The 60,948-nt window shown below is 34.9% G+C and overlaps 1 protein-coding gene and 1 non-coding gene across 2 annotated transcripts; one reads left to right on the plus strand and one right to left on the minus strand.

The window, feature by feature from the left end:
* Positions 1-1,689: 1,689 nt before the first annotated feature.
* On the plus strand, positions 1,690-1,793 carry LOC120068879 (small nucleolar RNA R71). The gene has a single exon (XR_005479388.1). It is a non-coding gene; the product is annotated as a small nucleolar RNA R71 (small nucleolar RNA).
* Positions 1,794-43,635: 41,842 nt separating this feature from the next.
* On the minus strand, positions 43,636-49,299 carry LOC120069072 (polygalacturonase-like). Its single transcript, XM_090310674.1, has 4 exons — positions 48,768-49,299; positions 47,882-48,171; positions 45,570-45,798; positions 43,636-44,113 (listed from the first exon to the last, which is right to left on the minus strand). The coding sequence occupies exons 1-4, from the start codon at positions 49,278-49,280 to the stop codon at positions 43,892-43,894; spliced, it is 1,254 nt and encodes a 417-aa protein (XP_090166800.1). The 5' UTR covers positions 49,281-49,299; the 3' UTR covers positions 43,636-43,891.
* Between the last annotated feature and the right edge of the window lie 11,649 nt (positions 49,300-60,948).

Below are 60,948 nucleotides of genomic sequence, written 5' to 3' on the forward strand. Positions count from 1 at the left end.
CCTCTTGATTGTCTACGCGCATATTTAATTCTCCTTTATGCACGTCAATTAAGACTTTCCCAGTAGCTAAGAAGGGGCGTCCAAGGATAATTTGTACCTCCCTATCTGCTTCATAGTCCAAAATAATAAAGCCTGCTGGGAATATGAAGTTGTCAACCTTTACCAGAACATCTTCAATCTTTCCTTCAGGGTACTTAATCGCTCTATCAGCGAGCTGAAGAGTAACAGAAGTGGGTTGTACTTCACTAATTCCTAGTTTCTTAAAGATTGAGAGTGGCATGAGATTAATGTTGGCTCCCAAATCGCACAACGCATGTCCCACATCCAACCCTCTGATCGAGCATGGAACTGTGAAGCTCCGAGGGTCCTTCTGTTTCTTGGGTAGACTGTTGCTTACTAACGCGTTGCACTCCTGTGTTAGCGCGATTAATTCTGTCTCACTGACTCTTCTTTTCTTTGTCAAAATGTCCTTCAAAAATTTGACATATGTTGGCATTTGCTCCAGGGCCTCTACAAGTGGAATGTTGATATGCAATTGCCTCAAGAGCTCAAGAAAGCACTTGAATTGTTGTTCATCATTCTTTTTCATCTGAAGTCTAAGGAATGGTGCATTCACCGGCATCGCTGGTTTTCCCACGTTAGACGTGCTAGGTTCTGAATGGCATGTGGTCTCAGATGTGTTGCGTTGAACGTGTGTTGCGTTCTTTTGAACATGCGTTCTTTTGAACGTCTAAGGAATGGTGCATTCAGCAGCATCGCTGGTTTTCTTCTTGATCTTCTACTGCCATTGAACGTGTGTTACGTTCTTTTGAAGGACTGTTGTTTCTTGGATTCATTCTTCTTTCTTCAAGAGCTCTTCCACTTCGCAACGTCACCGCATGACATTGCTCCTTTCCATTGTTGCTCCCAGGTGTTTTAGTGTTGCTAGGTAGAACTCCAGGCTGCCAGTTCTTCAACTCGCTCGCTATCTGCCCTACCTGTATTTCCAGGTTTCTGATAAACGACGTCTGACTTTTCAGCAACGCGTCATTCTGGGCTTTGTACTTCTTTAATAGGTTCTCAAGCGGAGATCCTGAGCTTGACGCCTGTCCTCCTCTATTAAAAGGTTGTTTGTGCAGCTAATGCGTTGGTTGAAATGCAGGCGGTGGTCCTTGCCTTTGCTGTTAGTTCGCCCTTGGGTGGTGCTTCTGATGATTTTTTCCTGTCCAAGAAAAATTTGGATGGTTCCTTCATCCAGGATTATATGTATTGGAAAATGGGTTGTTTTTAATGAAACATACTGACTGGGGATTTTGTGGGCAATCCGTATAGGAGTGAGGATCTCCACAGCCCATACAGCTAACCATGGGCTGCTCGAACGCTTCTACCTGATTCACCTTCTACTGATTTGATGCGTTTCCTAGCGTTATGTTCTGCAAAAGGCTGTTCATCGTAGCCACTTGTGCAGAAAGTGTGGCTATTGTGTTGAAGTCGATAGAATTAACATTCTGAGATCTCTTCTTCCTATCAGCTCTTCCATCATACGTATCGTCCACCCATTCCATGTTGTGCTTAGCAATACAGTCTAATATCTCCTTAGCCTCAGTGTAAGATTTATCCATAATTCCACCAGTTACTGCTACGTCGGCTACCATTTGCGATGCTCTATTCAATCCACCATAAAAAGTCTCCGTCTAGATAGTTATTGGTAGTCCATGGTTCGGGCAATTTTTTATCAATCCTTTAAAACGCTCCCATGCGGTGCTTAAGGTCTCAGCTTCTTCTTGTTCAAAGTTCATAATCTCTCAACGCCTCCTCACGTTGGTGGTAAGTGGGAAGTATTTTTGCATAAATGTTTCCACCAACTTCTCCCAGGTGGTGATTTCACAAGGCTCAAGTGAGCTCACCCATTGTTTTGCGTCATCACACAAAGAATAGGGGAACAAAGACAGCTTGATCACCTCTGGGGTGATTCTAGGAATCACAAATGAATTACACGTTTCCAGGAAATGCTTTACATGGGTGTGATGATCTTCACCACGACCACCCCCAAATTGTCCAACAGTCTGAAGCATTTGAAGAATTACAGATTTCATCTCGAACCTCATCCCATCTGGCATTGGGTATATGATTCCTGGAGAGAAATCATACAGTACAGGGGACGCATACTCCCTCATGGGACGTGTGCTGCTGTTCACCATCAGGATCGGATTTTGTGTAGCATGAGCTAGTTGCTGATTTGCCTGTTCTTCCGCCATTGCTCGTTGCCTATTCTGTTTTCTGAGAAGTTGCTGCCTCAACCTTCGATGATGAATAGATCGGTTTCTACGTCGGAAGGTCCTTTCAATCTCGAGGTCGTATCAGAGTTTAGGAGTGCTCTCCCTGCTCATAAACATTCACAAGCTTAGGCTTAGCTTGTAATACTCCCTCGACTGAAGTGTTCCTACAAAAGATACAAACGAAATTTCTGGTTAGTCTTGTTTCTGAATCCCCGGCAACGGCGCCAAAAACTTGTTTGTTACTATCGTGATTTGAGCTAGGAGTGTATTGTATAAAATAAATTGGAAAAATAAGTTCTAAGTATAAATGATGCGTTGGTTGTTGACATGTACAGATATCTATACAATGCACCCAAGATACAATTCCATGTCCCTGTAACCAGTTCCCCGGCAACGGCGCCATAAACTTGATGAAAATAAATTCTACAATGATGCAAGCAAGGATACAAGCCCATGTCCCCGTAACCAGTTCCCCGGCAATGGCGCCACAAACTTGTTGGACAAAGAATTGAGATATACAGTGATGCACTCACAAGATACAAGCCCATGATATGCAAGAATGACTTGACTTGACTCAATTCATGCAATACTACTTCTAGATATGCGTTATTACTGAATGTTCTTGTAGTATGCAATGCGTTGTCACAAGTTTCCTTACATTGGAACCAAGTATAATGCCAATGCAAGTTTCTTGGTGTGATCCGAGGTCGAACATAGGGACTGTTTGAGGTTATTGCATTATGTTTATGATACATGCGACCAAGTTTTTCAATTTAATAAAAGTATGGTTTGTACAAATATTTAAAATATGCGTTAAAGTAAAGTAAAGCAGTAAAATGCGATAATAAAATAAAGTGTCGTAAACCTAAGCTAAGATGGTACAAGATACAAGTTTCATGATACAAGATACTGAGGTCAAAGCTAGCTGTGAAGATTATACAAAGATCATGTAATGCGATAGCAAGTCTTATGTACGAAGCAGAAAAAGAAAGATAACTAATATAAACATTGCAAGTTCCCTAATTGCGTTAAAGTTATAAGTACGGATCCGTTTTTCCCTTAGCATACACCTTTCAGTGATCGGCGGTGTTCCCACATGTCTGTGGTAAAACAGAGACGAACGTAATGAACACAAGGTTGCTTCCATCTCTGGAAGTACTACTGGCTCTAGTTAACACATTCTTCTGACCTTCTCTCGATAGATCAGAATGGCATCTTCACTTATGCTCTCACAAGTGAAGATGTCGTCTAGCATGCCTTAGCTAAATGCAATTATCTCTTTAACACAGATTAAGTACTCGCTTAATTCATATTATCTACCAGGGGATTAAGAACACTTCATGAACAAAACGATAAACGGAGGAACGAAAATAGACAGAGAAGAGGTAATGTAAACGATCAAGACATTCAATATATCTATTTAGCGTCTGATACATGGTGTGTGAATGAAGAGATAAAGAAGATGAGATACAATGATGAAAAGAGATAGAAACAAATACAAACAAGCGCCAATGTCTCGGCACCGATTTGGATGGAGATTTTCTTGCCGAAATGGATGGATCGTGTGGAAGGATGAGCTTCCCTCTCAGGCTTGCTCAACCGGTAGTAAGGATCTGAGTATAGAGCTTCGCGGCAGGGATCTGGTAGATTAACACTGAGACTCACCTCTCGGCCTTGTCTCTTCTTCTTCCTAGATTTCTTCCGTTTAACATTCAGCTCAGCCTTTCTCTCAATGACCTAATATCAATTTTCCCCGTATCAAGTAGCCTATTTTTCTGTGAATTCTATGAGGTATTTATAGGTGAAGATCTTTGACTCTGGCCTTGTAGTCCCCACTTGTTGTTATGGAAATTCTGAAGATGGAGGGATATTATTCCTTTTGTTATGCAATCAGACCGTCAAATCTACACAACTGTTAGGTGTACACTTGCACAATCATCTGCTTTTGCGTTGCTTAGCTGCATCTTTCGATCGAGTGTTCGCATGCAGTGTTGTTTTTATTAGCACATGCGGTTGAAAGTCAACTCTGGATCGACTGTCGCATTGCACCGTCATTGCGTTAATCGTCTTTTCATTGTTGATTGACGGGTGCAATGTGACAGAGATGCATTGGTCAGTTTGTCTTGAGCCTTGATCGCAAGCGGTGACTTGGTTTTCTGCAAAACAGAGTAGAAATCTCCTTTTCTTCCATCTTAATGATGTTAGTGGATGTAATTGTGATAATTCATAATTATTGTATTTCGAAGCAAATTTTCATACAATTGGCACATATTTATTCTCTTTTGGCCGCAATATCTAGATAAAGCAGTATACATAACTTGTATTTCTACATATTATCACACCCCCAAATTTAGATATATGCTTGTCCTCAAGCATATCTTCTACTAAGGCAATAAAGCTTAATTCCTATCCTATATTTTTGCGTCAATTTGTTGCTCCGAATGTTACACTTAGGCACATTTCTTAACATCGCAATTTCTTCCTATCCTTGCTAATTCTGAACAAGCCCTACTTTATTCTTCTATATAACAAAATTCTGCTCAAAGATGCTTTTCTAGTTTTTTTTTCAAAATAGAATGTTTATCTCTTCTTTGTCAAAACAACTTGATATATCTACATACAGTGGTCAAAACTTTTGCGTCATTTACTAGAGACTGTTGGTCATGGTTACACTCTTCATTTTGGCCTGTTCCCACGGGTGTCATGCGAACATCCAACTACGGTTGGGTGCCAATCTCAACTTTAACTCATATTATTCAGAGGAGTTGTCTCTTGCATTCTTTTATTATACATATTTTTCTTCTTTTCTTTTTCATTTTTTCTTTTCATACTGCGCTGATCTTGGAAACCCACCTTCGTTTTAGCTTGCTCCTACGAGTGTCATACGAACATCCAACTACGAGCAAGCTTCTTTCACAACTAAACTCTTATCAGGTTGGGAACATTTTTAAGGATTTTCCTTGCGCTGACATTGGAGTTTTGCCTAAAAAAATATTTTTTTTGACAAAAAATGAACGCATTTTCTTAAATACTGCATATTCTTGATCTTATCTACTCAGACCTTCCTCACCCCCAAATTTAAAGATGAGCAAGGTCTTCATTGCATTGTTTGGATAGACTAAACAAACACTTAGAAGAAAATTTTCAAAAAGAAGGTTTGAGCAGAACTTTGAAAGATAAAAGGTAAAGTACTACTAAACTAAGAATTAACTAAGTGTTAGTCTGAATTTACAAAGTTTGAGAAATGTTTCTAAGTATAAACATATATTACATCATAGCAACGCAATGAAGAACACAAATATAAAAGATTAAGAACATTACAAATATTGACAAAGGATGATAAAGAAAAAAAAGGCACAGGCAAAACCTGGAGTAAATATATACTCATTGTATTGAATATTAACAAAGTATACAATTAATTACAAATTAACGCAATACAAAATTTTTGCCTGTACAAGACTCAAAGAATTTGATTAACTCATAAAAGAATAAATGAATTGAAAATAATACATAATGGTCGCATAGAAGAAAAAAAATATGGGAGGATTATTGCTGAGAGGCTGGCGGGTCTGGAGGAGGATTTTAAGGTGGTGCTGGAGGAGCTTCTTCAAAATTTAAGTGCTGCCGGAGATGTGGGGGCACCATCGGACCATGAAGATATGCGGTGAGAAAGTTGGAGTACTCTTAATTACGCTCTGCAATCAGTCTCTGGTGCATATGGACCTTATGAATGTTACGATGCATGTTGATCAGCGTCTCTCTTGATGTGGCAGCACTGTGTTGAATATCATCAATTTGATCCATTACCATTTCAAATCTTTGGTTAAATAAGTGTTGTTGTTGAGAGAAAAGTTGTTGTTGAGAGAAGAGGGATCTCATTTCTGCTAACTCTGCAGCCATGGAGGTGATGGAGGGTTGCACCTGCGATGTCTCGCTAGCATCGTTTTGGGGTCGGGCAGAGGTGCCTTTACCAAATCGTGTGGGTCATCAACTTGCGGTGGTGGAATGGGGGGTTGCGATGATTCTGCTGATGGTGAAGGTGGGGCTGCTGGGTAAACAGTTGGGGAGGTTGGGATAAGGAGGAGGTTGGTAAAATGTTCGTGTAGTGGAGAAAAAGGTTGTGTGGGTGAGCTTGGAGGGGTTTAAGGGCAAATGACTAAGGGAAGAGGGTCCGCAGGTTCTGGATCTTGCGTTGATGACTCTTTAACCCTTTCTTTTCCCTTATCTTCTCTGTGTCGTCTTTTTGGCCTGGGTTCTTACGACACATTCAAATCGATCGAGGGCCTCTTTACTGGCAGCTCGAGCAGTGTGGGGAATCTTTGAGAAGCATCCTCAAAATTTTGATGTTGATGAGGTCGTGGACTTCTGGCATGGGCTCCTCATCAACGCCTACGCCCATAGACAAGCATAGACTTGAAAGGATCCATGGAAAGAAGTACTGCCCTCGGATATGCCCCTATAATGATCTTATCTACCTTGCGATCAACTGCCCTACGTCGATTGGAATGTCGCGTGCAATGCAGTATGCGGCCATGATCCGATCCATTGATACAGTTCTGTCATGCGTTGTTGGGATCAACCGCTTCTTGATCAAGTAAACCCAGAGCCTTCCCTCCGGAAGTAAGGACTTGGACTCCAAGGTGCGGATGCCTTTGAGTGAAACCGACCATCTTGTGCCCGGTTGCATTAATACCCTCAGCGCATCTTCCATCTGTTGCTCCGTGGGATCATCAATCATCTTGTTCCCTGGTGCATCAGGGTTGTCCTTCATCTAATATATTTCATTGATGTCCCTTGCGCTGAAGGATATTGTTTCTCCTTTAAAGGTCACTGCATCCTTGTTTCCATATAGACGTCCACAGTAGAAGTCTCGCACTTCCTGAGGCACAATAGTGGATGGGCACTAGCAGAATGATGATAACTTGTAGAAATACAAGTTATTTAGGCCACCTTATCTAGATATTTTAGTCAAAAGTTAGTAAATATGCACCTATTGTATGAAAATTAGCCTAGTATTACAATAATTATAAATTTTGCAATTACACCCACTAACACCATAAAGATGGAAAACAAGCCGAATTTTACTCTATTTTGCAGGAGACCAAGTCAGCGCTTGCGCTAAAAGCCCACGGGAAACTGATCAACGCATCTCTGTCACATTGCACCCATCAATCAATAATGAAGAGACGATTACCGCAATGACGGCGCAATGCGACAATCGGTCCAGAGCTGTGTTTCAACCGTATACGGTAATAAAAACAACACCACATGCGAACCTAAGATCGAAGGATGCAGCTGAGCAACATAAAAGCGGAGGATTGAGACACGTGTACAACTAACGGTTGTGCAGAATTGACGGTCTGATTGCATAACAGAAGGAATAATATCCCTCCATCTTTGGAATTATCATAACAATCAAGTAGGGACCACAAGGCCGGAATCAAATATCTGCACCTATAAATACCCCATTGACTTTAGAGAAAATTTATGCTTCTTGATACGAGGCTAAGTGCTACTAGATTATAGAGAAAAGACTGAGCTGAGTGCTTAAGAGAAGAAATCCGAGAAGAAGATGAGATAAGGCTGAGAGGTGAATCTCAGATCTAACCTGCTAAACACCCAATCGGAAGCTCTATGTAAAGATCCCTGCTACCGGTGGAGCAAGCCTGAGAGGGAAGCTCTTCCTACTATCAAAGCCATCCTATCCGGCAAGTAGATCTCCATTAAATCTGTGCCAAGACATTGGCACTTGTTTGTATCTTTTCTATCTCTTTCATCGTTGTATTTCATGTTTCCTTTATCTCTTCATTCACACACCATGTATCAAGCGCTTAATAGAGATATTAAATGTTTTGATAGCTTTCATGTACCATTTTCTGTCTATTTTCGTTCACCCGTTAATCACTTTCTTCATGATGTCTTCTTAATTCCCTGATAAGCAATATGAATTGACCAAGTACTTAGTCTGTATTAGAGATATAAAATGCGTTTAGCTAAGGCATGCTAGACGACATCTTCACTTGTGAGAGCAGAAGTGAAGATGCCATTCTGATCTATCGAGAGAAGGTTAGAAGAATGCGTTAACTAAAGCGAGTAGTACTTCCAGACATGGAAACAGCCTTGCATTCATTACGTTAGTCTCTGTTTCACCACAGACATGTGGGATCACGGCCGATCACTGAGAGGTGTACGCCAAGAGAAGAGCGGAACAGTATTTGTAACTTCAATGCAATTAAGAACTTGCATTGTTTATATTATTTGTCTTTCTCATTCTCTTCTGTTCATAAGACTTGCCGCCGCATCCCACGTCTTTGCATAGCTTTCACAGCCAGCCTTGACCCTAGCATCTTGTATATAAAGCCTGTATCTTGTATCATCTAGCTTAGGTTTACTGTATTCTTATGTTATTATCGCATCATTACTGCTTTCCTTTATTTTATTGCAATTTATATAATTGTACAAACACACACTTTTAAAGATTGAAAACCTGGTCACATATATCACGAACGTACCACAATAACCTGAACCAGTCCCCGTGTTCGACATCGGATCACACCGAGAAACTTGTGGTGGAATTACACTTGGTTCCATTGTAAGGAAACTTGTGACAACGCATGGCATACTACATGAACATCCATAATTAATGCATATTTAGAAGTAGTATCGCATTGTTATGAGAATAGAACATCATACATCCTTAGCATCCACCTTGATGGTTAATTGGCCCCCCTGATTTGAATTTTGGTGAAAAGGAGGATTCCCTCGTCTGCCACCTTGATGGTTAATTGGCCCCCCTTGGTTGGGATTCCCTCGTCCTCCGGCCAGAATTATAGGTGTTGCTGAAGGGGTTGTTCTAGATGGCGCATACTTACTGGATGTTTGATGGGCACACTTCACCTCCATGAGCCCCTCCGCAATTGACGCACTTAATGTGGCCACTTGAGCTGGCACAATGGGTTGCAATGATTGTTGAGGGATGGCTCCTTCATTAATTGCCATCGATTGGAGGATGGAGGTCACCGCGGCCATTTGTGCAGCCAACGTGGTCATTGTCTCCGCAGGGACAATGGCAGTTTTATTCTTTCTTCTATCGGTGCCTCGGCCTCCATAGCCATCATCGATCCAATCATCCATGTTCCGCGATATGCGGTCAAGGATGACCTTAGCCTCTGTATATGTTTTATCCATAAAACCTCCTGTCGTGGAGGCATTAGCAACAACCTGCGTTGATCTGTTCAGGCCGTTGTAAAAAGTTTCCATCAAGACGCAATCGGGGATCCCGATGTGTGGGCAGTTTTTCACCAATCTTCTAAATCACACCCAGGCGATGCTCAGGGTCTCATTCTTCTTTTGCTTGAAGTTTAGCACGTCCTTCCGTCGCCTTGTGTTAATGGCTGGTGGGAAGAACTTCTTCATAAATCGCTCCACCAGTTGGTCCCACGATGTAATTTCATTTGACTCCAGTGAGTGAGCCTACTTCTTAGCCTCGTCCCTCAAGGTGTAAGGGAACAGATACAGTCTTATACTCTCCATGGTTACGCCAGGTAGAGAGAAGTTGCCGCACATTTCGATAAAGCTCGTCAGGTGGGCATGTGGGTCTTCACCTTGCAGATCCCCAAATTGCCCGGCATTTTGGATCATTTGAATAATGATCGGCTTAATTTTGAACCTTGCGTTCTCCTCGACAATAGGCCTCGAAATCCCCGACGAAAAATCATACAGATTGGGTGTCGCATAATTCCTCATGGGAATGTTACGATCAACTGCCAGGAAAATAGGATCTTGCGCTAGTCGAACAGCTACTTGATTTACTACCGGTACCGCATTATCATTGTTGTCCGCCATGCTTGCTGCATTCTTTGCCTAATTTGATTCTAACATGCCCGTGCGTGAAAGGTACGCTTGATCTCAGGGTCAGCTTCAAATTCTGGTTCAGCACCAGTACTCATAAACCGTCAAGCTGCTCTCCGCATTGAACAACCAGTACAATGAGATCTATCCTGCAAAATACCACAAATACACTCAAAACAATAAATCGTTAACCAATCCCCGGCAACGGCGCCATAAACTTGTTGACAATAAATTCTACAATGATTCAAGCAAGGATACAAGTCCATGTCCCTGTAACCAACTCCCCAGCAACGCCGCCATAAACTTGTTGACATGTAAAGATATGCTATACAATGCACGCAAGATACAAGTCCATGTCCCCATAACCAGTTCCCCGGCAACGGCGTCATAAACTTGTTGACAATAAATTCTACAATGATTCAAGCAAGGATACAAGCCCATGTCCCTGTCACCAGTTCCCCTGCAACGGCGCCATAAACTTGTTGGACAAAGAATTGAGATATACAGTGATGTACTCAGAAGATACAAGCCCACGATATGCAAGAATGACTTGACTTGACTCAATTCATGCAATACTACTTCTAGATATGCATTATTACTGAATGTTCTTGTAGTATGCTATGCGTTGTCACAAGTTTCCTTACGTTGGAACCAAGTATAATTCCACCGCAAGTTTCTCGGTGTGATCCGAGGTCGAACACAGGGACTGTTTGAGGTTGTTATGTTTATGATACATGCGACCAGGTTTTTCAATTTAATAAAAGTATGGTTCGTACAAATATTTAAAATATGCGTTAAAGTAAAGTAAAGCAGTAAAATGCGATAATAAAATAAAGTGCCATATACCTAAGCTAAGATGGTACAAGATACAAGCTTCATGATACAAGATACTGAGGTCAAGGCTGGCTGTGAAGATTATACATAGATCATGTAATGCGACGACAAGTCTTATGTACGAAGAAGAAAAAGAAAGATAACTGATATAAACATCGCAAGTTCCTTAATCGCATTAAATTTATAAGTATGGTTCCGTTTTTCCCTTAGCGTACACCTTTCAGCGATCGACCACATTCCCACATGTCTGTGGTTAAATGGAGACGAACGTAATGAACGCAAGGTTGCTTCCATCTCTGGAAGTACTACTCGCTCTAGTTAATGCATTCTTCTGACCTTCTCTCGATAGATCAGAATGACATCTTCACTTCTGCTCTCACAGGTGAAGATGTCGTCTAGCATGCCTTAGCTAAACGCAATTATCTCTTTAACACAGATTAATTACTCGTTTAATTCATATTATCTACTAGGGGATTAAGAACACTTCATGAACAAAACGATAAACGGAGGAACGAAAATAGACAGAGAAGTGGTAATGTAAATGATCAAGACATTCAATATATCTATTTAGCGTTTGATATATGGTGTGTGAATGAAGAGATAAAGAAGATGAGATACAATGATGAAAAGAGATTGAAGCAAATACAAACAAGCGCCAACGTCTCGGCACCGATTTGGACGGAGATTTGCTTGCCGAAATGGATGGATCGTGTGGAAGGATGAGCTTCCCTCTCAGGCTTACTCAACCGGTAGCAGGGATCTGAGTATAGAGCTTCGTGGCGGGGATCTGGTAGATTAACACTGAGACTCACCTCTCGACCTTGTCTCTTCTTCTTCCAAGATTTCTTTCGTTTAACATTCAGCTTAGCCTTTCTCTCAATGACCTAATATCAATTTGCCCCGTATCAAGTAGCCTATTTTTTTGTGAATTCTATGAGGTATTTATAGGTGAAGATCTTTGACTCCGGCCTTGTTGTCCCCACTTGTTGTTATGGAAATTCTGAAGATGGAGGGATATTATTCCTTCTATTATGCAATCAGACCGTCGAATTTGCACAACCGTTAGGTGTACACATGTCACAATCCTCCGCTTTTGTGTTGCTCAGCTGCATCTTTCGATCGAGTGTTCGCATACGGTGTTGTTTTTATTACCACATGCAGTTGAAAGTCAGCTCTGGATCGACTGTCGTATTGCACCGTCATTGCGTTAATCATCTTTTCATTGTTGATTGACAGGCGCAATGTGACAGAGATGCGTTGGTCAGTTTGTCTTGAGCCTTGATCACAAACGGTGACTTGGTTTCCTGCAAAACAGAGTAGAAATCTCCTTTTCTTCCATCTTAATGATGCTAGTGGGTGTAATTGTGATAATTCAGAATTATTGTATTTCGAAGCTAATTTTCATACAATTGGCGCATATTTATTCTCTTTTGGCCGCAATATCTAGATAAGTCAGTATAAATAACTTGTATTTCTACAAGTTATCATTGGTGCTTTGATGTGTTTATGTGTTTGTAACGCATTGGTGCGTTAGATATGTGCAACAGAACACACAACACTTCTTCTACGTTCATGTTTTCCTAATTCAAACCCAAGTATAAATCTAATTTAGGTTCCTGATAAGTCCAGGGTCGAACTCAGGGATTCAGTTAAAATGACGCAGACCTTGCATTGTATCTATTATAGGGGTTTCCTAAATGTATGAAGAGAAATGTGTTATTTACAATAAAGTGTTGTGCTTGTGTCAGAAGATACAAAAGAGTTGAGTAGTGAGTGATGGATAATGCGAAGATGGATTTTTGATATAAGTGATATGCGTCAATCCAAGATGAATGTACACAAACCAGAATATGATGTGGATGAGATGGAATGATTTACTTATCTTTATTTATGTGTTAAACTTCATTCAACATTTCTCAATGCGAATAACATACAAAACCTATCTCTAGGTTGCATACATTTACTTTATACCACAAATAACAACCCAACAACTATTTGATTATTTGGTTACCACAAAGTCTTCTTAGAAGTTATCACCGCATACTGTATTCCCTAGTCCCTGAGTTCGACCCTGGACTTACCAGGAAACTCAGTGGGATTTATACTTAGATTCCGCTGAGAAAACTTGTTGCTCAACGCATTTCCATCACCGCATTCCATTCCATATTTTCATCACATAAAATAACGCATCATTGATCTTGGCCACTTACTTTCATTTTGGCTTACCTACACGGGTGTCATGCGAAGTATCCAACTATGGGTGAGTGCCTTTCACAACTTAACTCTTATCAGCTTGAGTTTCCCCTTTCCACTGACAATGGAGTTTTTTTTTTTATTCTCGAACATATTTATTTGTTTATTTTTTTTAAAAAAAAGAAAGCATCGAAATGTAGTGAACGCATTTCTCCGAGACCACTGCCACCCTCAAACTTAGAGATTGGCAGTGCTCTCACCGAAAAGCTAAAGACAAACTCCACAGGAATGTAGTAACAAATGTTTGAGCAGAGGTTTATTCATAATAAAACTTAGACTGTCAAATTTTGAAGAAGCTATTAAAAGTGAGGTGAGCCTTGCGATGTTTAGTTAGCGGATGTAGTGAATTATACATACCATCATAGATGCAACACAAGTATGCAAGCAAACAAAAGAGAATTTCAAAAGGATAATGCGTACAAGATAACAAGAAAAGAACCTTTGAGTAGAATAACACCTACGACCATGCTTTAGAATTCGTGCAATCAAAGCCATGCGTTGAATGATGGAGAGGATTCTTCTATTGTAATTGCACACCGAGGAGAATTATTGTCGCACCTACAAGGAGCAAATGAACCACATCCATGAAAGCAGCCGTATATCCAAAATAACAATAAAAATAAACTAAACTAGAAAAGAAAGGTAAAGATAGAGTAGAAGACGTCCCTGGAGAAATTAGAGTGAGGTCACCGCAAGGAGTCTCCCATGCAGGAGATTGTTCTCAACTGCTTAGGTCGAGAGGCTCGCCCTGACCATTGGAACTTCCGGCAATTGTTGGGCGCATATTGGTCACTACGCACTTATAACTGCCTTCAGCTTATGTGGCTGATTGCCTTTCTATCTTGGGGTCAATACTAGTTTTTGGCGCATTACCTACACTTCAAATATTGTTTGCAGCTTGGTCGCACAAGCTACAATACTCCCAAGGTAAAAAGGTTGCAAATATGATGTGTTGTGAATATGATGAAATAATGGTGTATATTGCGATCGTGGTGTATGCATTGTACATGCAAGTTTTCCCAGCAAAATCTAAGTATAAATCCTACTAGGTTGCCTGGTAAGCCCAGGGTTGAACACAGGGACTAAAGAGACAATATGCGATGGTAATTTTATATTCCTTTGCGGTGACAAACAAAACAATAAGTTGGTTGGTATGTTTGGTTAAAATGTAAATCCTATGCGGCAGAATTGAGAAAAGAGTTAATAACAGCGAAAGTTACAATGAGTATGCGGGGAACGGGTTGAGAACGGATTTAGCTAACACTTCTTAAGATTGCGTTCACATTATGCGATCATGTTACACACATATAGCAACAGGTCATCTCTCAATGCAAATGCTATAGCTCCTAATTTAGGACGCATGCGATGTATACGATGATGTCTATAGGACTTATGTCTAAGCCTCTATTCTTGTCTATGCAATGATGAATGACACACACATACACAAGGCAACCGCATACCATCATAACCTATTTCTAGGGTGCATGTGATGCATGTTAGCAAACAGAACTTATCTCTAAGTTTCTATCTCTTGCTTATACGGTTCTAATCTGACTTTCTCAAGCCTAGATTCTAACCTAGCTCTCTCAAGTGTAGGTTCTTTCTTTAGACTCTTTCTTGAGTAGCTCTAAAGGGGTGATGGGCGCATACATAAGACAAGATGATCGCATAAAATGAAGATCTTAGGTCATGCTAGCTAAGTGCTTCTCAACCCATTCAAAAGTTTAGTTACTCATGCGTAATGTAAAGAGAGTGAATAGATGTAGAGATGAAAATTCCATTTTATAAATGAAATCAGAATACGGAATGACAATGGAAAGTAGGGATAGTGATCATGGTAGCAATGTCTTGCTTCCCGAGGCTTTTACACTGTGTTCTTCTCTACTCTGCCTAAAAGAATGTTCTTGCTTTCGCAAGAGTCGGCCCTCTCTCCATTCTCAACGTTTCTCGACACTCTCTCGAGCTAACCAGGAATGATCTTTCAGTGTCTTCTCTCTTCACTCGCCTCTGCCTTCTAAGTATATGAAAATTACAGACTACGGTTATCTATGGAAATGGCGAGAAAGAACTCCAAAATTCTGAACTGCTGAGCTGGAATGGAACTACTTCAACGAAGGTGGCCTTCGGTATTTATAGAGCTTCAGGGTGAAGGGCTTTTCTCTCAAATGATTGCACTAATGGGATGTCATTATATCTCTGTCTGGTACGCCGATTAATTGTCACCGAAAAGTTGAGTGTACTTGCTACAGTATTGTCGTTAACGGTTTGTCAACTAAATTTGGATTCGACTGTCATCTGCTTTCTATCCCATCGTGATTTATTAAGCTTTCACCTTGATGTGCTGTCTCTATGCGGCCACCTTCTTGAGCAGATCTTCGCGAATGCATACGATCGCGTAGCTTTGCAGTCGCAATCTTCTAATGCGCTCGGATGCTGAATTCCTTGGATCGCAATTCTGCCTTGCGCCAATGCATTTTCCTGCACAAAATACGTAAATTAGCTGCTTTAATGCGATGGGCGCATGCGATCGCAATGTTCTCAACTTAATGCTTTTGGACATGATTTTACATATTTTTAACGTCGCAATCCTACATTGTTTTATATCTTTGCGTTGTAATAACGTGCATTCTGCCCGTTATCAGTACCATTGATCATTTTGACTATTTACTCGAACCTGATCCACTCTTTTATGTCTCTACATAAATTTCAAGTACTCATACAATAGTCATGGATCTTAGTTTATTGGATTTAGACTTTCATACAATTTATGAAATCAATAATAAGTTTATTGATTATAGAAAATGTTTATCATTTTACAAACAGTGAGTTTTAGGACATAAAACCCAATAATTTATACCTAGGATGTTGTTAGCATGCTTTGAGGATGTTTGGCTGGGATTGTCAGAGTAACTGGCTGGGATTGTCAGCGTATCCAAACATGTCTAACAAGAAATGTCGACATGTGCGCAGTCGATAAGTTATAGGGTATTGAACTGGTGTCCACATTGGTCATCGCGGGTTGTTCGCATAGAATACCAGGGGAAGATACATAATCATGCCAGGGTTGTCCAATTGACAGGCTGGGGAGATTACATTTTGTTATGTGATTATTGTTGATTGTGGAATTGTTTTCCCAAAGATGAATTTCTGTAATCAAATTTATGTTTTTATAAACCTGCCACTCACTGAGCTTTGTAGCTCTTGTTTTCCATGTTTTATCTCCCCCCACCCCCCGGTAGTACGGGTTGAGTAGTTCCAGGGTGTTGCTAAGGTCAAGGTCTACCACAAGCCACAATCACACTTCCGTCAAATGTCGTAGCAACACGATGCCAGAAGATATTGAACACCTTTAATAACATGACATTCTTCAATTTTTATCGCGCATTCGCATCGTCACCCTAACGTAAAAACAAATTATCAAAATTAGATGTCAATTTTTATCATGTTATGATGTAGACTTTGTATTTTATAAAAAAAAAAATGGGTCTTTTATTAGATTATCAGTTTATTAATGCAAAAAAAACATCATTCTTAACTCTAATTTCTACAATAGGGACTAAATTGTTAAAAATTTGAAAGTACAAGGACTAAATTGTTACATCTTAAATTTTAAGTACTAAATTGTTACAAAATTGAAAGTTCGAGGACTAAATCATCGAAATCCAAATTTTATAGACAAAATTGTTTCTTTTTGAGATGTTTTGGGACTAAAAGCGATTTTTAACCTTTAATTTATATACATAAGGACTAAAATTTGATCATGGATTTCCTAATTACTCTTTTAACATCTGTAGTTTCACGTTTTATTTCCACAAATACATTATGTAATTTTTTGATTTCATGAATATATTGTCAAAAGGACATTCTTACATCCTAACAAAATGTTTTTGTAACCAACTACTAGAAAATTGAAGATTATTTTGTTTGCATTCGTTACTTATGTAATCCCTATTTAAAGAATAAACCAACATCGTCATTTGGTTGAACCTACAATTTGGCAAAATATGGACCAGACCATTCAAATGTGTTCTTGCTAAGTTAGATTCTAACGAGATAAACATATGCAACAAATAGTGTAACCACCTTATATTAAAAATAGCTATTTGAATATATAAATATTCTTACCTTTTGAATTCCATCTTATCACAAGAGACTCGCGTTTTAAGTTTTGTAATAGAGTTTGTTATCAATGATGACCATGTTAAAGGTAATCACGTCGGTTTTTCTTGGGATTCTCTTGGTCAAATTCGACATGATTGAGATAGCAAATGCAGCTGATCACATTGGTTATGATCCTATAAAAGGCGATGTTAGTCCTGGATGCAGCGCAAAGCATCCTGAACTGTGTATATTAACTCCTGCAAATCCATATAATAGAGGTTGCAGTGCAATCAATCGCTACAGAGGAGGAAATGATATTATAGATGGTCAAGAAGAAATTGCTTTTAAAGGGGATGCATCCACTATCCCTGCAAAGAGTCCTAATGCAGAACACCATCTTTATTGAATAATTGATGTGATTCATTATTCTTTTATATATTTGTACGAATGTTCTATATCACTTATTATTTGTTGGATCATCGAATTTTCGCCAACTTCATTTGTGTGCCATTTGTTGTAATTACACATGAACGAATAAATATCTTCACTTTTTGAAAAATATATTGTCACATTTCTTCCATAGGTGGATATAAATATTTAGTAATTAGAGAAATAGCGGGCGGCGTAAACTACACGAAGAAGAAGATGAACAATGGTCTATTATTTTTTTCCTTTTTCTATATGCTTCTCGAAGAGATAGTGACTTATGTTTATACACACATGCATAAATATATTTTATTTTTCACCAAACCCTAATTCCATATATATATATATATATATTATATATATATATATATATATATATTCCTTTCCTTTTCCTTGTAAATATATACATTTAATCCTCTCCTTCCATCACATCGAACTTAAATGTCTCAGATCACCTCAAATCAACTAATTCCAACAATAAATTTAATCTAAAATTCCATTACTAACTCAACTCCGAATTAATTCTTCCAAACCAAAATATTTCCAAATTTAAAAAATCTCATACCACAAAGATCTAAGTTTAATTATTTTAACATAATAATTCAATTTTACATCCCAAAAAATTAAGATGCCTTAGGTAATTAAGCTAATAAACTCAAATTGAATCAACTCAACATAATAATTCAATTTTGGACTAAAAAATATAAAATATACCATAAATAATTCATAGTGATTATTTTAATTTTACTTGGAAATTTTGTACGTCACAACACAAGAAAGCATAGCAGTGCTATGATGTTTGATATAGTTTCACCCCCGCGCTCGAGTGGAATCATCTGATGAGAATAACAATTAGCATCACAACGATGAGCGTTTACGCTAGGACAAGAGCGTGGCTATGCTCTCCTCAACATTGCAACGCTCGGCTGCTGTCTATAAATATTTTATGACTTTTAGGTCAAAGACATCATGATTTCCAGCCTGTTAATCTGTTGTTCCCTACCTAACTTTTCCCTCTCCCAATCATTGCCTTTTTAATTTTCATATATTTCATTGAAGATTCTTGTTGCTAATGAGTGGCTAAGGTAATTGGTACTTGAGGATAGGATTTTTTTTAGACCATTATTCTTGAAAACTTTTATTTTCTGGGATGTAATTGTTGTAAACTCTCTTGTAGTTTTGATTATATTTACATTCAAGCATTTTGACAGGCTTGATAATTCTCGATAAATGATTCTTTGTATGCAATGTTCATTTATCATTTGCATAAACAATGAATTTAGTAGCATGATTAGGGAGTGAGTGCTTAATTAGAGGCAATCCTTGAACTTTGACATTCGTGAACTAATTAACTCAAAGAGATAAATCGCATATTCGATTTGGGTTTTCTAGTCTATCAGTAATAATCCCCAATGAACTTAACGTAAATTAGGATAGTTTTCTAGGCTTCTTTGGTTCAAAATAATGTTGAAGAATTTAGTTCAAATTAGATTCAATCTAGTTTAATAATTACAGATGTTTAGTGATTAGCGACCGTTAAATTTGATAATTATGCTATATAGATCATAGATTTCCTATGAGACAACCCTTTCACGCTAGCCTACAAGCTCTCGAGAGCAGTAAAAGATCTATTCGTTGTTAGTCCCGACAGGCTTCAAACATTAACTTCTAAATAAAGCCAGATTATTTATGAAAAAAATATCAAAATCCCTTAAGTATTGCTAGTTGAAATCTTAAAACTCACCGAAAGAACCTTTTTACACCTTAAACTGCTGCTAGATAGCACTTTAAAATCCTTTAAATATCCCGTCTAGCAGCAAATTATTATGGGTAACATTAATTGAATTCAATGTGAAACCCAGATTTCAATTTCCCTACTTAAGCAGAAAATTAAGAGAATTAACTAGGTGTTAGTTAAATCCTATGTTAAAAAGAAGGAAATTCTAAAGATTAAATAGATTTGTTTAGTAGCTTTGAGACAAGCCTTAACTAGTAAAAGTTTCGCTAAGTATAACCCATGTGCTGGAAGCTAGAAAAATGGCTAAGTATTTTTCGATGCGTTGGCCTTGTGCTAAGTGTTGGTGTTGTGTCATGCGTTGGGCATGCTCATTTGAGAGGTTATTTGGGCATCGAGGGAAGCCAAAGTTTTGCCGAGAGGAAAGGCTATGCATGGACAAGCATGCAGCAGACAAAGTCTTGAGAGGTTAGCAAAGCATGTGGCAGCCTCAAGTGTGCGCGAACATGGCACTGGGCGTTGGAGTTGAGCCCGCTGGGCGATCGTGTAGCAAATGAGCTGTGCTACACGATGAGGTAGGTGATCGTGTAGCAATGCACGGAGCTAAGCGATGCAGTAGGCAATCGTGTAGCAAATGCATGGAGCTCAGCGATGCGGTAGGCTATCATGTGGCAAGGTACGACACTAGATGAAGTGGAGAGTCGCGCTAAACGATAGCACTATGCGATGGGCGATAGTGTTAAGCGATGGGGCGTTGGCACTGCATGATCAGCATCACCGCTAGACGATGATGCTGGGCAATGGCGCTACGCGATTGGCGTGGGTGCTAGACGATAGCCGTGATGCACTAGACGATAGCCATGATGCGCTAGACGATAACCGTGTTGCACTAGACGATAGCCATGATGCGCTAGACGATAACCGTGTTGCACTAGACGATGGGTGTCAGCGCTACACGATGGGCATAAACGAGATCTGCACGATGAGCAAGATTTGTGCGGTAGACTGTGTGCTATGCGGTAGGCGCAGGTGCTATACGATCGGTTGTGCATTGGATGATGAGCGGCAGCATTACTAGACGATGAGCTAGTCGATAGAACAAGCCATGGTGGGCACATGATGAAGTGTCTATGCGTTGCTAAGGCTGGTGGTACATAAGGTTTATGAGGTTATTGTGCATTGGTCTTGAGCAAGTGACTAAAGGATGGTGGCAAGCAATAAGGACATGCTAGCGTTAGTCATAAGAGATGCATTAGCAAGAGGCTAAGTGATGGTAAGATAAACCATGAGGCATTGAGTTAAGACATAGCTTGACCCAAAGGTTGTTATGCATTGGTGATGTGCTATGTGCTAAGGACATCCGAGGGCATGTGGGCGCATAGGACAAGGCTTGAGCAAATAGTATGCGTTGGAAGAGTGTTGGTCATAATCCTAGTTGAGCGCATAGGCCAAAGGTAAGCCATACGAGAGAGAAGGATATACGGCCAAGGACTTGCAATGTCTTGAGTTTAGTATAGTGATGCGTTATTTTATGCGATGAAATAATGGTAAGGATTGCGTTGGTGGAAATGTGTTGTGCAAGTAAGTTTTCTCAGCAAGATCCAAGTATAAATCCTACTGAGTTGCCTGGTAAGCCCAGGGTCGAACTCAGGGACTAAGGAAAACAATATGCGGTGGTAATTTTTAGATCACTTTGTGGTAACAAATAAATCAAGGAGTTGGATGGTTTGTTGTTTACAATATAAAAGTATGCAGCGGATTTGAGAAAATAGTAATTATGCGACAAATACACTGAGATGTGGAGGAATAGGTTGAGAAGGTCTTTAGCTAGCATTTCCCAAGAATGCGTTCAAGCTACGCGATCATGCTACACTTATGCAACCGCAACTCATTTTCCAATGCAAATGCGATGACTCCTAATTTTAGGATGAATGCGATAATTACTATAGAGTTCATTTGTAAGTCTCTACTTCTTGCCTATATGATGATGCAAGATGCACACAAGGACAAGATGACCGCATACACTCATAACCTATCTCTAGGGTGCATGCGATGCGTTAATAGCAAATAGAACTTATTCCTAAGCTTCTATCTCTTGATTATGAGTTCTAATCTGACTCTCCCAAGCCTAGATTCTAACCTGACTTTTTCAAGCCTAGATTCTATCCTTAGACTACCCTCCCGAGTATCTCTAATGGACGAATGACGCATACATAATACAAGATAATCGCATAGAATGAAGATCCCAGGTTATGCTAGCTAAGTGCTTCTCATCCCATTCGACAAATTTAGCTACTCATGCGTAATGTACAGAGAGTGAACAGATATAAAGATGCAATTTCCATTTCTACAAATAAGTTCAGAGTACAAAATGACAATAGAAATAAGGGTAGAGAGCCTGGTAGCAATTCCTTGCTTCCCAAGGCTTTTACACTGTGTTATCTCTATTCCGCCCAAAAAAATGTTCTTGCATCTGCAAGAGTTGGTCCTCTCTCTGGTTTCGACGCTTCTGGCACTCTACAAGTTTACCAGAATGATCTCTCGGTATAATCTCCCTTTGCTCGCTTCCAGCTTCTAAGTAAAAGAAAACTATGAACAAGGCTACTTCTATCTATAAAGAAAATTATCTAACTGAACGAACTCCTTCATTGAAGGTGGCCTTCGGTCTTTACAGAGCTTCGGGATGAAAGGCTTCTTCTCTCTTATGATTGCACTGATGGGATGGCATTAATTCTCTGTCTGATGTGCCGAATATTTGTCATCGAAAAGTTGAGTGTACTTGCTACAGTAGGTCGCTAATGGCTTGTCAACTTAATTCGGAATCGACAGTCATCAGCTTTCTGTCCCATCGTGATTTATTACGCTTTTCACCTAGATGCTCCCACCATGATGCGCCAGCTCTATGCGAAAACCTTCTTGAGCAGATATTCACGAGCGCAAATGATCTCATAGCCTTGCGTCAACGCAATCTCTTAATGCGCTCGGACGTTAATTTCTCTGGATCGCATTTCCACCTTGCGTCAATGCATTTTCTGCACAAAAATACATAAGTTAGCTGTTTTAATTCGATGGACGCATGTGATCGCAAAGTTGTGAACTTAATGCTTTTGGACGTAATATTGTATATTTTATCATCGCAATCCTGCATTGCTTTATGACTTTGCGCTGTAATAACATGCATTTATGCCTGTTATCACACCCCCAAATTTAAACAATGCTTGTCCTCAAGCATAAGCTAAATATTTTCTTCAGAAAGTCGACCGCCTTCTCTTTCCTAGATTCCTTAAGGATGCCTTATTCAAATCCTATAGTCCAAAATTTCCTTAATTCTTATCTAGATCTCTTCTTAAAATATTTCTAAAATTAAGGGACCGCAAGTTTAACCTTCAAAAAGACTTTACTAGATTCCAGGGCATCACATGATTTATTTCATAAAAAAAAAAACTTTTTCACTGGGGTATTTTCAAATGATTTTTTATCCTTTTGTATTTTAGACATTTTTTTTCTAAGACCTTGCGCTGATCCAATTGCCTAGCCTTCGTTTTGGCTTGCTCCCACGTGTGTCATACAGACATCCAACTACGAGCAAGGCGTTCTTTCTCAGTCCAAACTCATGCCCATTTAGCAGTGGAGTTGCGATCATTTATTTATGCGTTGATCACGATTCCTACCTTCGTTTTGGCTTGCCCCCACGTGTGTCATGTGGACATCCAACTACGAGTAGGATTGGATCGCAACATTATGATGATTTTTTTTTCTAAGCTAAAAAAATAGCAAGGTCGTACATGAATACTGCTATCCCAAATTTAAAATGTGGCAATGTCCTCATTGCTCAAAGATTGAAAGAAGTCATGCTCTTAAGAAGTTTCGTAAAGGATCAGTTTGAAAGAAAGCTAGCAGACCACTAACTTCTAGAAATATTTCATGAGGTGATTGTCCTAAGATTAAGTTGACTCTAGTATATATGAAAGAATAGAAGCATGTGTTTCATCATTGAAATCATAATTGGCAAAGAGAATTCATACGATGACTTACTAAATTAATCGATGTTAAATGATTGCGCCGACTAAAGAGGATGCGGTGATAAAATGATCAAAGTTAAAATGCGATGCAATAGTGCAAAATTTGGAATAAATAAAGTCAAGGAAATATACAACCCCAAAATTTGCACTGTCGCCCGCATTATTTTTTAATGCATCCTTCTTTGCGGTGAACTGTTCTCTTTTGATTGCGGTGACGGAATAAAGTAATTGTGTCAACACATTCTTCTTTGTGGCGAATTATTCTCTTTTGATTGCGGTGATGGAATAAAGAAATTGTGTCATTCGTGTAGCGCCTCCGCAATCGTTCACCTCGATCGTTGCAAAGAAAACATTTAGAGGGTCAAATAATAAGAAAAAAACAAAGTTAACAAACTTTTTCTCTTTTTTTTTTTAAGATAAATAAACGATAGTCGAAATAACATAAGAGTAGTAAGAGTTCATGAATCATTGGTAAGAAAAGGATATTCCAAAAGACTTGTGTGAAACCCGGATTTCCATTTTTCCTACTTAAGCAGGTGGAAGTTAAATCCTATGTTCAAGTGAAGGAAATTTCTAAGTGTTGAGTAGATTTTCCTTGAGTAGTTTTGAGTTAAGCTTTAATTGATGAAATTTGGCTAAGTGTAAAGCTCAAAATGTAAGACCCTAACATTAAATCTAAAGTGGAAAGTTAAATAGAGAAGAAAAATCCTAAGAAAGGATATTAGAGCAAAGGGAAGAAAACATCAAAATTATCCAAAAAAGTGACCAAAAGTCCAAACGCCTATGAAGGGCTTAAAACATGTTGGACGCAAGAAGGCATGGAGGATGAAAGCAAGAAGACTTGAAAATGGCTAAGGGTTGCATACTACCAACGCAAGGGCATACATGAGCCATGGGGACACGGGCAAGAGGTATGCGTCGAGTGAGCATGCTAGGCGCACAGGGCATACGTGGAAGCCAAGCACACAGCCATGCATCGAGGACAAGCACACAGGCCGTGCGTCAAGCGCGCAGCCCATGTGTCGATGATGTATGTCAAGCGCCCTGCCTATGCGTCAAACGGGCAAGCGGGCAAGCCATCCTATGCATCAAAGCGCTGCTGAGTTTGCCGAGCAGCCATGCATCGATGCGCTATGCCAAGCGCACGCCCATGCGGTGAGGCACTGTCACACCCCACCCCAGACCACCCTTTTAGCCTAGGAAAGGGCGTGACTGCAGCAGTTATCAACCCTGTGGCTGACACTTACTGCCTACTAACTGTTGCGAAATAACTCTGATACCAATATATAACTCATATACAGCGGAATATCTTTAGGCCAACATTTATTAAGTTAGAATCATAACATATTTAGAGTTATTACAACACTAGATTCACAAGTCCCAAAACCCACAAACCCTAGTCCCTATATGAACAACAGTAACATGTGTACTATATTAACATCTGACTCTCTTGAGCCTAGATTCTATCCTTAGACTACCCTCCCGAGCATCTCTAATGGATGAATGACACATACATAATACAAGATAATCGCATAGAATGAAGATCCCAGGTTATGCTATCTAAGTGCTTCTCAACCCATTCGACAGATTAGCTTCTCATGCGTAATATACAGAGAGTGAACAAATATAAAGATGCAATTTCCATTTCTATAAATAGGTTCAGAGTACAAAATGACAATGGAAATAAGGATAGAGAGCTTGGTAGCAATTACTTGCTTCCTAAGGCTTTTACACTGTGTTATCTCTATTCTGCCCAAAAGATGTTCTTGCTTCTGCAAGAGTCGGCCCTCTCTCTGGTTTCGACGGTTCTGGCACTCTTCTAAGTTCACCGGAACAATCTCTCGGTATAATCTCCCTTCGCTCACTTCCGCCTTCTAAGTAAAAGAAAACTATGAACAAGGCTATTTCTATCTATAAGAAAAATTATCCAACTGAACGAACTCCTTCGCTGAAGGTGGCCTTCGGTATTTATAGAGCTTCGGGGTGAAAGGTTTTTTCTCTCTTATGATTGCACTGATGGGATGGCATTAATTCTCTGTCTGATGTGCCGAATATTTATCACCAAATATTTGAGTGTACTTGCTACCGTAGGTCGTTAACGGCCTGTCAACTTAATTCGGAATCGACCGTCATCAGCTTTCTGTCCCATCGTAATTTATTACGCTTTTCACCTAGATGCGCCCACCAAGATGCGCTGGCTCTATGCGGAAACCTTCTTGAGCAGATATTCGCAAGCGCAAGTGATCGCATAGCCTTGTGTCAACGCAATCTCTTAATGCGCTCAGAAGTTAATTTCTCTAGATCGTATTTCCGCCTTGCGTCAACACATTTTCTGCACAAAAATACATAAGTTAGCTGTTTTAATGCGATGGATGCATCGATCGCAATGTTGTGAACTTAATGCTTTTGGACGCAATATTGTATATTTGTATCATCACAATTCTGCATTCCTTTATGAATTTGCACTGTAATAACATGCATTTCTTCCCATTATCATATTGCTCAAGTGATGCATTGATAAGGGAGCCATGGGCTGATGATGGCTAACCGAGAAAGGGTTAAGTTTAAGTTAGTAGGAGGTGGACTTCATGCAAAGAAAGGGTGCATGAGAAGGACAACTCAAAGTAGGAGGTGGATGCACCAAAGATCTTGCAAACCAATTAGGATAAGCTAGATGAAGGAGAAGCTAACACTTCAAGCTGTTGGAAGGTACCAATGTGCAGCGGAAGAAACCAGGATCCATAAGCACTCTAATTCATTAATTTTGGAAGAAAATAAAACATGCTTCAACAGAAAAAATAATGGGTTTCATGACATACCTTTGAGGAACTTCCTCTAAGCTTTGATTCAGTTGCAAATCGCCACAAGATCTTGTTGTAGACCACCTCAAGATCTTCTCTACTATCCTCTTGGAGCTCAAGATTGAGTATTGGAGCTCAAAATAAGCTAGAATTAAGGGAATTTGGAAAAGCTCATAGAAACAACCATGTAGAAGAACATCCTTCTTCTCTCAACTTTTTCTCAAAATTTTGTTCAGTTTCTCTCTCTTCAAAACACTCCAAATTGAAAGAAAAACAAAAAGAAGGATATCAAAAAAAGGATGTATTTCATGGATGTATGTCGCTTATCAACGCAGGGACTACATGTTTCTTCTTCATTTTGGGTTCCTCAGGTCCACGGAGGTTTTCTCGCGTTGAAAATCTCCTTCATGATACATCTTGACTCTTTGTCCATTTACCTTAAATGCGTTGGTCTCATCTTCGTTTGTTAATTCTACCACTCCATGCTGGAATACTTCTTTAATTATGAATGGTCCGGACCAGCACGATTTCAATTTTTTCGGAAATAGTCGTAGCCTAGAATTCAATAGTAAGACCTTCTGACCCACCTGGAGATTCTTTTCACATAGTCGCTTCGTACGTTCTTTGTTTGGCATTTTCATACACCTGTATCCTCCATTCGTCCAACTCGAGTAACTAAAGTTTGATCTCCTCCCCTACAACCTTCAAGTCAAAGTTAAGCTTCTTCACTGCCCACAGCGCCTTATGCTCTAATTCCAGTGGCAGATTACATGCCTTCCCAAACACCAACGTATACGGGGACATGTCTATGGGTGTTTTATAGGCAGTTCTATATGCCCACAAGGCATCGTCAAGCCTCATGGCCCAGTCCTTCCATGGGGGATTCACCACCTTTTCTAAAATCAGCTTGATTTCTCTGTTAGAAACCTCGGCTTGTCCATTTGTCTAGGGGTGATATGCGGTGACGATCTTATGATGGACATTGTATTTGATCAGTAGTTTGTTAATGATATGATTGATAAAGTGGGTTCCTTCATCACTTATTATGGCATGTGGGGTGCCAAAACGAGTGAAGATGTTCCTCTGTAAGAATTTGGATTTTGTTGCCACATCATTTGCGACGCATGATACCGCTTCAATCCACTTGGAAACATAGTCGACGGCCAACAGAATGTATTTATGACCATTTGACGATGGAAATGGTCCCATGAAATCTATGCCCCAGACTTCGAAAAGTTCCAATTCCAATATGTGTTGGGATTAGTGTCCTAATTGTCTCGGAGTTTCGTTGTTTTATAAAGATACACATTGTTCAATGAATAAATTAAGTGTTATTTAATTCTGGCATTTACTCATATCCAATAAATAAAGCTCCTTGGTTATCTTATGTGAACTTAAGCATGTATATATGATATACAAGTGGATCATGCCTTAAGTGATAACCTAAATACGTCTGTAGTATAAGGATTAAGGTGGGATACCTGATCCTGGTGACACTACGGATACGGCCCACTTTGTTGAGGTTTGCAAGTGTTAAAAACTACTACAGATGATAGATCCTGACCATTCGTGTGGAGACGTGGAGCGAGGGTGTCCTATAGAAAGAGTTTGTATAAGACTGGACCACGAGATGACTAGACTCTGTATATAACGCCGTTGATAGTAGAGACTTACATCTCACCTAGACGACCAAAGGTGACACAACCTCAATCCTGAGTGTTTTGGAAACTCCTGCCTTTGAGGGCGGTCCTTTGATTAGTATGGATGAGAGTGGTCAGGTTGCCAACTCAACATGCCTACCTTTTTGGGGACTTGTTTGATCTAGGAGCTGGGAACTCAATCCACAAGATGGAATTCACTCCTTTCCCGAAGTAGGGATAAGTAGAGAGATTGCTCCCTTAAGGGCTGATTCTAGGGCTTGAACATAGTGGCCACAGCTTCTCTTTGGAAGAGAAGACTCAGTCATAGTAGGACTATGACTTATGTTCATTAGAGGGATCAGTGGTACTTAAGGAGACAGATATAACTATAGGGGCATAATGGTTATTGGCCCAGCTGTACTTACGAGCAATCTGTGAAGGGTTGTTACACTGCTGATTGGTTAAGATGGACACAAAATATATCTGTGGTAAGGAGAGTTCAGCTGTCGATCTTTAGTGGAGTACCTAGCAGTTAACGGATGGTGGATCCCGTGACTAAAGAGTTTAGTCAGTTAATCGCATACCGTTGGAGCTTCGAGCTATAGGTTCATGAGGTCCCCTTGATAGCTCAATGGATTTAGTTGAGGATCAGTTCTTGGTGTTGATTTGAAATGTTCAAATTGACAAGAGGTATTTTGAGTATATATGATATAATCGGTATGATGTATATGATACATCTAGTGGAGGATTGATGTAAATGAGATTTACATTAAGTACCATGGAATAGAAAAAGAACTATGGTTTATATGTTTCATGAGATGAAATATTAAAACTATAGGTTATAAATATAGTATGATAAGTTGATTATCATTTTTGTTTGTAATAATATTAATTATTGGATAATTAATTCTTTTTTTTTAAATAACCAAAGTAGTGGGTGGTTATTGGATCATGGTAACCGTGAGTTTAAAAGGAAAGTGGTTTCCTATTTTCAAAAAGAGGTTTTACAAAAGATAGAAAAGTTTTTTGAGTTTTCTCTCCATGCAAAAGAAACTCACGAAGTTGTTAAGTAAATTTGGATTTATTAAACGACGGCTAGGCGAGCTAAACGTTCGTGTAGAGTAGAGCTAAACGATCATGCAGTATTTACTAAACGATCGCATAGCTTTTGCTAGACGATCGCTTAGCTTTATCAAAACGATTGGGCATCGACCTATATGATAGGTCTCCACCTTCTCCCACTTCCCCAGTCGTGTACGCAATCGATGTTTCCTCCGTTCGCCTACCTCATACAAAGTTCGAACAGAGCCCACCCTTTGGATTCTCACACCGAGATTACCAAGGTCGCCTTGTTGGTGGTGTCAGACTCAACTCGACACCTTCGAGGTTTTTTGGAGGCCGTTCGTGGTGTTATGGAGGCCGTTCGTGTTGTGGAGGAGTTCGTGACCGAGGACATCGTTGAGGACGAGTGTGAAGTGTTCGTGCGGTGTTCATGTTGTGTTGCGGTCATATAGATCGAGCGCTCGTGGTTGCTATTGTTCGATCAGAGTCGCACAACGGAGCGTGGAGATGCTTCTGCCTGTGTGCATAGAGTTTTAGTCTCTTTTCCTTTGTATTTTTCATGTTGTAATTTCTCTATATGAATTGTATAACCACTTGTTTGAAGTCGACTAGAAATTTATTGTTCATTCATGATTGTGATTTGGATTAGTCTTCTTTCACTGCTCATGGAAATCTCGCTACCGATCTCCTTCAATATGATGTTCATCGGCATCGCATTTTTCTCTGAAATGTTTCCAGAGCATTGGCACTTATCGCATTTCATAGAATAGTCTCATGTGTCCTTAAACAGAGTTGGCCAATAATACCCGCTTTGCAAGACTTTTGTTGTTGTGCGCTGTCCCTCGAAATGTCCTCCGTAGGCTGAGTCATGACATTGAGAAAGTATGCGCTGGAAAGCAGTCTCTGGAACACAGAGTCTCAAGATCTAGTCTGGTCCCCTTCTGTAAAGATTTGGCTCATCCCAGTAGTAGGATTTACATTCATGAATGAGTCGCTTCTTTTGGTGGGATGTGTAATTTTCCGGAAACTATTTGCAGACCAAAGTACACTCAGCTTTTCGGTGACAAATATTCGGCACATCAGTAAGAGAATTAAAGCCATCCCATCTGTGCAATCATAAAAGAGAAGCCGCCTTTCACCTCGAAGCTTTATAAATACCGAAGGCAACCTTTAGAAAAGGGGTTCAGCAAGTTCGACACTTAGAGAATTTTCCCTTAGAATAGCCTTGTTCTTAGTTTTTCTTTTATTTTAAGACGGAGCGAGAGAAGGGAAGAGACGCTGGAAGATCGCTCAGGGCAACTTAAGAGAGAACCCAGAGGTGCAGAAAAGTAGAGAGCAATTCGACTCTCCCGAGAGCGAGACTATCTTTTGAACAAAGTAGAAAAGACAGTGTAAAAGCCTGGGAAGCAAGAGATTGCTATCAGGCTCTTTATTATCTTCTTGCATTGTTATTTTGTATTTCAACTCTATATCTATACAATGGAATTTCTTTATCTACATCTGTTCACTCTCTTAGCATGCACGAGTAACTAAATTTGTCGAATGGGTTGAGAGGAACTAAGCAAACATGACCTAGGATCTTCATCGCATGCGATTATCTTGGTTTATGCTGTGTCCAACACCCCTTTAGAGCTACTCGAGAGAGAGTCTAAAGAAAGAACCTAAAGACTCGAGAGAGCTAGGTTAGAATCTAGACTCGAGAGAGCAAGATTAGATCTACATAAGCAAGAGATAGGGACTTAGAGATAAGCTTGTTTGCCAACATGCATCGCATGCACCCTAGAGATACGTATGATATTATGTGGTCGCCTTATTTGTGTGTGTGTCATTTTGTCATCACATAGATAAGAATAAGCTTATGTGTGGATCCTATAGACTCATTGCATATATCGCATGTGTTCTAGTATTAGAAGCCGTAGCATCTGCGTGGAGAGATGGTTTTCTATTGTATGTGTGTTGCATGATCGCATGACATGAACACATCCTAGGAAGTGTTAGCCGAACCCCTTCTCAACCCGTTCACCGCATACTCATCGCATCTTCTGTATTATCAACTCTTTTCGAAACTCCACCGCATTTGTTTATTTTATTACCGCATACAACAAACCAAAACACTTATTTGATTTACTGGTTGCCGCAAAGTCTTTTGAAAAATTACCACCACATACCGTTTTCCCAAGTCCCTGAGTTCGACCATAGACTTACCAGAAAACTTAGTGGGGTTTATACTTGGATTCTACTGAGAAAATTTGTTGCTCAAGGCAATTCCATCACCACATTTCATTCCATATTTTCACCTCATAAAATAAAGCATCATTTAGCCAGTTAATCTCGAATTGTTGGAGTTCATGATCTATAAGTCCATTAGGTTCCCCTACTAGCTCACAAATGGATTAAACCTTAGAATATCATGATAAGTAAATTTGAAACGTTTAAATATGAATTAAGGGAATCAGTAATTATATATGATATAATTACACATTTAATTATTGAAGTAAACGGAATTATTGTGGAATTGGAGATATAATAATTTAATACTTAATATTAAACTATTTTTTAATAATTATTTAAATAAATTTTATTTGAATTGGTTTTATGTAAAATTGACTTTTTGAATTTAATAAATATTCAAAATCAATTTTGTTTTAATTTTATTTTTGAAAATTAAATTAAAATATTAAAATTGATAAAATATCTTTTGATTAAGTGGATTTTCCCACTTAATTCACCAACAATTCCATTCAAATCTTATATACTTGGTGTCATTCATTGATGCAATCTGAGTTGCATGATAATTTTTGACAAAAACCAAGAGAGTTGACTTTTTAGAGACATGCAATTTGGTTTTGAGTAGAAAATAAAGGTTGTTCTCATGTTCTTCTCCTAACACCAATAATCCTCTCCTATCTTCCTTAATTCATCTTTATTTTGGGTTCCACCACCCAATCTAAGATCCAAGAGAATAATAGGGAAGATCAAGTGGTGGTATACAAGCATTTGAATAAGAAATTCAAGCTAGAATTGTTGAAGTGAAGAGTTCTTCGAAGGTTTGAATTTCTGAAACCTTGTTGTATTTTTTTAACATGCTTATCTAATTGCTAAAATTGATGGAATTAGAATGCTTAATTGTAAAACTCGAACCATAATTACTTTAAGTAAGCAAGTGTAAGTTATGTGATGTCTTCCAATGAGTTGTAATGAGATTATGTTTTTGTTAGGAGTGATGGAGGAAGAAAGCAAACTAAGGAGCAAGAGAACTCTCGGATGGCTATGTAAGAAAGAATTGTCAAATTTTGGCTAAATATAGGAAACCAAGAGGAGATCATGATATCCTATGAGATTTAATGTTGAATTGTGTTGTGATGGAGTGGGAAGAAAATGGCTTAATCAAATCTCAACCATTAATCTTCATTAGTGGGCTAAGTGGCCCAAGGAGGTTTCATGCAGGATTTTGGGCGGTGGTAAGCAAGAAGGCCGATTTCATTTAATTGATTTGAACAAATTACTTAGGCTATTTGTGTAATTCTAGTGGCATTCGAAAGCTCTGTGTATCTATTTTCTGTGGTTGTACTACTGGAGGGAAAACTCGCTGGAATAAGGCCGGAGGAGCAAAATAAGTACAAATGGTTCGTTTCTCCGGTGAATCTAGGCCATCAGTGAAGAATTAAAGCTCCAGAACGAATCATGAAGAGTTTTAAGCTAAAACTTTGAGGTAATATTGTTAACTAAATTATAAACAATTTTTTAGAATAAAACTTTTTAAGATGAGGCCAGGAATACGAGTTATATATTTTTGAAGTTTGAACTAGAAGTTGTTGAACAAGCAGGCAGCTGCTTGAATTGGGACCAATGATGAAGGTTTGAGTCTCCAGATCAAACGACGGGGAATTTTGAGCTGAAATTTTAAGATAATTCTTATAACTTGATTTTAAGAAAGTTTGTAGAAGGAATTTTCTTGAGATCAATTCTATAAATTTAGTTATGAATTGTTGGAATTGAATCTGTAGTTTGATGCTCCAAAATTTTTCTAAGTGTGGGGAGTGTGGGCGATCAAAGGGTGCATTCTTTTGACACCCAATCCCTCAAAATTGGCTAAGTGTCCGACCTTCAAAGTGAATAGCAGGAGGCACAATATGATGGTTTGGCATGTGAGCTTGATTTATTGAGTATGCCTAAAAGGAAGGCTAATGTAAACACTAAGTAGTATGCTTATATGTATAGGTTCAACTCCCATTGGAAAAGCCTATCAAGCCTTAAGGAAGCAAACTTGAAGGACTTGTGAGTGACTAATGTTTCTAAATGATAAAGTTTATGCTTTGCAAAGTTATTCTCATGCTAAATTTTTATGTGATTCCAAGCAACTTATTTTTATGATTGAAAGCATGATCAACACATGATGTTTACTAATGTATGAGTTTTCCAAGTATGTTTTCCATGTCTAACGCATGCTAATGGGTTTTACAAGCTAGTTCAACATGATTTAAGCCAACTTATTTTATAAAGTATGAAGCATGCGTTTGGGTTAAAGCTAAGATTGAATGAAGCTTGATGTACTATGTTTAAATACCTAAGGTTGTCAAAGTATATGCGTTAGTATTCCTAAACATAATGAAAAATGATACTAAAGGTAGATAAGGTATCCTAAAGAGTTTTCTATGCTATATTTGAAAACTATTCTTTTAAACTCTTCGAGAACTTAATAGCTTAAGTGAGCCGGATACTAAAGGTAAAGAAGGTATATGAATAAATGTAACTAAGGTATTGACGGTACATAGAAAACTCCACGTGCACGTAGGTAGTTCTGAATGAGAGGCCGAAGTATGGGTCTTTTAGGCCATATACCAGCAAAGGGAGGCCGAAGTATGGGTCTCTTGGCCGGTAACAGACGTTGGGAGCTAGAGCGATGTATGTTCATCCTCAACTAGAGAATAACAATGTTTAATGGTGTTTAAGAGTAGTTATCAATGTTTATGTTTAGAGTTGCTCGAGATGCCCATCAGTATATTTAAAGAGATCGACGTACGGGTCTCTCCTAGCCATAGTTCAGTATGAAGAGATTGAAGTAGGGGTCTCATCTGGCCATGGCTTAGCATTGGGAATTAGAGCGATGAATATTCATTCTCAACTAAGATTCAGGTTTTAGATACAATGGTTTTAAAGGTTTTATGTACACGTTTGCTTGGCATATTTAGTTCCAGTATTATGTTTTCGAGCTTCCAGTTTAAGCATGAGATTTATGTTTTTATTAAGTCACTCACTGGACTTCTAGCTCATGTTGTCAAATATTTTCCTTTCAGGTAACGGTCAGTTCCCAAAAGACTTTTCTACTACTGCTCTGCCACTTAAAGAAACAGGTTGAAGGAAGCGTAATCGAATACTTGTATTAGTTAGTACACATGTGTCTGTCTAGTGATTTTTCTGCTGTCACCATTCCATCTAGATTAAGAGGGTAATTTGGAGCGGGTTGTGACATTAATGATCCTGATTACTTCCGCTAATTGCATGTTAACTCCAACACCTTGTATCTACAAGAAAATCATCAAAGACAAAGTGGCTTTTCTAATACTTTATGTGAATGATATCCTACTCATCAAGAATGATGTAGGGTACCTTACTGAGTTTAAAGGAATAGTTTCCTAAGACACCTCAAGGAGTTGAGGATGTGAAACGAATTCCTTACGCCTCAGTTGTGGGTTTCTTAATCTATGTTATGCTTTACACTAGGCTAGTCATTTGTTTTGTAGTGGGAATTGTCAATAAGTACCAGTTCAATCCAAGGTTAAACCACTGGACAACGGTTAAGAATGTCTTCAAATATCTTCGGAGAATGTGGGACTACAAGCTAGTGTATAGAGCTAAGGATTTGATCCTTACAGACTCTAATTTCCAAACTAACAAGGTTTCTAGGAAATCCGTGTAGAGCTATAGTGTGGTGTAGCACCAAACAAGGATGCTTTGCAAATTCCATTATGGAATCTGAGTATGTGACTGCTTGTGAAGCAGAAAAAGAAGAAGTTTGGCTAAGAAAGTGTTGGGTTTTATGTCCTAAAACTTGTGGTTTGTAAACAATAAACTCATTCTGTAATTCAATAAAGTTGTTATTGAAGTATGATTCAATAAAGTTGTATTGAATATATTAATTGTTTATTCCATTTTAGAAATAAATCCAATAAACTAAAAGATCCATGACTATTACATGAGTACTTGAACTTTATATGGAGACATAAGAGTGGATCAGGTTTGAGTAAATAGTCTAAATGCTCTATAGTATATGAATAAGATTGGGTGCCTTATTCTAGTAACACTATCAGATGTGGCCCACTCTGTAGTGGTTACAAGGAGTTATAAAGTGCTACAGACGAAGGGATCCTGATTCAAACATGTAGTGACATGAGGAGTGGGGACGTCTTATACAATGAGTTTGTGCAAGATCGGACCAAGAAATAGATCACTCTTACTTTATAACGTTGTTTACTGTTTAAGACTGACTATTTCAAAATAATGACCTACGTATGACCTTAATCCTGAGCTAACTATGAACTCCTATTTATTCGAGATTATCCTTAGATTTGCATAGATTAAGGTTGGCTCAACAGCGTCGGCTCAATAAGCCTCCCATTTCAGGGGTAAGACGGGGTAGATAGCTAGGGACATAGGGTGCAAGATGGAATTTACTCCTACCCGCTTTCAGGGATAGTAGAGAGGTTGTTCCCTTAACTGCTGACTCTAGGTATTGAACAAGGGGCCCCACCCTCTCATTGGCCCGAGAGGGAATCAGTTTGATGATCGGATCACAAACCAATTGTTCATTAGAGGATCAGTGGGACTTAAGAAACAAGAGGCAATCTCAAGGGTAAAATATCATTTGACCCAGCCGTTATTACGAACAACCTGTAAAGGGTTAACTTACTGATCATGGTTATATCAAGTGGACACAATATATCTATAGTGTGGGGAGTGCAACTACGGGCTTTAGTAGAGTGACTCGATAGTTAAGAATGCGGGTTAATTCGGTGTAAAGAGTTTAGCCAATTAATCCCGGATCGTTGGAGCTCATGATCTATAGGTCCACTAGGTCCCCTTACTAGCTCACAAATGGATTAGCCTTAGAATAGCATGATAAGTTGATTTGAAACGTTCAAATTAGAATTAAGGTAATTAGTAATTATATGTGATAAAATTATATGTTTAATTTTGTAATTAAACGAAATTGGAGAATTGCTTAATATTTAAATATGTTTTAAAAATTCATGAATGAGATTCATGATAGTAGAATTGATTATTAGTTAATTTAATATTTGATATTAAATTAATTGAAAGTAATTAAATTATTTAATTAATTATTAATTATTAATTTTATTGGAAAAATTAATTTCTGTAAAAATAATAAAAACTCAATTTTGATTAAAGAATTAAAATTGAAAAGTTAATTTTGGAAATGTTTCAAAATTGAAATAAAAACTGCAAAATGAGAAAAAAATGGAAAAGTGGGAATTTTCCGCTTCTTCCTAGCAACTCATTCATGGTTCCACCATTTTTATAGCTCAAATTCTCAAGCATGAGCTGTAATTCATGTTGGATGTTTATATTTATATTATTATTATTTTGATGATAAGGAAGGGAGTTACAACTCCCTTCCCCATCTTTTCTCTCTACCCACATTAGTGGGTGGTGGTTATTTTATGGCAAGTAGAAAAGAAAGTTTATTCTTCTTCTTGTTAACAGTAGTGTTGGACAATTGAGATAGTGGAAAAAAATACAGAAGAGTTCTGTGTTTTGTCTTGAGTTTTGAGAGTTCTCAATCTTTCCTCCTACACACTAAGTTTTCCCTCAAAATCCAAAATAGCCAAGGCCCACCACTCTTGGGTTCTCACCTAGAGAATACTAGGGTAACTTTTGTGGTGGTACCCGGTTTTGTTCGAGGTTAATCTTAAAGAAGGTCTTCAAGGAGTTCGTAATTTGTTCGAGGGAAAACATGAAGAAAGGGTCTTCAAAGGTGAGGTTTCTTGAAATCCTTTAATTCTTTCTAAAGCATACTGTAGTTTAGAACTAAATGCATATCTTGTTGTTTGTTTACTATAAACTTTGTATTCAATGAAAATGGAATTTGGTCGATCCGCTTCCGCTCAAGGTTCTCTCCTTCTAGAATTCCTTCAATTATATCGTTTGAGTTTAATACACAAAAAGAGAGAGATACTGTAATACTCCACCTTTATCATATATTCCATACATCACACTAGATAGATATCATATTTATGGGCTTCAAACTAATATCGAAAGATTCCTTGTAACAGAATGGTTTGAAATGATGGTTTATTACAGGTTCTAGTAGAATTCTTATTTATATTGTCAACCAAAATATAACTCAATTAATTTAGACATATATATATATATATATATATATATATATATATATATATATATATATTCTTTATTAAAGGACAAAAGGTTCGAGTTCTCGTGAACTCATTTATATAGATATTATATTCCAAAAAGTTGTAAACAAGACCGACGAGAAACTAGAAACAAAATTTTGTTGTTTTCTAAATTTTGTGTAAATTTTGATAGGAAAGGGAGAAAACGAAAAGGGACAAGAAACAATAAACATAAGGGTTAATTGCATAAATGGAATTTAAGCTCAAAATAATAGAATATGTAGTACATGGACAAAATAATTGCATATATAGAACAAAAAATGGTAAAAGACCAAAAAACTCAAGTCCAGCCACCATTTTGCGCACTGCTTCCCGATTTTCTCAAATTGAAAGCTATCACTAATAGCTGCTATCAGTGATAGATTTCAATTTGAAAAATGTGCTATCAATGACTATCACCGATAGCTACTATCAGTAGCTATTGCTGATAGCTGCTATCAGTGGTAGCTTTTCAATTTGATAAGTATGCTATCAGTTGCATCAATGATAGTTTTCAATTTGAGAAGTGTGCTATCAGTTGCTATCGCTAATAGCTGTAATCAGTGATATTTCTATCAGTGGTAAATTTCAATTTAAGAAATGTGCTATCAGTTGCTACGACTAATAGTTGCTATCAGTGATGCTGCTATCGGTGAATATCACTAGTAGTTGCTGTTAATGATAGCAATTGATAGTTGCTATCAATGATAGCTTTCAATTCGAGAAATGTGCTATTAGTTGCTATCATTTATAGTTGTGATTAGTGATGCTACTATCAATTACAGCTTTCAATTTGAGAAATGTGCTATCAGTTGCTATCATTGATATGTTTCTATCAATAATAGTCAAATAGTGGCTATCGTTGATATGTTTCTATCAATGGTAATGTTTTGATGCTTTTTGTTGTTTGAATTTGATATCATGTTATATTTGTTTGTAAATAATCAAGGTATTTTAATTAATTTGTTGATACATACAGTGTGTTTGTATGTCGTTATTGATGCATATAGTTATAGAGTGATATCCTTCTACTTTGATAATCATAAAGGATATCATCGATAACTATTGTTAGTGATATCTTTCTATTGCTATCAATGTAAATGATATCACTGATAGTATTTATGTATTATGTAATATAGTATTTGATTGTGCATAAAAATTATTATTGATAGCATGATATTATAGTATCATTGATAATATGCTATCCATGATATCTTCTATTATTGATGTATTTTCCTAAAACATGGATAAAGGTAAATATATACCATACTTCAAATTCATCTTAATTCCAAAATAGCAGCATGGCATACATATATATATATATATATATATATATATATTTTGTAGCTCCCACTGTAAAAGGATCTGATTCATAAAATTCGTTACTCAGAAGATGGAGAAATTTGGTGAATTTCCATGTATATTTGTAATTTTTTAGTTGCTTAATCAAGGAAAGGATCTCGTTGTTCCCATCATACGATTTCATGACAATAACATCAACTCCAAATGCACAACAATCATAAACAATCCATTTGAAGGGTCATTAAAAATGCCATTGCCAAGTGACACTAACTTTTCAAAACCCCACTCTTTCTTCATTGCATGAAAACGTCTAACTTTCCCATCTGATCAATTAGTTAGTAAAATAATACACAAATTAAAATTCAAACAAAAAAAACAAAAGAAAAAAAAAAACCCTAACAAAATATGAAAAACGTGTTAAGGTAGTTTAACTAGTTTGATTACCTTAAAGTGTCAAGTATTTGTTGGGGTTGATGCCCTAAATCTCGTATGGTCCTATAGTTTGTAAATATTGTATGAACAAACTCTTTATGTGATTAATAGTACATGATATTTTATTCACTTTGTCTATAAAATATGTGATATTTTAGTTGCATTAACCACAAACCAATAAACTAACACCCAAGGTTATCATTGTAACTTAAACATGTATGTGGAGACATACAAGCGAATCATGTTTAAGTGATAACCTAAATGATCTGTAGTATATGGATAAGGCTAGGTGGATACCTTATCCTAGCTGGGTACCTTATCCTGGTGACACTACGAGTATGGCCCGCTTTGTAGGTGTTACAACTGTTGTAAAGTGCTACAAATGATCTGATCCTGATCATTCATATATGTTCTAAAACTTGCAGTTTGTAAAACATAAACATATTCTATAATCAATAAACTTATTATTGATTCTATAAATTGCATACGTAAAAGTCTAGATCCAATAAACTAATATCCACGGTTATTATATGAATACTTGAACTTTATATAGAGACATAGAGATGAGTCAAGTTCGAGTAAATAGCTAAAATGATCTATAGTACATGATTAAGGTTGGGTACCTTATTCTGGTAACACTATTGGATGCGGTCTACTCTATAGCTGTTACAAGTTGTTATAAAGATACTACAAATGAAGTGATCCAGATTTGTTCATGTATTGACATGAGGAGTGGGGGCATCCTATGCAAAGAGATCGGACCAAGAAATAAGTCACTCTTACTTTATAATGTTGTTTACTGTATAAAACTGACTATTTCACTTAGATAACCTAGGTAACTCGATCTTAATCCTAATCTAACTATGAACTCCTGTTTATTTGGGATTATCCTTAGATTTGCATAGGTGAGGGTTGGTTCAATAGCGCCGACTCAATAAGCCTCTCATTTTAGGGGTAAGATCGGGTAGATAGCTAGGGACATAGGGTGTAAGACAAAATTCATGCCTACCCGATTAAGGGATAGGAGAAATGTTGTTCCCTGAAATACTGAATCTAGGTCTTGAACAAGGGGTCCCACCCTCTCACTGGGCTGAGAGGGATCTGGTTGAGTGACTGGATCACAACCCAATTGTTCATTAGAGGATCAATAGGAACTTAAGGAACAAAATGTAATCTCGGGGCTAAAATAAACATTTGACCCAGCCGTTATTACGAACAACCTGTGAAGGGTCGACTTACTAATTATGGTTAAATCATGTGGACATAATATATCTATAGTGAGGGGAGTGAAACTATGGGCTTTAGTGGAGTGACCCATTAGTTAACGAATGGGGATTAATTCGGTGCAAAGAGTTCAGTCAATTAATCTCGGATCATTGGATCCAATGATCTATAGGTCCGCGAGGTCCCCCTACTAGCTCGTAAATGGATTAGCTTTAGAGTATCGTGATAAGTTTATTTGAAACGTTCAAATTAGAATTAAATGGAATTGGAGAGTTAATTAATATTTAAATATGATTTAAATATTAAATTTATGAAGGTAGAATTTGTGTAAAATCAATTTAATATTTGATCTTAAAATATTTAGAATTAATTGAATTGTTTAATTAATTATTTATTATTAATTTTATTAGAAAAATAATTTATAAAATTAATTTTGTTTTTCTATTTTTTAAATCAAATTAATTTTGAAAATTCAATTTGTAAATCGGAGAAAATATGAAAATACAAAAATGGAAAATTGGATTTCTCCATTATCTTCAACCAAAGTAGCTCACAACATTTCCACTATTTCTTGCTTCAATAATCCAAGCATGAGTTGCATCTCATGCAGCCATCTTCTTTGCATGAAAGTCTTGTAATAAATAGAGAAGATTGGAGTAGAATTGAGGCATGCATCAATAGAGTTTTTTTTTTGGGAAAAAATTGAGTTGAAGAAGCTATTCTTCAAGTAGGTTGTTGCATTGAGTTCTTCTCCAAGTTCCCTTCATTCAAGCTTATCTTGAGTCCCACAACTCAATCTAAAGCTCCAAGAGAATAGTGGGGAAGATCTTGAGGTAGTTCACGACGAGATTTGGAGAAGTTTTGCAGCTGAGAATCGAGATTCAAGAAGTTCTACAAAGGTATTACTTGAAACCCTCTTGTTATTGTATAAGCATGCTTTATTTATAGCCAAAATTAATGAATTAGAATGCTTATTGATCCTTGTTACTTCCGCTACATGCTGATATACTCCTTTAATATATTAGACATGTGAGCGGGGTTATTCTATACAAAGGAGTTTGTATAAGATAGAACCATGAAATGTTTAGTCTCATTATATAACACCGTTCATAATAGGGACTTACATTTCACCAGGATGACCATAGGTAACATGAACTGAATCCTGAGTGAGTTGTGAACTTCTACCTATGAGGATGGTTCTTTAATTTGTATGGGTGAGAGTGGCCAGATCGTCGACTCAACAACCCTACCATTTTGGGGATTCATATAATTGAGGAACTGGAAACACAGCTACACAAGATGGAATTCACTCCTTCTCTAAAACAGGGATAAGTAGATAAATTGCTCCCTTAAAGGCTGATTTTGGGTCTTGAACAATGTGGCGCCACACCCTCTCCTGGCCCGAGAGGGGTTTAACCATAGTAAGACTATGATCTATTCTTCATTAGAGGAATCAGTGGTATTTAAGGAGTTAGATGTAACTACAAGAACAAAACGGTGATTTGGCTCTACTGTACTTACTAGCAATTTGTGAAGGTGTACTGTTGATTGGTTATATCCAATAAACATAGAAATATATCTGTAGTGCAAAGAATGCAGTTGTGGGTCTTTAGTGGAGTGCTTGACAGTTAACGGATGGTGGATAATGTGATTAAAGAGTTTAATTAATTATTCATGCACCGTTGGAGCTTCAAGCTACAGGTCCATAAGGTCCCCTTGGTAACTCAAACGGATTTAGCTGAGAAACCATTTTTGGGTTAATTTGAATTGTTCAAATTAATAAAAGGGATTTAATTATATATGATATAATTAAATTATTTCAATTATATATGATATAATTGTCATAATGTACTTGATACATTATTATTTAATGGGAGGAAATAAATATTTGAATGAGATTCAAATATTTTTCCTATGAATGTGATTCATAGTTGTTAAATTTAATATAAATATGATTTATATTACATGTCATAAAATAGAGAAAAGAAACTATAGTTTATATTGTATATGATACAATATTAAAACTATAGGTTTTGATATAACATATAATTTAATATAATATGATAACTTAGTTATCATATTATATTTATATTATTTTATTATTATTTAAATAATAATTTCCCATCTTTTCTCTCCAACCACCTTAGTGGGTAGCTATTATTTTATAGTAAAAGAAATAAAAGAAAATTTTGTTTTTCTTCTTTCTTGAACGTTGTAATTGCTGAATGATTGAGTGATAGAAGAGTTTTATATTTTTTATTTCTTGAGAGAACTCTCAATCTCCTTCCTCCTCCAAACTATCCCTCCTAACCAAAATAGTCAGAGCCCACTACTTTTGACTTTCACCGAGAATACCAAGGTCTCTTTGTGGTTGTGTCCGGATTTTGGTTCGAGAAAATCTCAAAGAAGGTCTTCAAGAAGTTCCTATTTCTATTCGAGGTTCGTGATTGTTCGAGGGAGGTTTCGTGAAGAAAGGTTCTTCAAAGGTGATATCTTTTCGTCCCTTTTTCTTGTAAAAAGCATGTTGTAGTTTATTATAAATGCATATCTATTGTATGTTTACTGTAAATTATGTTTTTAATACTTAATGAAATTTAGACGATCCACTTCCGCTCAAGGATCTCTTCATTATGAGTTCCTTCAGTATTGACCTTTCAGAGTATCATAAACAAGAAATGTAAATAAAACGTGAACCTTTGAATGGGTTGATCAACTTTTACCAAATAAAGGAATATATGATTAGAACTATTCTGTTTTTCGTCTCCATTGGGATAGAGAGCTAATTTCCTACCCCATCAAAAAACAAGGTTATAAAACACTATCCCTAAAATATTTTAATTGGTAATGATTTATTTTTTTTTTTACTTTTAATTTCTAACAATAATTTAGTCTTTTTTCAAAAAAAAAAAAAAAAAAAAAAAAAAAAACTTGTTTTTAAACATTAATAAATAACAACTTAGTCTATATGTAAGATCAAATAACACATCCAAATCAATAAACTAATTAAAAATCAATTTTTTTATAAACAACCAAGTAAGGCCAATGGAATTTTTATAAAAGAGACTAACTTGTGACAAATCTTATAGTATAGAGACTAGAAACTAATTAAATTTCATTTAGTGACTAAGTATCTTTTAATTAAAAAGAAAATTATATCTTAGAAACAAAATATAGTGAGAAATGAAAAGTAAATAATTAGATAACATATGTTAGAAAAACGTCGAGTTCCATTTCTCTGCAAACAAGTGTATAAGCGGAATAATCCTAAAATAAATCAAGATATTAGAACAATTTTTCTATATTTGCAATATTTTTTAAAATATTACCATATATTTAATTAAAATGCCTAAAAGTCCTATCCCTTGCAATTACCCTAAACATAATACAGCATATCAAGTCGTTACATAATTTCGAAAACAGAAAACGAAAAACAAGAAACAAAAGAAATATAGCCCTAAATCTTGTCCATCCATTCTTTTTTAAGCTTCTGGGATGCTGCAAAAAAGTGTTCCAACAAAAGGACACAACAAAGAGACTTATGCAAAACAAGCATCTGGTTGAACTAAACCTAATGCTTTTCCCTTGGCATATTCACAAGAGGACTTAGCTTCTTCATTTTGGTAGGTCAAGCGAACATTCTCAAGTCTTATTCCATTGCAAGGGTTTTTCGAACTACAATCAAATTTTATGGCAATTGGTGTTGCTGAAGTTCCAGCAATGTCTTTATATATTATATTGCTTATCTTGATACCTGATTCCTGTTCTCAAATCATATTCAAGTCAAATAAATAAATTAGTCTTCTTTCATTAATAAAGAAAAAAAAAATCAACAATGTGTGTGAATATTGTTCAAGCAAATATAATAAGCTCATCCAATTAAAGTAAAATAATAATAATAATAAGCTAATCCAAGTTGTATTCCGCCTTCAAACTATAAATTTGTAAATAGTAAAGTAAAATAACTATAAAAATATTCTTTAGATACTATAAATGCATAATATCTTCATACTATTCAAATAAGATGATTGTAAAGACATTATTTGGCCCTTTTAAGTATATTGTAATTTCCAATTTCACCCCCTTTAATTTTGTTTTAACTCGTCAATTTGATTTTTTTTTCTTTAGAACTCTAAGAATCTGAAAATTTGACTTTTTGATCACTAACATAAATTATATATCAACTGAATTTGGTTTAATTCAGCGTTAAATTTGAAATTTGAAATCGAATATTTAGCAATTAAAAATGTTAGATTATACAAAATAATATTTTCTTTAAATGTGGTGTAACTATTTTATAATTAATTTAATAGAATTATTAGATCCCTTGACATTATGAGTATAGTTGAACTGTCATTTTATTGGAGATAGAAATTTAATTTTTTTAATATAACAATTGTCAAAATGAGAGATCAAACTCTAATCTAAAACATCAAGAGTACATGTTGATTACCACTAAGCTAAGTTCATTTTTTTTATTAAAAAATTGAAAATTTTTAAACGTTAGACATGAAGTTGAAAAATGACCACATATATATTTTACCTAATCCCAATAATTTTAGGACCCAAATATAATTTAAATCAATTTACAAATTAAGTTAAATAAACATATTTTAAGATGTTATTTCACTATTATATTATTTGTTTTCAACAACATTATTAATTATTAAGTAGATATGTGGTTGAAAACACCTTAAAATAAAGAGATTAAACGTGTAACAATATTAGAGATACAATTGAAACGAAATATAAATGGTATATATATGGGACCTTTTTAAATATAAAAAATATTTAAAAATATTTATATTTTATAATAAAAAGTTCCAAAAGTGCTTTGTACTTTTGGATTTTTTTGTTATAAAATGTAAATATTTTTTTTATTTTTCTATTTGTAAAAATTTTTCTATATATATATAATTAATTTCGATGAAAATATCGGGATCCTAATTTTATAAAAATAAAATATTGATTTCGTTGGATATTTATAAAAAAATTATAAAAAAATAAACTTAAATTAGTAATAAACATTTTATGATTTTTAAATAAGTTAACATGTCTATTATTTATATTATATTTACATTATTGAAATTTTGTTGTTTATTTTTTTAATATTTCATGAATTTTTCTACAATATCATGAGCATATCAATTCACTTCTTATATCGATGTCGAACTCATGAAAACGTGTAAATATTGACATGTCAATGGAAATTTATACCTGACCGGGGCAGTTAAGGTTGTTGGGGCAGTAGTGTTGGTCAATGAGAATGGGGTTTTGGACATTATGCATAGTGGCGCCAAGGAATTGGACTCCGTACACAAAGCCAGTGCTGGGCCTGGCCCATGATTTTATTCTCAGCCCATTTTGAGTACCATAGAATACTGCATTCGAAACGGTGACGTTTCCCACCCCTGGCTCGTTCATGTTGTGTGCTAAGCTTCCTATGCTGCACCCATTTGAGGAAACAAAATATTTCCTTTTTATATATAAAAAATTCATTCTAGTCTTTTAACTTTTAAGTTTGTTCTAATTATGTTACTTTATTGCTAGTTCGTAGAGTATTATTATCCAAGAAACTCTTAAACTCATTTAATATGGGTATTAGTTTACACCCTTTTTATATTTCAATCGGAAAGTTCATGTGAAACTTATAATTGTATCAATTAAACTCTTAAATTGTAGCTAGAGAATCAATTTAGACTCTTTATTATAATTTCCTCTAAAAATCATTCGTGCATCAATTCTTACATATGTATAGGCTTCTTCAATTGTCAAATTAACAAAATCCATAGACGATTATCAAAGAAATTCTAATTGTGAGTTTAAATTGATTCTTTTCTTAAGGTTTATGGGTTTAATTGATAAATTAGAACACAATAAAAGATATAAATTGATATATTTATGCAAATTTAAATTTTAAATGGATACAATTATGAGTTCAAGATTTTAGTTAATACAATACCAAGATTTAGGGACATAAGGTCGATATTTTACTAAAATTTTTGTCTTTTTTGTATTTCAGTCCTGGTTAATACCTCTTGACTTATTATTTTAGTTTCAAATATTCGAATATTTTATTTTATTTTAAAACTTTTGAAGGGAAAATATTATAACTCTATTTTGGAGTCATTTTATTGTTATTTTTGGTTTTTGAATATTAAACATATTTCTTCATCATTTTAAGAATTGGATTTTTAGTCAAATTCTAAATCTCAAAAACAAGTTTTAAAAAACTATTTTTTAAAAAGTTTTCAAAATCTAGATCGATCTTTCAAGTTGGACACATGCGTAAATTCAGGTTTCACAAAGTATTTAATGTAATTTTTTTTATAATAAAGCATTTAACATTAATTAAACCTATCTCTAGCATGTCTTTTGTAGCCAAATGTATGTTTTTGAAAATGAAACCAAATTTTGTGTTAAAGAACTAACAAACAAAAAAAAGGAACTTAAAAGTCAGAACAAAAGATAATTTTTATTCAAAGTTAAGAGACTAATTAAATAGTAAATATAAGCATAGTTTATCAATTCTTTTAAAGAATAAGCACAGTTGTTCTCATATTTATGATACAAGAAAGCTCAAGAAAAAATTATTTTAGGTCTAGTCTACTGAAATAATGGAAATAATTTAAAATTATGTCCTATCTGAACTAAGAAATACATAAAAATATTTCAAATATATATATATATGATAATTATTTTAAATGAAAATATTAATGAAAATATTTTTAAGTATAACAAAATATTATTGTCTATCAGTGATAGACTATGATAGACATCTATCACTGATACTGATAGATGTCTATCGCAGTCTATCACTAATGAACAGTAACATTTTACTATATTTATAAATAAATTACCTCATTTTTCTTTATTTGAAAATAACTCATATATATCGGGAAGAAATGTTAAGGAAAATTAAAAATATATATGTAAGGAAGGTAGTTGAATACTTTTTATGTTCAGAAAAGAAAAAAGAAAAAAAAGAGGTTAGTTAATAAAGAGACTTTCGATCTTAACTTATTTAATAAAAATAGAAATATGTCCTGATTAAACTAGTAATTTATTAGAACTGGATGAAATTTAGTAAAATTCATTTTAGTTTGTATTTTATAATGTAAAATAATTATCTTTCTATTTAAGAGTTTATAGCCCCATGACTATGAAAGTCATTAGGATTTAAAATTACTCAAAAAGGGCTTAAAAAATAAAATTACCATAATAGATTAATTAGTGAACTATTTATGACAAAAAAAAAAAGATACATATATTTATTGTGAACAATAATTTAGTAGGAAAAAAAAAGTACCAATTATTATTAAAATTATTAAAAAAAAAATGATAACTTGATCTCCCAAACCTTGCCATTGTTGAATTAAAAACTACTCGAAATTTAAAATATTAATAAATTGCAAAAGAAAAATAAAAACTCAAACCAATTACAAAAACTCCAAAGTGTTATGTATAACTTAAACTATAAAAGTCATATATAGTGATAGAGATTAGAAAGATAGAAAATATAGAAATACCTAATACCATGACCTGGTCCACATTGAATGTGTTGAATCCAAAGATTGTGGGACCCAGGGCCGATGGAAATACAATCATCTCCTGTTTGGATGATGGAGTCAATGATGGTCACATGTGTGGATGTTTCCACGTGAATTCCATCAGTGTTAGGGCTATTGCCGAGAGCCATGACATGCACTCCTTCTACCAGTACATTCTTACATCCATTGAAAATTATATGGAACAATTGGCTGTTTCTGGACACTAACCCTCTAATCCTTATATTGTTTGAGTTCCTGAAACTCAACGTCTGTATTTACATATAAACTTTTTTTAGAAAAAAATGTTTGATAACTATATTAAAAAAAAAAAAAGTATACATGGGTTTGACTCAATTGTTAGAACAAATGAAACTATTCTTATTTTCAAACTTTTTTGTCTTGCAAATGTCAACTATTGCCATGCAATATGCAATCAAGATATTAAAATAGATTTAACAAAATAAAAGATATTCAAATTATATATTTCATCCCGTTGTGTTATTGAAATTCTTGTTCTTATCATTTTACCACCATCTCTTAAAAATTAATTACAAACTAATAAATTGAGGACTAACTTTTTAAAATTTATTGAAAATATATTGATTAAATTTGTAAATTTGAAAGTGATTAAAATTGGATTACATGAAAATAGTATTTGTTCTTATTATTATTTGGGTAATAATATCCCAAAATTCTTACTTGAAATAAATGTGTGTTTAAAAGATTTTTTTTCTTTAAAAAAAACATTTAAAACTTCTTTAATACTAAATTAACAAAAATAAATAAATACTTTTAGATCAAATGGGGCCCTAAAAATTAGTCTTTAGAGGAATAATAAGAATGATAGTAGTAGAAAAATAGGTACCATGGCTCCGACGGGGCAATGGGCACCGGAGGATTTGCAGGACCACAAGGCTTCACCATTGGCATCAAGAACTCCACCGGTCAAAGAAACGCCATCAACCCCTTCAAAGCTTAGCCAATTTTCCACACTACCAAGGACCCGGTAGTCGGGAGGCGCGACGAGAGCTCCATCGATGTGGAAACTAATATCGTCATTACGACATCCGCCATGGAATTCCATCGGTTGAACCACAAACCTTCCCTTTGGAATGTAGACAATGGTAGATTCCGTAGACGTGCATGCCACCTCCCATGCATGACGGATGGCTAGGCTCGAATCGTAACCACGTATGGCACCGAAATCCAAAACATTCAGCAAAGTCGCAGAATGCGACTTTGTGATCATGTGGGAGAACAGGAGGACGAGGGCGAAGACGATAACGATAGTTGGTTGAAATGGTGAGTGAAAAAGTGATGAATGGTTGGAAATTTTGGCCATTGGGTTATGAAGTAGAGAAGATGGGATTTGGATCATTTTGGTCTAGAGGATTACTACTTATAGGCCATTGGCATTGTTGAATGAAGTTAGGAGGATAAAGTTTGAATCAACCGATGTTTGGTATGTATTGCAATCAAATGAAAGAATATAGATTGTGTGGAAAGTGAAAAATGATGAGACATTGAAGGAAGCATCAATTTGGTGGTTTCTTTGTTTGTATTTTCTTTGAAGTGCAGTGCATCTTAAGTTGCACCTATCTTTTTGTAGCACTAAAAAATAACTTTTTTTTCAAAAAAAAAGAAAAAAAACTTACCACGTGACAAACTGTGGTTGGACAATTAAGTGGACGACATAAAATGGTATAAAGTTCCCAAGTTTTTTTCTTTCTTTTTTTTTTGTTGGAATTCATTGGTAAAGTAAATTGGTTTATGAGTTGTTTTCAAATATAGGAAAATGAACAAACTTATTTATGAATATAGCAAAATGTGACTGTCTATTAATGAAAAATACTGATAGAAGTCTATCAATGTCAAACATTGATAGACAGTGACATTTTGCTATATTTAAAAGATTTCTAACAATTTTATCATTTTAAAAAATTATCCTTCGTTTATTTTTTTTATTTTATTTTTTTTTTTATTATTATTTTTTTTGGAGGTTATATTGTTGAAGATTATATCCTATTTTGGTTTACAATGTTTTATTGATTTTGTTTCTCTTTAAACTCTCGTATATTTTACTTTAGTCCCTCTAACTTTTCAAATGGTATTTTATAGTCTATAAACTATGCACGATTAATAATTAAATATTTAGAGTTGATTTCTTCATAATCTTTTAACAAAGAATGTAATTACATTTGAGAACTTCATGCCTAAACCTTAGTACATGCGATTTTTTTACTAATAACATTTTTTTTGTCAAATTGGTATAGTGCTTATATTATTAACTTTGAAGTCTGAGGTTTGATTCTCCCACCCCACACTTTAATTATTATACATTTTAAAAAAATATATATATTTTTTTAAGACATATAATTATATAAGATTTGAAACTTATTGTTATTTGGCAAATTCTCACATTTTCGAAAGTTTCTCACACGGCCACTCGCACCACTATATGGATGCCATCATTGTCGGGAGTTGTCAAGTGTGTGCAATGATCAACACGCAGGTCTTCGCTCTCTATTTATGGTTTCAATAAAATTGATACATGAATCTGGAAATTGATTATTAAAATCTACTCCTCACATTTTCTCCTACTTTGATTCTTTCTTCTTTTTCAATTTTTTCATCAGTTTCTAGTTCGATTTTTACTTCTTCAAACCTCATTCCTCGCATTTTCAAAATGCAAAGAAGACTAAAATATTTTTTAATATTTTATAATTTCACGTGTTTGTAAAAAAAAATAAAATAAATAAAAAATAAAAAATAATCAATCCTCACATTGTGAAAAACATGAGGATCTACAAAACAATCATATTTAAATAATAATTTCTACATCTCTATTATAATTATAGTAAGTTTAGTTAAAAAAACGTTTAAAAAAAATCCTACTACATGCAATAAGATATTAAACGAGATAAGACCATCTCCTATCATTTGCTCTCCTACACAATGATAAAAAATAAGAATTTTAATGTATGAATTTTTCTTTTATGTCATAACTTTTTTTAAATATAAAAATCTTAATTTTTCTTGGTCTCCAAATACGCCTACCATTTATTTTCCTAAATAAAAAAAAAAACGTATAATAATTAATTATTAATATTTAATGGTTCTTAATCATAATCATAGATTGATGATGCTGAAAAATTGTTATTAATTTCGAAAAATACAAATCTTCATTTTTCTCCAGAGAAAAAGGCCTTTTATTTCTTTACTTAAACAGAAAATAGTTGTGAATTAATTATAACTGTTCAATTATTGCTAATGATAATCTTAATAAAAAAAATAAAAAATAAATAAAAAAGAGTAAGTTTTTGAAAATTACTACTTTAATTTTCGAAACATGACTCGGTGTTGAAAATATTGATATTAATATGATAACATGCATAGAAACTTATGATTTGAAAACAGGTTTAAAAATTTAATTTTCAAAAAATAAAAACAAATAATCAAATGGTTACCGAATGTAATTTTAATTAGTTTTTTGCTTTTTTTAAAAAAAAATAAATCTATACCAGTGCTAATTCCACCTATGTTTTTGTTATTTACGTTTTACTCATGTTTTTAAAAAATCAAGTCAAATTTTGAAAATTAAAAAATTTATTTTTGAAATTTTTTTTATTATTACTTTTAAAATTTGACTAAAGATTCAAGTGTTTGAACAAACTATAATGAAGTGCAATTGAAAAAAAATATGCAAAAAATTTAAAAATTAAAAATTAAAAACGAACTCATTACTGAAAGAGATTGTAGATTTCCACATCTCAATAAAAAAAATAGTTACAATTTAAGATTCATTAACTATCAATCAAATTTTGACAATAAAATTGTACGTACTTTATTTACTAAACTATGTTTCAATTAACGAAAGTCCCTCTGTAACACAATTGATCCAATCCGGAAGTCATGTTTATGAATATAATATTAGAGAGAGTTAGTTGTCTAACATACCTGATGTTAGTTAATTGAAGACTTTGACAAAGATTTGTAGTTATACTGAACCCTTTGACTTTAATTGTTATCTTTATTTATATATATATGGTTGTTTTTAAATACCGAAAAATAAATCAAGATATTTACAAAATATAACAAAATTTCAAAATCATTGAAATTTTAATATATTTTGTAAATATTTTTAGTAATTTTATCATTTGAAATAATATATATATATATAAAAAATTAGCCGATTATTACCCTTGATTAAAGGTTCAAAGTTTATTTTGATTTTATGGTTAATTTTTCTTTTTATTGATAGTATAAAAATAGTCGAATCTATTTCAAAAATCAGTATTTGAGTTATTACACGTATTTTTAACATAGGTTTCAACTTGTTAAAAAAAATGGACAAAAACGTATTTTTATCAAGTTTTAAATTATATATTTATATAAAAAATAATAACAAAAACTAAAATGAATTTTATATAAAGTGTAGAGATAGAACAAAATAGTTGAAAGTTTGGAAATAGAAATAGATCCTTGAAAGATTAAGTCTATATTTAGTATATTGTACATATTTAATTTGTTCTTTTACAATCCACTAATTCAAATACATTTACTGATTTTTTTTTCTTTTTTGTTGGGTTTATTTTTTTAAAAACGGTATTTGGATTCTATTGTCCAAAAAATATAAATATTTTAAATGAAATTTACATATTTTTAATATTTTTAGTTTTCAATTTAGTTGCTGAAACACATATTCTCAACAAGAAAAACATGAAATATGTATTCTTTTTTAATTTCTCGTCGTTTTATCAACTTTTACGTGGTAAGTTATAGAAACGCTTTTTTTAACAATAAATTTTTATTTTTTTTTAGAGTTGGTTTAGAAATTAGAATTATTTATCGAATATATAAAAAATCATTTGTTAAAAAATACAAAAAAAAAAAAAAATTATATTATTATCAAATAAACATCATGAAAACAAGCATAGCTAAATTGGTATCCTATAATGTATTAGTAACATAAGATTTATGATTCAACCTCCGACTTCCAATTTTTTATTAAAAAGATAAAGATCGTGATACTTATTCTCATTAAAAATAAAAGAAAAATTATATAAGAAGAAAATAATAAATTGCATCTCATGTTATGGAAAGGCACTCTCTTATGGAACAATTTTTCTCTCATCCAAAACATTGAATGATATTTTCATCAATATTTTTTTCACATTAAAAGGGTTTTGCATCTCCACACTAGTAATCAAGCAATACTTTTTATTTAATCTCTAAAATGTCAATAAAATATATATAATACCTGAGTTCAAAAGAGATACATGAATATTGAACCGAGAGATAATATTCAAATGAGAGGAATTATGATAATATGAAATAATATGGTTAATCATAAACACATCTTCCTTTTTAATAACTCAATATAAGAACTTCAAAGTTAAGTATGCTTAACTTTAGAGTTCCTAAACGAACTAAGAGATTGAGATAATATCTAAATGAGAGGATTCCTAATAATATGAAATAATTTGATTAATCATAAACACATCTTCCTTTTTAATAACTTGATCATAGGAACTTCAAAATTAAGTGTTAACTTTAGAGTTCCTGAACAAACCAAGAGATTGAGATAATGTTTGAATGAGAGGATTCCTGAGAATATAAAATAGTATAGTTAATCATAGGCACATCATCTTTTTTAGTGACTCAATCATAAGAACTCCAAAGTTAAGTGTACTTAGCTTCAAGAAATTCCAGAGTTTTTAGGGGGTGGAGAGGGAATATAGGGAGCTTTGGTCCCTTGTTCGTTTTCATATCTCCCTCTACACAAAAACTCTGCTATTCCACTCCCCCTGAATGCCCAAAGATGAAGGTAGATTGAAATTGCTAACCTTTTTTAGATCATTAGCAATATGTAAAAGAGTTGGAAGTGGAGTAACCTTTTTTTAAGCACATCATCCTTTTCAGTGACTCAAGTATAAAAACTCCAAAGTTAAGTGTACTTAGCTTCAAAAAATTCTATGTTGGATTGAACTTTTGAAAATTTCATAAGGAAATACGTGAGTGAGGACAAAACCTCATTTTTTTGTGACTCAATCAAGTGCCAAATCTAGATTCTAAATATTGAGCATGTGACATTACAATATAAAAATGCTCATTACTATGAAAATAAATACTATTAAGAAAGATTTGTAGCTTAGTGAACATTTAAACCTTCCTTAAAAGAAATTGTTTTCAAGATTTTTCAAAAAAAAAAAAACAAATAAATATTATCAATACTTTCAAATGCATACAAATCAAAACGTTCATTAATGTTAAATCAACTTTGGATTTAAAAAATTAAAAATTTAAAAATACATACACACATATACATATATATATATATATATATATATATATATATATATATATATATATATATATATATATATATATATATATGTAATTATAGCTAAAGCCTAGAGGTGGTAGCTTTATTCTATGATCAATCCCGGTATTTGCGCCATATCTATCTTCTCATAAAGGAATTTGGTTTACCAATTTCAACACTATTAATCAACTTTTAGTAGTTTGGCAGGTTGAATTTGGAATTTGGCATTTTCAATTTTGATTCTAATTTTTAAATCATATTTTGGCTTTTTTAATTGAGGAAAGATGAAAGGTAACTGTCTCTTGGCACCCTTGAGGACCAAGAAGGGTTTTCATTTTGGTTGACCTAATCTCCTATCTTAATTTAACTATATTTCTCAATTTGTTGGAATCTAACTTTCATTTTTGGTGTAGATATGTTAGAGAAATTATAAATCAAAGAAGTGTTGAGTTTATAATTAAAAATTAATAGATATACAATAAAATTGAGATGTGCATAACTCGCTCTCTTTAAAAAGATCTAAGTTCTTTATAATTATAGTATTCCTTTTACTTACTATATTATAGCACGACTTCGATTAGCTTGTCATCCTTAAGGATATACCAATCTAATTGAAACCTTGTATAATTTGAATTTCTACCATAAAAAAATAAAATAAAATAAATGTTGTTCGTTTGGACACTTATTGTAAAATTATTTGGTTGAAAGGTTTGCAACAAATGCTAAGACGTCTATAAGGGTTAAAGACTACATACCTATGTTTGGTTGTTTTTCTAAACCTCATGTCTTGATTGAAAGGTTGTTAAATGAAGGTTAATTGATCTTTGTTTAGAGGGAAGGATTGCTACGTGCACAACACGTAGTACTTCATGCCCATTATCCTATATAACTTAAATCGTGATTGAGCTTTATCAAAAAGGTGAAAGAAAGATAAGTTAATTAGGACAAAAGCATGCACAACGTCATTCCTTTCCTTCTTTAGGATCATCATTCTCTCCTTTTTTAAGTATGCACTGAACTGAACAAACTCAGCTACTACTAGCTATTAGATATATGACACTTGCATCAATCCATCTTAAAATTTTTTTTCCAATTATCACATTGAGTCTTCAATGTCCTTCAATGTAATTCTTAGCCCGTTCCACTAAATTGATTTTATGCATACAAAATGATGGATTGGTTTCTTTGATATCAACTATAGTCAAGCCGATAACTTTATTTTGATTTGCAAAAACCTACATTAAAGTTATTTCATGCTCTTCCGACAACTGAGTTGAGATGATAATGACCAATGTCTTATTATCTCCAAGAAAAATATACTTCATGAGTGGCAAGCTCCATCAGCTCTAATTCAAGAGCTTCAATCACATACGGTTTTTTGTCTTCAAATGATATAAATGGATTAGTTGAGGTACAAATGTGACTGCAACTAATTATAAACCAAAGTCGTTGATTATAATGCCTTAAGCACATTGAATGTAACACGTTAATCATTCTCTCTCATAGTGAGTTCTCCGTTTTGGACACCAATCAAAATTCTATCTTTAGCAAGAAAAAGTTTTTCTAATATGCTAGAAAATTCTCGATCCGTTTTATCATCTAGGATAATGAAGTCAACTGGGAATATAAATTTATTCACCTTGACAAGGACATCTTTCGATGTTTTCGTTGGCGAAATCAACCGACTATAGTGTAACTATTATGGTTTTTCTTCACCGATTCCCAATTTTTTGAAAATTGATAAAGACATAAGATTGATACTTGCCTCTAAGTCGCATAGTGCACGTCCTACTTCACATCCTCCTAGAATGCATACAAAAGTAAAGCAACCAGGATCCCTGCAATATTTGTGATACTTTAATTTCTAGCAAAACATTACAATTTCCTTGCAAGTATTTCTTTTGGAAACTTTGACATAATTAGGCATCTGTTGAAGAGCTTCCACCAATGGAATACTAATGTGAAATTGCTTGAGAAAGTCTAAAAGATTGTTGATCTGATCATCTTGGTTCTTCTTTCTGATTTTCTTAAGAAATAAGTAAGTTGGTCCTAACATTCTGGTACAAATTATTTGTATTCTTTACTGCTATAGGCTTCTTTCCTTCTTCCTGGTGCTTCCTAGTTGTTTTCTTCCTTGCATCACCTATAAAATATCAAAAGAGAATTATTGTATTTCCTTCCACCTCTGTTTGAAAACCATTTTATTTTTTGTTTTTTATTTTTGAAAATTAAGTTTATTTCCTTCCTATTTCTTATTATGATTTACGTCTTTATTAAGTATAATGATTGAACTCTTGGCTAAATTCCAAAATAAAGACAAATTTTTAAAAGTTTTTTCTTTTTAATTTTCTAATTTTGGCTTGGTTTTTTACCGTAGGTTATAAGTAGATAAGATATGAAAAAATTTAAAGGTAAAAGTAATGTTTATAAACTTAAATTTCAAAAACAAACTCAAAAACTATGGCTCCGTTTTGGTAACCATTTTGTTTATTGTTTTTGTTTTTTAAAATTAAGCCTATGGACACTATATCCACATTCAAATTTCTTCATTTTTTATCTACTTTTCACCAATGCTTTAGAAAACCAAGCCAAATTTTAAGGACTAAAAAAGTACTTTTCAAAATTTTGTTTTTATTTTTGAAATTTGGCTAAGAATTCAATCATTGTACTTAAAAAAAGATGCAAATCATAGTAAGAAAATGGATAAAATAGGCTTTATTTTTACAAACAAGAACAAAAAACCAAATGATTACTAAACGAGACCTTAATAATCTGATGAGAAAGTCCTCTTTCCTATTGATTTGAATTCTTAGTAAATGTTGGTTGTGCAATCATTTGTTCGATTAAGATCTCAGGTTCATCATACTTCAAGTCACTTCTTAAATTGTCCTATGCTTTGAAACATCTGAAACATCACCGATTTAAGCTCAAATTGATTTGCTTCAATTGTTGGTTCCCTGATTCCTGTATTCATTTTTTCAAAAAAAAAAAGTGTTGGCTACATAACATTTTATCACATGTATTGCTTCAATTAAAGTGTATTTAGAATTTTACACTTTTTTTTTTTAGTAAAGATGTAACAGATCAATTAATATGTTTGCTTTCATATTGTTTTGTACTGAAATATTGATATTAGGTTAGCTTAAATTATACTTTGAGTTTTAAAAAAAAAAATAAATCACTTTTAGTGACGTTTTATATGATGCTAGAAATAGAAATACATCAACTAGCAAAAGTTCAATTCCCATTGGATATTGAGTGACGCCACCAATGCCAGTAAAGAATTACAATTGGTTGTTCTCAACGACATTCGCCGTTGAATATAAGTTTTAGAGATGCATAAATGTGCCAGTGAATTTCAGTGGCACGCTTACGTTGCTGAAAACGAAATTTTAGTGACGTTGCGTTATTGTGTCACTAAAAGCTAAGAAGACGTAGAATTAGAAACGTTATGAGCGATGAAATGTTAAAGTCGCTAACACCTTCAATGACGTTATTTAGCTTTTACTATTGTTTTAATGTGTCATTGAAAGGACAATTTCTTGTAATAGTATACTATCCCACCCTTCTGCTATAAAGATAGGATTCTTCTAAGGAGCTGATGGTTTTCCTTGTACGACATTTTCTTTTGCAGTTCTTGCATGTTATTTCTGCACTACTAGAGGATCAACTCTTTGTTGATTCATCATGTCTTGTCCTACAACATTACCAATAGAATTAAGTTGTTCATTCAACACACATTGCTCTCCTTTCTTCCTCCTGTGCTCCTTAGGTCGCTTGTAGAAGGTTTTCTCTGTTGTTGTTCAGGCCTTGTCCTCATCCACCAAACGTAAAACTCCAAGACGATGCAACTCCAAGCTTATTCCTAAAAACTAAGAATTGTTGATGCAAAACAGATTGTAATCTTCATAGCAAAACTGAAAAATTATTAAATAAATATCGTTCTCAAGAACAACAAAAACTTGATGGACATTGAAACAAAGAGTCCCGAGGTAGAAGTATATGTTGCTGACAAGTAATATAAAATGGATAGAGTCCGAGTATCAAATCCCAAGGGAATGAAGTAAAATAATTCAATTTTACAAATAAAGGTCTCCTCAAAATTCGTAGCCAAAGGTAAGAAAGAAAAATGATCGAATTTGGTTGTGTGCTTTGAAGTAATAAAGAGAAAAGTAAAGTGCTGCAAATAAAATATAACAGTATGGGAAAGAAATACTTTTAAAAGATAATAAGAGAAAAGTTGGATTTAAACCATTTTACCTGTAAGGGAAATTGCACACATCTTATGCCTACAATTACTTTGCTCAATTAGACCCAGACATAATTTGGCATACAACTCATATGCACCCGCATCTTTCTTTTTCAAGTAAGAGAGGTTAATTCGTGTGCAACCAAATTACGTTTGGAATCTACCCTAACCAACAATTAGCAACATAAATCAATTTCAACACATTTAGCTCTCTTGAAGATACCTTTAGGAGACTAAGCAATTAAACACATATTTCTATAAATAATTTAAAATTTAGATAAATGAACATACAATTCTAATAGCTTTGTAGGCCAAGCTCAGTAGCATGAACTTGTTACATCTAGCAGAGGGGCAAATTAAAATTCAAACGATTCTAATGGCTCTGTAGACATTAACACATTTTCATCAGGGCGACTAATGAGATTAGGAAAAGAGAACTCATTTTAATTAATTAATTAACAAGTTTTTTTTATTCTAGTAAAATAATAAAGAATAATAAATAAAGTAATAAAGAATAATAATAAGGAATGGAACCTTGATTCTATATCAACTTTTTCTGTATCATAGGAATCGAAATAATAAATCTTCTTATGATTCTTGTTGTTTCGATTTTATTTGTTTCAAAAACATTGTATTTTCAAATCAAATAAATAATTTTATCTACGATTCATTGGAACAATAAAATTATATGTTCAGGCGTTTCTCCTATAGTACGTCTATGACAACTGTATATTATAACTCTTGATATTATACTCAAAATGGTATGTTAACGTAGATGATGAAGTTAGTTTAATAATAAACAATAAAATAAATGAAAGCAAATGACTACCAAGTGTTGAGCAAAGTAAAGAGATGCAAGTGGAGCTTTTATTTCTTCTCTAGAATATTCACATATTTGAATCACAAGAAAAATAATTAACTCATAATAGAAGATGAATAACACAAGGTTGAAATATTCAAAGATCAAAGAACTCATATTAATTGAAACTTGAACAAATACAAAACTTGTTTGAAGATAAATAAAGCTGTATACGAGTAAAGAACATAAATAGACTACTAATCGAAGAAAAATACAACGAAGGAATGGAAATAACAAAAGCAACAACTCGCTAAAGTTTGCTCTTTAATCTAACTAGATATAATTTTTCGAGGTGAATAAAACCTTTACACTTATTCCTTAAAATCAAAAGCCGAACAAAAAATGTGTAAAACTAAAGAAAGGATTGAGTAGTAATTCTCCAAAGGATCTCGAACTAAAGATGAAGAGAGGATCAGTCCTACAACTAGGGAATGATGCAGAACATACGAACAATGGCTAGGCATCAATGACTCAGTGCTTTCGTGCGTTAGAACTACGGAAACGCACTCGCTAACCTTAAAACATAGAGGCAGGAGAGGTAAGATGGAGAGGGCATTGATTCGAGAAGGAATGCAGTAGCCCTTTCATTTTCTTTAATCGAATTGGTAAGTCGGGTCAAGCAATTTTTCTATTAGCGGTGATAGCCATTCGCACGGTCTCCCGACCTCTTTTCCAAATGAACTGAATAAAGATTTATGGATTGTTACTTGGATTTACAATTATTCATTACAGACAAACACAAAATACGAAAAAATGAGGTGAAAAGAAATACATAATATGTTACATATGTAACTTTATTCTTTATTAATCAGATTCGGGCAGATATTCAAATTGATATCTTCCATTATGGATTAACTCCTATCTACCACCCCAATTATATAGAGTAGATGCATCATAAATCAAAAAATGATCCTAAGGGGGACTGGACTAGTTTCGGAGGTGCTAGACTATCTTGTATAAGGCCAAAGTCAAACAGATCTAGATTAAGATCCACTCTGGTTTTGTCCCGAACTTCTCCTTGACCCATCCTCTTTGATTCAGATTGTGGGGCATTCAATGCAAACAAAAAACCCAATCAAAACGTGAGGTGCTTTGGAAAGATTATAGTGAAACAAATGGAAATCTACAATTACTTGAGGAACTAGATTTCAAACACATAGTGAGACCACATAAAGAGCTCTTCCTCATTCAGTCGAGTGTTTGGATGCTGTTCATATTCCTGCGCTGTTAAGAGAAAAATTGTCCCCAAGGCCACCGCTTGTTTCTTTCTTGGATATGCTCAGTGCACCTACGGCAGGATCCGTCATCTTGGTAGGAATTCTTTTAAAATTGGGACTTCTATCCTATCGTCGAGCTTGTACCTCCAAACTTCTGTCACTTCGCTAACAAAGACGCCTAACATGAGCTACAACTTACCATTAGCTGTGGGAATAGGGTAACCGTACTTAACGTGGGAATAAAGTTCATCTCTTTCAGACTCTTCGACTTACAGCTCTTCATCGGAACTCACTGCCCAAAATTGGATTAGTTCGATCTAAAACTTGAGATAATGGGTGTAATCCGAAAAAAGATTCAAATGTGGTTGTTAATGGAGTTGAAGTTACCAAATTCTG

This window comes from Benincasa hispida, chromosome 2, assembly GCF_027475165.1.
Source record: "Benincasa hispida cultivar pf3 chromosome 2, pf3_genome.v1.1, whole genome shotgun sequence".
Taxonomy (NCBI): Eukaryota; Viridiplantae; Streptophyta; class Magnoliopsida; order Cucurbitales; family Cucurbitaceae; genus Benincasa; species Benincasa hispida.

What these genes read in the sequence shown, in the direction of transcription:
- LOC120069072 (XM_090310674.1), bottom strand. Translation starts at nt 49,280, where the DNA reads ATGATCCAAATCCCATCTTCTCTACTTCATAACCCAATGGCCAAAATT. An exon ending in ATTGCCCCGTCGGAGCCATG is followed by an intron (nt 48,172 to 48,767) that starts GTACCTATTTTT and finishes ATGTAAATACAG; the next exon opens with ACGTTGAGTTTCAGGAACTC. An exon ending in ACCTTAACTGCCCCGGTCAG is followed by an intron (nt 44,114 to 45,569) that starts GTATAAATTTCC and finishes ATTTGAGAACAG; the next exon opens with GAATCAGGTATCAAGATAAG.